This window comes from Cryptomeria japonica, chromosome 8, assembly GCF_030272615.1.
Source record: "Cryptomeria japonica chromosome 8, Sugi_1.0, whole genome shotgun sequence".
Lineage (NCBI taxonomy): Eukaryota > Viridiplantae > Streptophyta > Pinopsida > Cupressales > Cupressaceae > Cryptomeria > Cryptomeria japonica.
The window spans coordinates 367,088,750-367,160,838 of NC_081412.1; the positions used below are offsets into that span (position 1 = coordinate 367,088,750).

General features: G+C 36.6%; 1 protein-coding gene across 1 annotated transcript; it reads left to right on the forward strand.

The window, feature by feature from the left end:
* The first annotated feature begins 32,865 nt into the window (after positions 1-32,865).
* Positions 32,866-34,227, forward strand: LOC131066295 (isoflavone 7-O-glucosyltransferase 1). The gene has a single exon (XM_058001021.2). The coding sequence runs from the start codon at positions 32,866-32,868 to the stop codon at positions 34,225-34,227; it is 1,362 nt and encodes a 453-aa protein (XP_057857004.1).
* Positions 34,228-72,089: the final 37,862 nt, after the last annotated feature.

Genomic DNA, 72,089 nt, shown 5'->3' on the forward strand with positions numbered 1-72,089 from the left:
TAACCTTGCTAAGACCTTGGAAGGTGTGGAACAAGCCTAGCCCTTATTAGCCATAGTAAGGGGTTTTGAGTCTCATGAGTAGGTGAGACCTTAGGAGTAGCATTGCAACTCATTGGTGGGTGGATTGGGAAAGGTTAGAGGATTCCTCAAGCAAAGGGAGTCCTAGAGATCCTAGGGTGTGAAGAGAACACCAAGTGATCCAAGGGAAGGATCCAAGAGCATAGACTAGGCTAGTCTATCCCAAACCCCATCCCATCGCCATTGGAATTTAATTCTTCTGTAGGAGGTGGTTGTCGACCTGATAGTCAAGGTCCTTATTTTGCCTAGTCAATGCCCCAAGTCGAATCCTTTCTACATTCAACCACCGTATTTTTACCATTACTCCAGATTGTACTTTTGCGGGCCTGTTTTGGATGCTGCCCATGCCCATTTAATACATTTTGGAGACTTTGTTGCCTATGTCATGCCGCCATGATGCATCTGTCATAGAGATGTCTTATCCTGTAACCATTTTTGCCTCTTTTAAAGGTGATGAATATTTGCAGAGGATTATTACATGCCATTAGATCATCTTGTTGATATGATCTTCTCCTCCTCTATTTTTTTGTAACCTAACCCTAGGTGGGTTGGGGTTTCCTATTTTAGTTTAATTTTGAGTTATGCCTCAGCTATAAAGGCAATTTTTGTATCTGTCCAAAAGGATCTTCTCTTCTTTTTCTCTTGCAAAACTCATGTTTTTCTACAACTCTAAATGTTTCCTTGCCTTCACATGAACACGGGGGCATCACTTAGTGAACCTGGGTTATAGCATGTGTGTTCATGGTATACTAAATAATCCTCCTATTTAAAAAAAATATTGCCCTAAACTCATTTTTTGTCACCCCCTCTCAATACATAGCCCAAATTAAAAGCCCCCTAGTTTAACAAAAAGATTGCATTTTTTCATACTCAAAATTAAACCCCCCTATTTTCATCGATAGACAACATATTGAACCCTAATTTTTGGGATATCAAACTCCCCAATATGAATGAACGTGATATAATATTTCCTAGCCAGTGAAGCCCCTATGCACATGAATAGAATTTGCCTGTTTTGCCCTTATTCAGTTCCTACAATTTGTGTAATATTTTACCCTTTTGTATGAATGCATTTTAATTGTTTTCCTTAGAATAGGTGTGTGTGTTGATCCTTTTGTGGATGAAATCCATGAACTGAATCAGTTGCTCTTGTCATCCTATAGATTTCCAACCTCCACTCTTTTCTTAGGAAGTTGATTAGGATAGAATCTTGTCCATATTTGGGGTAGTCTTATTTATGTCTTGTGCAATTACAGGCAGGAAGATCACTTTCAGTCTAGGTGCAAACCTCTTTCCCTTCTTTCAAGCAACTCTTCTCTCTCCCTTTTCCTTGTCAGATCATAGATTAGTTTTACCAGTGTTGGGTTTGTCCAACACTCTATATTTGGATTGGAAAGGAAGTTGGCCTTCTCCACAGATTCAACCTCAACAATGCAAGGTCCCACACTTGGAGGTTGATTCAATGTTTTGCAAGGTTGATGATCAAGGTTTCTTGGGTCATCAAGGGTGCAAACTATTGTGACAATAGTTTTTGGCATGCCCGATAGGACAGATCTATAAAGCATTTAAGAAAAATCCAGTTCCACTTCAATCCACTAGTCATACCATAGTTTTTGGTATGCCTTGTGGGACACGTTTAAATCATTAAAGAAAAATCCAGTTCCACTTCAAGCCACCAGTCATACCACAGTTTTTGGCACATCTGGTGGGACTCATTGAACCAGCTTTGGTTCATGTTTTCTTACCTTTTGTTGATAGTTTGTGTGTCTATTAGAAAACTCATCCTTTAGAGGTAGCATCCTACATACCTGGCGACTCTATAAAAAATCTACTAGTTAAGCAGTTGAATACTCAAAACAACTGAAGATATAGTGTGTCCTTCAATATTCCAGCCTTTGGAGGCTTTATTCATTCAAACACTCGACGACTCTACAGGTCTTGGTATGTCATCAACCTTTGGTTAGGTAGGTCCTTTTTCCTTTAAGATTTTTTATGTAATAAGTCATCTTTTTTATGCTTCTTCCATGAGCTCCTATCATGGGTGTAACTTTTATTCACCCCCATTCTATGGAAATGCAAATTGGCCCTCCCCATTTTACCAACAATAACAAACTAGGACTGCTCCTAGTTTCAATCCAAATGGCTTTGTCCTAGCAACTTGTGGGTATTTACCTAATGATTGACACCCACCCACCCCTACTCAACCTTCTTATCAGCCCATTCGACCTTAAAAGAGTGAGGCAACCCTGCTTGTAGAATCCACTATGGTTGAAATGGCAAATATGATGCAGGATAAGATGCTAGGCTTTAGGAAGCAAATGGATGAAATCAAACAACAACTTTGGGAGAAACAACAAGAGGAGGCATATCAGGAACAACAACAAAATTTTGAGGGCCAACAACATTAGTGGGCTCCTCAATCTTATCATTTTCAATGGGAGGAGGCCTTCTATCAACAACAACAAGAGTTTGAAGACCAAAAATGACATGAGGCCTTCCTTGCAAAGTAGCTTGCTTCTACTAGGAGAGAGGAAATTAGATAGTTGGTGCCCTAGAGGTCAAAATCATGCAGTTAGAGACCTCTGCCTCCACTCCCCCTAAAATAAAAATCCCAAGCTTTAGGTAGGGGAGACCTCCTAAATCTGTTGAAGAGCCTATCCTTGAGCAAATTTATCCTTACAAGGAGCCCATTTTGCAAGAGGTATTTCTTGCTATTTGTATTCAAGAGGAACTAAGTTCAAGGAACCCATCAAGAGGAGCTTGTTTGTCAAGCTTAGCTTTAGCTACAGGAAGTGGAAGCCCAAAAACAACAACATGATGACTTCCTTGCATAGTATCTTGCTTCTACAGGGGAGGAAAAAATCAGGCAGTTGGTAGTTATATTGAATGGGCTCATGGAGAGTAAATCGGAAATATTGTAGGTGGATATTGAGAATGATCAATTGCAATAGCAGGTTATGGAGCAACAAGCTGAGATTGAGGAGACCATAGGGACCAGTGGTTTTGTAGCAAATGGCATGGTATATGTTTTTGACCAAGAGCTTAAGGTTGCCGCAGTTTGTTGCCAAGAAGAGTAAAGAACAAAAACAAAGAGACAATCTAAAGATTTTAAGTCTTCCTGTAAAGTGTCTCATGAGCCTAAGATGTGTGTTGATGAGCTAGATATCAACACATGTGATTATAATGTATGTTGGTTCTCCCCTATCCCTAAATGTAATGATGTTGAATATGAGGCCTTCATTCAGTGTGAAGACGTTCCTTTTTACATTAGGGAAGAGGTGTTTGATCTTGAATTTTTTACTTGGGAACAACATAGCAAGTTTGATGAGGTTGAGTAGCAACATGTTGACCATGCATATATCCTTTTGGTTGTTCAACTTGACAGTGTACTTGAGATTCAAATTTTTCACTTTGATATGTCTAAGGAGCCCCCTTATGTAGATCAAGACAAAGGTATGGTATAATTTTCATCTCCATATGATTTTGAGGCCTTTTCTTTCAGTGTCAACTCATACCAAGAGTGGGGTAGCTATGATAGCAGTGACTCTTCCTTGTGTGAAGAGGTTTCCTCCTCTTCTGCAAGAGATAAATCTAATACTAGCCTACCCCTGGTGTGCCCTTCTCTTGCTATTGAGTGTTCTTTTGAAGTGCCTCTATGTGTTTCAGAGGCTTATTTTATGTGGATCCCTTGCAATAGCAAGGTAAATGGTGAATTCTCTTTTCACCACATCAGCGACATTTATGCTCTGTTGTGTGCATACATGATACTTCAGTTGTTGCAATTGGTTGGTGACTGCAACCATTCCTCTTTGACAAAGGAAAAAGGCATCATCTACCTCTTACTGAAAAAATATAAATATTAGTTAGATTTTTTCCAGTTTTCCCAGAAGTGTGTGTGCATAGGTGATTCCTCCAGGATAGAAAATTTTGAAAATTTTGTAGGATGCAGAGAGAAGTTCCTTCTCTATTTTCTCCTTTTTGACTCATTGCCCAATGGACTTTCTAAGGCTACTAATCTTGTACCAAGTAGGCTTGTCATCCCCTCTGAGTTACCAAAATGTTGACCTTTTTTTGTCAACTTAAGATCCAATCTGAGAAAAGATTTTCTACATGATCTGCATATTATGCACACCTGCATAAACTTCCTGTTATGTGCATTCCTTATTGATAATCAGCAGAGGGATCTTTTCACCCTTTCATCCTTTTCAGGCTCCTTGTTTTATTTTTTAGTTGATCGGGTCAGCTAGTCAACTCACTTAATGGCTATCGACTGGAGAGTTACAATTCATCTATGGGTCGGTCTTTGCATTTGTTTCCACCGGCTGGCGATCTTATTATTTTCCTCCCACACCCCCACAGGGTTTTTTGGCAGTTCTAGTTTGGGGTTGTGGGTGAGCGGGGGACTTGGCTTGTTCCTCCCACCTCCCTGCACATTCCATTTGCTCCTTCAGTTTTACTTTGTGGTCCTGCAGGCACTTGCTATTGCTTTCTCCATGACATTGCATGATCTTTTGGCTACTCAGTTTGGTGTCATGAGGGAGTGGAAGACTTGTTTCCCTCCCCCCCGCTTCTTCGCGTGGTCTTTTAGGAAGCTCAATTTCTGTGGCGGGCAAGCAGGGGACTTGTTGGCTTTCCTCCTCACATACTCTTTCGACGATGCATTTTTAATGGCACGGGCATGCAAGAGAATCATATAGACTCATTTCTCTCCATGTATCCTTCTAGCAAGCAGTTTTTTGTGCAGCAGGCTAGCGGGTGACGATGTTGAGTAGGAAACGAAGACGTAATGGGTTCGACCTTTCTCCAATTTTGATGATCACTTAATCTCATCGGATGAGTATATTTAAATCCTCCATTGGGCTCTTTTGGATGCTTATGTGACAAGATTTTGCGCATCCATTTGTGCATGAGATCTCTTAATTGATGGCTAAAATTCAATTTTCTTGGTGGCTATTGGAATTCAATTCTTCTGCAGGAGGTGGTTGTTGACCTGATGGTCGAGGTCCTTATTTTGCTCAGTCGGTGCCCCAAGTCGGATCCTTTCTGCATTCAACCATCTGATTTTTACCATTACTCCATATTGGACTTTTGTAGGCTCATTTTGGATGCCACCCATACCCATTTAATACATTTTGGAGACTTTCTTACCTCTGTCATGCCGCCATGGTGCATCTGTCACATAGATGTCTTATCCTGCAACCCTTTTTGCCTCTTTTAGAGATGATGATTGTATGCAGAGGGTTATTGCACGCCATCAGATCAGCTTGTCGATCTGATCTTCTCCTCCTCAAGTTTTTTGTAACCTAACCCTAGGAGGGTTAGGGTTTCCAACTTTAGTTCAATTTTGAGTTATGCCTCAGCTATAAAGGCAATTTTTGTATCTTTCCAAAAGGATCTTCTCTTTATTTTCTCTCGCATAAATCTTGCTTTTCTACAACTGTAAAAGTTTCCTTACCTTCACATGAATACAATTTGCTTGTTTTGCCCTTATTCAGTTCCTTCAATTTGTGTAATGTTTTACCCTTTTGTAGGAATGGATTTTAATTGTTTTTCTTAGCATAGGTGTGTGTGTTGATCCTTTTGTGAATGACATCTATGAACTAAATCACTTCCTCTTGCCATCCTACAAATTTCCAACCTCCACTCTTTTCTTAGGAAGATAATTAGGATAGAATCTTGTGTATATTTGGGGTAGTCTTATTGATGTCTTGTGCAGTTATAGGTAGGGAGATCACTTTCAGTCTAGGTGCAAACCTCCTTCCCTTCTTTCAAGCAACCCTTCTCTCTCTCCCTTTTCCCTGTCAAATCATAGATTAGTTTTACCAATGTTGGGTCGGTCCAATACTCTACATTTGGATTGGAAAAGAAATTGGCCTTCTCTGGAGATTCAACCTCAACAGTGCAAGGTCCCACACTTGGAGGTTGATTCAATGTTTCACAAGGTTGATGATCAAGGTTTCTTGGGTCATCAAGGGTGCAAACTTTTGTGACAACATTTTTTTTAATAACACATCCTCAACTAAGCCAAATGTTGAAATTTTAAACCAGGATATATGGTTATTTATAATATCTTTAACAAAGGAATTCAATGCACATTCAAACTATATATTAAACTTTCAACAACAAAAAAAAAATCTCCGACATCCTCTCCATTCAACCTTGATGCTTTGTGGTTTATTGTTTTACCCATTAACTGTTTATCAATCAATGAGTTTTTGATTAAGGAAAATTAGGTTTTAAGGGACCCGAAACCCTCTTACAAAACGAAGGATAAGCATGAAAGAAACTAGAGAAGACAAGACCTAGAAAGAAAAGTTGCAGAAAAACCAGCAGCTAGGAAAAAAGGATAGCACAGAGCCAACAAGAAACTAGCAGCCAAAAACCAACATTACATATCAAATAAAAACTTTAATGGACTCCTTTTCATTCTTAACCAACAACATAAAGGGCTTAGTAGCTTCTCTTAGATATTTGTTCTCCTGCTTTAGCTGAATGTCTTTCATTTTGGTCTCCAAATCACTGGTCGTCTACCTGGTCCTTCGCCTGGAGATTTGTGGAGTAGAGCTGGAGGTCAGCAAATCATCAATGATTACCATATCCTTATTCTGATTTTTCCTCTCCAAGTGATCCACCAAGGCATTCATATTTTGAGATGAGATCCTCAAGAACTCAAGACTGTGATTCATAAAATTATTCAACGCCTTCTCAGTTTTAGCAACCCGATTGATGATAATTTCGTTATCAGCCTCGGTCTTATCTTTGACAATTCTAATCACATCTTCTAGATGTTTCAAGTCACCTTTTATAAGATCTTTCTCTGACCAGTCCTGCATTTCAATTTCATCCTCTTCTTCACTGGTTTCCACCTCCACACTCTTTTTCCCGAATTAGTATCCTTGATCAGATTGTAAATCTTATACTCCAGGTCTCTTTGTTTACTCTGTATGCTGGTAATATTTTCAATAACCCACTTCTGAAAATTGAAAGAATCTAGCATGCAATTTTGAGTAGCATTCAAAATGGTGTTCACCGTGTCCCTTCCCTGCTTAGAGCTCACAGAATTAGGGTTAGCTTCCTCCATGGAATTCTGGGCAACATTCTTGCTATCTGAAACCATAGGGTTAGAATTAGGGTTTTCAGTATAAGCATCTCTTTTCCCTTCCTCCTTTTTTCCAACATCCTCTTTCTTCTCACTTTCCAGATCAATATCTGCCTCCTTCCCCTGTTCCTCCTCCATACCATCAACCACATCCATGTCCACTTTGTTAATGTCAGCCCTTCCTTTTTTATAGATAGGAACATTAGACAAATCATCTTCAGACTCATAGTCATTATGACTCTCTGAAATATGAGCATTTGTCACTAGATTATCATCCTTGCTAACCCTAGCTTTTTTCTTCAAGTGTTCGTAAATGAGCAGAATAAGCCCCTGCTGGGCTATGGGGTAAGATTTGGGCTTTTTGGCATGGTCAGCCAAGCTCTCATTCAAGGATGATGCTAAATAAAAGGGCAGAGAAATCTTAACCCCATGGTGGAAATGATTAAGTATAGCAAAATGATAGTTGTAAACTTTAGTAAATCTACCATCAACAGTCAGGAATTCCATCAAAACCCTTAGCATCTTCTACCAAAAGCACTTTATCTGATGAGAGAGGTAGTAAGAAACATTGTCTTTCTTGGCAAGCCGAGCCTTCTCATCATCAGTTTTTGGGAAATTTTTAATTGTTTTAGTGGCAAACTTTCAGTCTCTGTAGAACTTTGTGCCCTCCTTCTACAATCCCGTGACCTCTGCAACCAAATCCTCATCAATCTTCCATGTCTCCCCAAACAACATAACTTTGTTGTTGTTCCAACCCTAGCAAAGCCTTGAGACACCGATTTTTCGCTTCCATGCAACTTTTCCATATAGTCTGTGAATCCATATCTATGGAGCCTCCTCCACACTTTCCGCTCACTTTTCCAGTTCTCACAATTAGACAGCTCATTTTGGTTTAGGTTACCTCCCATGTTGAAAAGCAGGTCGAAGTCTTCAATAGTATATCTCACAAATTGCAGATCAAGACTTAAACACAGGCTCTTGAGCAAAATACTGGATTCACAAAACAGAGTACCTTTCGTGGTTTTAAAAAAGTAAATAATAATGGTCGTCGAGATCCAGCACTTATTATTATAAGTCCCATCACACCAATGATCATAAAAATGATGCCTAAAAACAATCATTAACTGACATTTCGCATACCCCCAATCTTAGTCTTTGATTTCCGGACCCCAAGAGGTAGTCATGATTTTAACTTGAACCATTAATACGATCAAAATTTATATGCTCCCGAACATCCCTTTTACATTGGGCTTCTCCAATATATTTAGAATCCACCTCTAAATAGACCCCTTCATTAGCTAAAAGGGGTTATGAGAATACTATCATAGTCATTTAATAACTTTTTAACACTTTCAATAGTATTGGTTATATTCCAAGATGAAGAACTAGTACCTTTAAGAGCCTGAATGATATTGAGGGAGTCACCTTCCAACCATATTTTTTTAAATTTGAGACCCTGAGCAAGCTGGAGGCATTTCAACATAGCCTGAGCTTCAACAACATGATTATTTTGAACTCCTAAGGGAGAAGTAATAGCAGCAATGCAAACACCTTGAGAATTTCTGATGATACCTCCCCCTCCAGCCTTCCCAGGGTTGCCTTTAGCAACCCCATCAAAATTCACCTTGACCCAGTCATGATCGGGAAATCTCCAGACACCATTTTCTCCCCTAGTCTTATTGTCAGATTTACAAACTTTGTGAATCAGATTCCATTCAGTAAGGATGCCTTTCTCAATATCATTCATGTCAGCAAAAAACCATTGCTTGTTGTTTCTGTGAGGAATATTTATGTTTTCTTTTATATCCCTGCAAAAATTTTCAAAGACCACCTGAGATGTGCTCTTAGCTTCCCTAAAGATTCTGTTATTTCTCTCTTTCTAGATATACCAACAAGTCATGGGAAGGATCAAGGACCAGAGATTCTTGATAAGAGGAAATTTGGTGGGAAAGGTCCATTGCCAAATAGTTTCCTTGAGACTGTTGTGCAAAACCCAATCAACTGTCCATTCACCCAAAACTTACTCTAGATTTCCCAAGTGAAGGAGCAATGGATGAACAGATGATCTATTGATTCTTCCTCTTTCTGACAAAGCTCACACCTGTTAGGAAACATAAAACCTCTTTGGGCCAAGTTATCAATAGTTAGAATTCTATTATGAATAGCAAACCAAAAAAACATGTTAACTTTAGGAATAAGAATTCTATTCCACACTTTACCCCATATTGGGTTGCTGATCTGGGTAAATGTGTTTTTATAGGCCGAGGCAACAGTGAAGTTACCCTAAGGATTACTCTTCTAGAGGAACACATCATCAAAATCTTTATTAATAGAAAAGGACAACAGATCCTGCTGAAGCAACGAAAACCCAATATAAATAGCATCAAGCCTTACCCATCTATTCTCCTTCCTGTAGTTACAAACCATGGACCCAAACCTTCTTTTACATTCATTAATGAATTGACTGCAGTCTTGATTAAAGAGAGGTTCATTTTTAATCCAAGGATCCTCCCAGAACCTAATTTTGTCACCTTTGTCAAGGACCCATCCAGCTCCAGCTTTAGCAATTTTTGTGGATTTGATAATACTATTCCATATGAAAGACCCAACAGGGATGTCATCAAAGTAGATGAGAGACTAGAGAGGCTGATAATGAATATATTTATCAAACCAAACCTAGTTCCAATCTTTCTTAATGCCATAAGCCCTCCATATCTATTTACCAAGCAAAGCTTTATTAAAAGTTTTGAGAGCTTTAATACCTAGACCTCCCTTGCTCTTTGGCTTACACACTTTGTCCCAGGCAGCCAAGCCAATCCTTTTTTTTTCTTCTACCCCTGACCAAAGAAATATTTTCTGAATCCTCTCTAAAGCTTCAACAAATTTAGCCGGAATACCAAATAGACTAAGAGCATAGACAAGGAGATTCTAAAGAGTAGCTTGAAGGAGATGCAATTTTCCTGCTTGGGATAACATGGATCCTTTCCAGCCAACCAATTTTTTGTTGAGTTTATCAATTAACGAATTCCAGAATGAGTTTGGGGGAACTAATCCCAAAGGGAGACCCAAATAAGTGGAGGGGAGCATTTCCACCTTGCACCCAATAATATTAGCAATTCTTTGTTGTCTTATGATAGGAGTATTCATGAAATAGATAACAAACTTGTCCCAATTGATTTGCTGGCCTGTTGCCAATGAATATGAGCTAAGAGCACCTTTAAAGGCATCAACCTCCCCAACAGAGGAATATCCCATTAAAATTGTATCATCAACAAACTATTGGTGAGTACAAGACACATTAGCAGAGGAAGGTTGAAGACCTTTGATATTTTTATTCACTTTCATTTTTTGGATCAGTTTGCTCATGCTCTCCGCCAAGATGGTAAATAGGATAGGAGATATGGGATCTCCTTGTTTGAGCCCCCTAGAAGATTTAAAGAATCTAGATGGAGACCCATTGATGAGAATTGAAAATATTAGGGTGGAGATCAACTCTCTGGTAATTTTGATTATCTTCTCAACAAATCCAAAGGCCTCCATAATTTTGAAAAGAGCTTGACATTCCACTCTGTTATATGCTTTAGCTAGATCCAACTTTATTAGAAAACCTTCTTTATTGGCAACATTAAGAGAATGAATATTCTCATGCACAAGGATAATAGAATCCAAAATCTGCCTACCAGGGACAAATCCTTTTTGCTCCTCTGAGATGATAAAGGGGAGGACAACCAAAAGTCTAGAAGTCATAACTTTAGAAATGATCTTATAAAAGGAGTTACATAGATTTATTGGCCTGAATTTTCCCATGGAATCCGCCCTAGCCACCTTAGGAATTAAGGCAATAAAAGTAGAGTTGACTTCCTTAAGGATTCTTCTTGAACCAAAAAATTATTAACAACATTCACTGTGTCTTTTCCCACAATATGCCAAAATTCCTGAAAAAAGAACATGGGGAAGCCATCAGGTCCCGGAGCCTTATCCCCCTGAAAGGACAAGACTGCTTTTTTAATTTCCTCAGTAGAAGGGATAGCAGAAAGGGCCTTATTATGGTGAGGTTCAATAATCTTGGGGATGTTGTCAACCAGATCTTGTTGCTTAGCAAAATCAATCTCCTTACTACCTGTGAGGAGCTGAGAGAAGAAACTAACAGCTCCATCCCCAATGTCATCATCTTTAAGATGAATTTTGTCCTCAACAATTAATCTAGCTATTCTATTTATGTTTCATAGAAGTCAAGTGAAAAAAAATAGTATTTCTATCCCCAGCTTCCAACCAAATAGCCCTGGATCTCTGTCTCCAATAGATTTCCTCCCTAGATATAATGTTGTGAAGTTTGACTAAAATATTATCTTCCTTAGCCTTGGGATACTTTTCATATCCATCTTTCTGTATAGAGTTTTGGATCTGTTCTAATTCCTCCTTCAACTTTTTTTTTATTCAAAAATATCACCAAAAACCTTCTTATTCCAAATCTTAATGTTATCTTTGATGTTTCTAAGCTTTTTAGCAACTTTGTACATGGATGTTCCATCCACATCAATATTCCACCAATTGGCAATGGATTTTTCCAAATAGGGGTGAGAAATCCATATTTTCTCAAACCAGAAAGGGAAACACTGTTTACTCTTAATAGACTCAGCAACAAAAGAAATGGGATAATGATCTGAGCCTATTCTATTGACAACTGACAGGGAACATCTATGAGAAAGGATCTAGTCATGAGTAATAAGGGATCTATCAAGCCTTACTTGAATGAGGTCTTCTCCATCCCTTCGATTAGACCAGGTGTAAGAAGCTCCAGTGAGATCAGTATCAATAAGAGCATTGGCATTGATGAAGTTCATCAAATCAGTTCTACTATCCAGTTGGGCTTGAGTTCCTCCAAATTTTTCAGTTCCTTGCAGAGGAGTATTGAAATCTCCCATCAAAAGCCAGCTGTCCTGAGAGAAAGAGCATCTTTTCTGCTAGATTTTATCCCAAAATTTACTCCTAGCAACTTTGGAATTAGGGGCATAGATATTTGTAACCACCCATTCCTTTCCTTCAGTGATGCTTTTAACTTTCATAGATATCATATTACCATCTTCATCAATCATATCTCCTAAAATAGTTTTCTTGTTCCAAAAAATAGCCACCCCACCTAAGGCCCCATTCGAGCTACTACCACAAACTCCTCCATTTTTAAAGAACTTTAAATTCTCAACTTTCTCCTTACTCATTTTGGTTTCCTGCACAAGGATAATATCCGGCTTATGATCTCTAATGAGATTCTGTAATATATCATGTTTATTGAGACCATTTAGGCCTCGAATGTTCTAGGAGATTACCTTCATTTGGAAACCTGGGAGCAGGATTCTTGTATAGTTTGCTGCCTTCCATCAGCTATGTTTTTCCTAGTCCCTATGCCATTTAATGGTTTTACATTTGGAAAGACCAATATCTGCCTTAGATATGGTCCTAGTTTTCACCCCATTAGGGCATCCTGCCTTCTTATTTTTTATTTTTTCCATTCCCTGTTATTTCTTCCTCATGTTCATCTCTGAGATCAGCTTGCATGTTATTCCACAGTTCTCCTCTTTTCTGGGAAGAAGAGGGCGTGTCAACTCCAACATTTTGAAATAAAGAGTTTAGGTTAACCTTAGGTGATCCGAACTTGTTCTTCCTTCCAGAATTAACTTCAGGTCCTACAGAATCATTTGGGCAATCTTTATCACTTTTCATTACTGAGACTTGAAGGGCCTCATGTTGGGATTCAATTATATCATCAATCTCACCTTCTTCAAGAATCTCTTCAATGATTACATTCTCTTCCTCTTGAGTTTATAACACTTCAAAAATATTGACTGTTTTGATCTCAAATCCACTAATTTCATCCTTTTTATCTTCCTTCAAAAGGGAACCCTTAAGAGGGATAGCATTTCTATCATCTTCTGATAAATCTTTTAGGTTACTGGAAATTCCGCTTCCTCCTTCCACTCTACTATCTTCCTTAATATTATTCTTTTCTTTCCATACCTGTTTATGAGGATTATTAACCTTCATAGGTTTTTTGGGGTTACTAGGGTAGGCCTTAACCAATGTCCAACTTTCTTACAGGAGAAGCACACAAAGGGGAGGGACTCAAACTCTATTGTCTATTCCCATAACCCAAGTTTGGAATTTATAGCAATAGAACTAGGAAGATCCATCTTTTGCGAAATATTGACACAAATTCTCGCATAAACCAGTCTCTTTCGAGCTGCAGTCATTGGATCTATAGCAACAAGCTCCCCAAAGGAATTCGCTATACCTGAAAAAACATCCTCAACCCAGAATTCAAGCGGCAAGCCGGGTAACCTTACCCAGACCGGAGCAGATTCAAAGAAGGAATCATTGAGTTCCATGTTTGGAGACCATTTTCTCAGGGATAGGGAAGATTTACCAAACATCCATGGTCCACCGCTTAATGTTGCTTCCAGATCTTCCCCACAAGAAAAGGAAAAAAAAACAAAAAAACCCCTTGACAGGGCTGAAACATCAACCTGACCTTTCAGCTTTTATTTTCTCTTAACAAAGGATCTAACATCCTCAATATTGGGTCGTGGCCCAACAAACTTTCCCACTAGAGAGAAAGCCATTAAAGAAATGCTATGATCAATAACCAAATCTGGAACAACAATAGCCTATTTACCTGTTTTTCTATCAGAGATGTCTTCCACAGAGGGGAAGGATGATTTTCCAGTAGGTTTGTTTGTAAAAAGACCACTCTAGGGTTTGAGAGCCTTCACCTTTGTAGTCTTTTCCAAGTCAGCTTTCATGCCCTCGGGACTCGATTTTGGAGAATCTTTCATCTTTTTATGGTCAGGAGGAGGGTCCCGATGCCGTGGGTCCCCATCCGATCTCCCATCCTCATCATCCAATGCTTGTCCTTGAGCTGTAGAGGCAGCAGAACCAGAGGAACCAACATCATTGTTCCCTCCATTTCCAGAATTCAAATTTCCTTCTGCTTGCGCTGTTCGCTCCATTGTAAAAATAATCAATGAGCTGGTTTAATAAGCTAGCCCAAATTTATCTATACAATGGATCAAAAAAATCATTTTCTTACCATTATTAGATCTTCACATTTGCTGAGATCTCTTCATTTACAAATTCTTACGCCTTTCACAACCACAAGTAATGGATGTCAAGGAGTGCTACATGCTAGACCATACTTAAGAAACAACACAAACAATCTAAGAAGGTCCTAATAACATGATCAATATTTTAGTCATTCAATTGTTATTTTTGATGAATAATCATCAAAATTATTTAGTTTACTTAATCTTAGAATAATTATGTAAAATAATTTAATTTATTTTCAAAAATAAAATTAAATATATTGATATACATACTTTATTAATACACAAAATAAAAACTAGTATTATTTTGAGTAAAGAATATTTTATAATAATAGATAATAATTTTAGAATGTTTTTATTTTTCCTTTTAGATAAAATAGATCTTATATTAAAAAAATAAAATTTATCAAATCATTTAAATTTTATTTATAGTTAAATACTAAAAAATAAAATAAGTTCAACTTCTCATAAAATCTTAAATCTCAACTCTAAGACTTTTTATTCCACTAAAATTAAAATTTTAACAATATATATTAAAAAATCAAAATTTATCAAAATAATTAATTTTGATTGGTAATTAATAACTAAATTCTTATTCTAGAAACCAAGATTCAAATTCTCAAGCTAACATTTTAAGTAGAAATCTAAATCTCAACTCTTATACTTGTGTTCCATATGTTCAAATGGATATGAAAGAATTCCAAGAGCAAGATTGCCCCAAATTTGTTTTAATTGGATCTTAGAAAAAGTAAAAGCTTTATATATTTGTTGAGATCATTTTATTACTATTATTAGACTATACTTTAAAAAAATCATTTTATTACTATTATTAGATCTTCATATTTGTTGAGATCTCTCCATTTACAAATTCTTCCACCCAAGTGATGAATGTCAAGGAGTGCCTCATGTTAGACTATACTTAAGAAACAACACAAACAATCTAAGAAGGTCGTAACAATATAATTTATATGTTAGTCATTTTATTTTTATTTTTTAATGAAAAGTATTTAATCTTAAAATATTTATGTGAAATTATTTTATTTATTTTCAACAATAAAATAAAATAAAATAAATTGATATGTATAATTTATAAATATACAAGATAAAAATTAATTATGTCAAGAGATGTAACTACAATGACTACAAAGAATGAAATGTGAGTGTGTTAACAAAAACTATTTAAAAAATGAAAAAATAAAAATAAAAACTAAAATCATACAACTACTTTTTGTAAATGCAATAATGATAAAATAACTCTTAAGATCTTAATTCAATTATTAAATCTATATAATTATAATTATAATTATAAAAATAAAAATAAAACTAATTTTAAACTTAATTATTAAGTATTAATTAAAGATTATATATATTTTTAATTATATTTATGTAATATTAATTATAATTGATCTAAATAAAATAACCAATAATAATTATATAATTATATAATATAAACAATAAAGTGAAAATAGGTACTTTTTAATCATTAAAAAAATATTTAAATTTCTAATTAAATGTTTTACAACTATATTGTATAAATTAAAATGATTAGAAAGAAAATTTCAACTTTATAAAAATCAAGTTTAATTTGAAAACAAGACTAATAATCACTTTTGATTGGTGCAAAAAATCAATTAATCAGGTTTAAGTGAATGCAATAGTATTGCCTACATTAAGTACTAATAAAATAGCTCTTTCTTTTAATATAGATATTTCATAAATGTAAAATATAAATATAAATATCAATTCATTGGTGATCTAAATTTTTTAAGAAATATTAAAAATGATATGCATATGGAAAAAAATAATTCATGAAGTATAATTTTTTGTATTTATTAAATATAAATATCAATTCATTGGTGATCTAAATTTTTTAAGAAATATTAAAAATGATATGCATATGGAAAAAAATAATTCATGAAGTATAATTTTTTGTATTTATCAAATTATATAATAATTAAGTCTATGTATTTATTATTATTTTTTTCTTTTTTCCTAAATTGATAGTTGGGTAAGGGCCAACACCCATTATATTAACTTCAAAGGTTTTATTTGCATCTTATACTAGATTGATCAAACTCTAATGACATACATAGCAACTACTGCTTTTTCTGCAAAAACAGACCAAAATGGAGCAAACACCTTACTACAAAACAACTCCCATACTAGTGATAATCGACCTATACTATATAATCTACTAAAATACCCTTTTTTAGGGGTCTTCTTCTTGGTTCTCCTCCTCCCTTCTAGATCACTCCACTGCCATCACACGAGCCATGACTAGATAGTTTGTTCCATAATTCTGATGAGTAGGGCACCTTGCTATCTCCTCGACATCTCGGAAGTCATTCTCCACCCACTCCTCAATGTCCTTTGATAGAGCTATCACCACCTCTTCCCCATCATCTTCCTTGCCTTTGCCAATAAGCCTTTGTCCCGCATGTAGTCAATCAACCATTCCTCTTTTGAGCATTCCACAATTCAAGTCAAGCATTGCATGAACATGATGCTTCTTGCCACGTCTCCCTACCTAGCCTCTAGAAGCTCCATCTCGAGAGTTTTGATGAGCAGAAATTTCCTTCTTGCCACGTCTCCCTACCTAGCCTCTAGAAGCTCCATCTCGAGAGTTTTGATGAGCAGAAATTTCCTTCTTTCCACGTCTCCCTACCTAACCTCTAGAAGCTCCATCTCAAGAGTTTTGATGAGCAAAAATTTCCACATGGGTCCTTCATCCTTTTTCAAGTAATAATACTGCAGGGCAACACTAGAAGACCACCCTCTATATTATCTTGCATTGTGTCAATTTCTCCCAAGAATACATGTTTAAATAGAACCTGATACAATTTCTTCACCATTGCTTTTGAAACACCCAAGTGTAATGTCAAGGCCAAAAATATCAAGCTAATATCAATATTAACCCTATATCGGTGGTAAGGCATCAAAAACTCACACCCCAACACCACCTTTACTACATGCAGGATTAGATAGTGCCTTGACTTGAGCACTGCCACCAACCTTTTATCTGTAATGTCCCCTAGGAAGACCATCTAGCGTTTCATCGACTCCAACAAGACAAGTGTGTCCATCGCTAAGCAGATTTTAAAGGAAATTCAAATGCAACAATGATGCATCACTTTCCTCAAAGTGGCTACAAATAGCAATTTACCACTACTTGTCATAATGGAAGTTATGCTTCCCAAATGTTTCCATCCTATGAAACGAATAAAATCTGCCATATTAAAATACTTTATCCTTTTCACTAAGAAAAAATCATTAAATTTACTTCTCCATCCTCCCAAGTTGCCAATCTAGTACAACCCAAGCCTTTCACACATGCCTGCAAATGCCAAGTATTGGAATGATGGGTACTATGCCTCCGTCCACCTCATCAACCATCATATCTACTCCATACCATTCTTTAGTGCTTGTGTCGTCTAACTGGAAAGGAGATCCCCAACCTTTCACACATCCATGATCATTAATTATCGTTACGTGATGTGTGAGGGTGACGCAAGACTCGTCACTTGAGAACAATAATCATTATCATCTTCGCTCGTCCTTTCCTCCCTCCACTTGTCAATATTCCACCTCAGCAACCATCTTGGCAAGACCATCAACAATATTGTTTCCTTCTCTATAGATATGACTAATTTTGAAATCTTGTAAGCCTTCTATCATTCGCTCAATTGGATAGAGCCATCTTCCCAATTTCCAATTAGGCATATGGTTCATTCTGATTGCATTAACTGTAATCAATGAGTCCCCTTCCAGGTGAATCTTTCCAGCTCCAATTTCCTTTCCCAATTCTAATCCCATTATCTAGCTGCCCTATATTCTGCTTCATTGTTCATGGTTTTCCCAATATGCTTTGATTTTTCTGCCAAGATGTTTTCGTTAACATCTCCTACAACACGACCTATTCCACTAAGTCTAGGGTTGCCTTGAGTTTCCCCATCAAAATTAATCCTAATACAACCTTAAACTGGTGCTTCCCACTTGACAATATCATGAGGATTTGGCGTATGTCTTATGTTGCCTTTTCCTATGAGAGGGGAAACATTTAGCCCTTTGAAAACCTTCATTATGCCATCATCCCAATTTGAGAATATACACTATTTAAGGGTTTAATTTCTATCCACATTATTTGTTATCTCAATGATTGTTGATTCCATTTTCCTTATTAGACTTTCTCTTCGTATTGATTATCCTGAAATACTCTTTGATTTTGTTCTTTCCAAATTTCCTAGATAATAGAAGGGATAACTTGCTATAGACTATGGAAAAATTATCTCCTTAACTTTCCAGGCCACATCTCAAACCAATCCCTCAGATTTTATGGAATGGGACTTTAGAAATTGAGCTTACCCATGAAGTACTTACAACATGCTTCTTCATATGGGCAATTTAATATTATATGATTGGCACTTTCCCTAGAACTCCTACATAGATAGCATCTTCCAAGCCTAACAATTCCAAGCATTGCTAGATGGTCCTAAGTTAGTATTCTATTTTGGATCGCAAGCCAAGCAAAAGCTCCTACCTTAGGTAGACACTCTTTCCCCCATATGATCTTCTTTGGCCAATTTTGATCTTCCAAAATAGCTTCCTTGAATTTATAACTTGCCTTCACCTTATATTCCCCATCCAAAGAAGCACACCAATGAATCACATCATATTTCTCTGAGACAACTATACTTCTCTCTTCTAGGATCTTGGCTAGTTTGTTCTTTTAATCTTGCTCCACATTTAACTCATTTAGGTTCTTCCATTGCTACCTTGGGATTCCATTATGCAACACAACACTCCCATAATTACTGTAAAGCGGAAAAATCGAACCCTAGTTGTTCCCCCCAGTCCACTCCAAGGAGAGAGAAAGGAGGGTCACTAGGGTTGACGGTTTTCACTTAGGAGAGACTTTACATTCAAAAGAGGGGTTGAAACCCACAAGATCCAATCCCACACAATGCAAGACTGGATTCTAAATGAGTTTCAAGGGTTAAGACATCAAGGATACCCTCTTTTGTAAAGAATGTAGATAGAATGATTGAACTAGGAATGCATGTAAAGTAGGAAAGATTTGCTTATAAACAGAGATAGGGATACGAGATGAAGCTACGGACCTGAAATTAGCAGTAAAATGTCGAGACGATGCTGTTCTGCAAATTTGAGCGAAAGTTGACGGGACGATGGCGCTCGGAGTGCACACGGTCCTCCGAAAAATCCGCGAAACGAAGGGGGATCTGTTCGTCTCTGCACAAGGATTCCAGATCTTCAATTACAGCCGCGTACCTGCAACCTACACACAGAAAAGAGAGGACGATTGGGGGGTTAGGGGTTTGCCTTTAGGTCAAACCCCGGTTTTGGAATTAACCAAGAAATGAGAATGCTGTAAATGTAAATGTTTGTAATGTAAACAAGTACTGATACCTTGTTGTAAGAATGCTTGTATTCTTACATGCGAAGGTGTAATGAATGTTGTATTTTGTATGTTGTAAGTGATCTCCTCTTCAATGGTTGAATCCTTGTCTTTGAATGCAATACTTAGCCTTGAATGGAGACTTAGAATACTCAATTGCTTGAAGGAATGCTTGAATGCTTGAATGTTTGAATGTTCGAATGTTGCTTTCGCGCCTTGCTCTTGCTTATTTCCTTCCTTTTTTCTTCCTCCCTTTCTAGGAGAGGAAAAGTAGTTTATATACTTGTCAATTAGGGTTGAGAGACTGATTTTTCCGACCTTGGGCCGACATGGGAACATTATTTTCCGAATTGCAAACTTAAAGACCCGATGCCCAACAAGAGACCGGGCCCAAAATAGGGCCAGGGACCAGGGCGCTGGGCGCCATGGTCCCACCTCCCGGGACAACAGGGTGCAAGGAAGGATCAGGCCAAGGTGCAGAAATATGCAGTTTTTGATGTCGTAAACAGGTTTCGGGGTCTCCATTCAGGTTCAACGTTGCGCCGCCATCGTGAAGAACCAAATGCAGTCGAAATTGCAAGTGTCACAATTTTAGGACGCTACATTTAGCTCCCACTTTAGCGGGAGTATAAGCGTATGCCCATACTTCCGGTAAAGTACAAGGAAACAATGTTGAAAGACTTTCACCACGTCAAGGGGGCAAGATACACCAAGCCCCCAGTGGACTAAGGATCTTACGACTTCGATTGACAAAGTAAAAGGGAAGATCACGAGGGAGAACCATGACTGTCAGTAGTAAGGTTCCCTCACTATGAGTCATGCAAGAAAAATACCAAAAATTTTCAAGGCAAAGCTAAGTTCGCCAAGAAACTTTCAAGTATCTTGAAGAGATATGGATGGGGTGTATGCCCCCCTACGTTAAAGCGATTGCACACGCCTCATCGGGGGTGATTGCTTTAAGGTAGTGATACATATAAGAAATGAGAAGGGAAAGGAGCACGTTATCACAAGGATTTAGCCCCCAAGTGTGAGATAAACCCAAGGATAAAAGACACAAAACACAAAGCATGAGGTGACTTCGCTTTCCTCGGGGTCAGTATGCTATATGATAATTCATATATATCATATGTATGTATGCATAATTGTTCTTCATTCCCCAATCAAGGAAGGTCACCTAGAAGAAGGGAACACATGTGTCTTTTGAGTCAACATGAGAGAGACCAAGAGATCTCAATGCTTTGCATCGTCCTCAAGTAGACAACACTAAGGACAACAAATAGAAGAATGAGAATAACACATAGAAGAAGTAACAAAAGAGATCAAGAGAGGAGGAGAGAGTCTGCTATGCTAATGAAACTAGTCTAGCACGTCATCCACCCCCCGATCTTGCTGATCAATATTTCGGGAAGGTAGGAAACACGCTAGAGGAGGAACATCCAACATAGCAGATGGAGCTATCACAAGATCCAAACAAGGGCTATGTTCATGTTCCAAGCCACGTTGTTCTTGTCTAGGAGCTAGGATAAGTGCTTTAGAAAATGCGTTAGATAAATGGTTATCAACATCAACATATTCATATTCACTATCAGAAGAAAGAGGAGTAACATTTTCATCTATATCATCATCAAGATTTATAAAAATAGGATCTTTAACTCACACAGGATCAAGACCATCATGAGTCTTATGTTTAGGAGATTTTGGCTCAATTTTTGGCTGAGGAGAAAATGGAATAATACTAGCTGAAGGTGTTTTTGGGGATTGCAAAGTTTGAGAAGCAGCTGCCTGAGCTCTAAGACGACGCTTTCGTCGGCGTTCACGTGCAGAACGATTTCGTCTAGTCTTAGTAGGAAGTTGAGAAGATTGAGGAGGAGGAATGTTCTCATCCTTATCACTTGGGTGTTTAGGTTGTGGTCTCTTAGGTTGGGTGATAGGAGAAGAGGAAGGTCTCTTCTCTCTATAAGAGGAAGGAGGAGGAACTGCTCCATATAAAGGAAGAATATTTGGTTTAGGAAGGAGACCAAGTCCATCATGACGAGGAGGTATAGGTCTACCTTTAGAAAATTTATTAGTCATAGACGTAGTCACATCCATAGGGATGGGTTGGGAATCTTCTTGAGGAAAGACATTAGTTTTATCTTTCAAAGGAAGGACTTCCTTCTCAAGAACGATAGGAATATCAAGTTTGGGTGTTCTAGGTTCACTTAGAGATAGGATCATATCTTTTTTCCACTTTTGATAAGATTTGAAAAGATGATCACTCCGCGGTGGAAGGGATTGGAATTGTTTAGGCCAAAAATAATCAATAGGAACACTAGAAGTTCTTTCAGCTGGTTTAAAGAGGCTATGATTGATAGTAACAATTTCACCATTATGGGGAAATTTCAAACACTTGTGAATAGGAGAAGCAATAGCTTTCATGGAAGATAGCCAAGGATAGCCTAGCTTCACACGAAATTGTTTGGATGATGGAATAATAGCAAAGTCTACATCAAGGTATTTGTTATGGACCTCAATAGGTAATGTAATAGAACCAATTGCAGGAGAAGAAAATGCATCAAATAGTTTCACAATCACATTTGTTTCATCATAGATCACTTGATTCAATTGCAAAGTAAAAAGAAATTCTTTAGTAATGATATTAACCATACAAGAAGGATCAATAAACACTCCACAACAAGATGTATTCTTGACTTTTGCAACTATATATAAAGGACCATCAAGTGCCCTGATAGTTTCACTGGAATCAAATGTGATGGAAGGTTCTTTAGGGATTTTCTGCTGCTCTACAAAGTTAATCACATTCGGAGTCATAGACACAAGATCATCAGGTGAGACAGAGGAATCATTAGTATCAATCACATTAGAGGTATGAGAAGGTAATGGATCAGTAAAAATCTTAAGATTTTGGTTAGGAGGAGCTACAGATGTGTTGCCTTTATCATTCACACCAGAAACAAAGATAGTATTATTATCAATCAAATCTTGAATTTTACCCTTTAAAGCAAAACATTTTTCAGTATCATGCCTAGGTTGACGATGAAATTGACAAAAAGATTTGTTATCAAAATAGGGTGAATTAATCTTTGCAGGATCTATTTGCCTTATAGGAGGGAGAGTAAGCACATTTTGGTCCAATAACTTATTCATAATACTATGCAATGATTCATTCAAAGGAGTAAACTTTCTTTCTTTCTTGAAAAACTTAGAAATAGGAGGCACACCTGATGCTGCATTCACATTGTTGTTGATGATGTTTTCATTGAACTTAATGGACTCTTTGTTCGGTTTAAACTTCCCAAATGGTTGTTGACTACTATCACCCTTATCACTCGGAGTCATAGGTTTTGCTTGTTCCATTTGACTCACAGTCAGTTGATAATTGTGAAGAGTTGCGCACAACTGTTGGAAAGAAGTAAACTCAGAAAATAGAAGTTTTTCTCTAATATCTTTTTGTAAATTAGAAATAAAGATTCTTTGAATATCATTGTCAGGTACTGGAAAAGAAATCTGAGCATACAAATGCTTATATCTACCAATGAAATCAGTCACTTTTTCTTTAACACCTTGTTTACAATGCATTAAATCAATCAAAGTAACTTTAGGACTTATATTGTTTTGAAATTGTTGAATAAAAGCATTTGCAAGTTGTTCGAAAGAAGTAATAGAGTAAGAAGGCAACGAGCAATACCATTGTAGGGCTTTATCTCTTAATGTTCTAGTAAACAGTTTTGCAAGCAACCTTTGGTCATAAGCAAAATCGGTACATATTGTTTGAAAGGTCTTAACATGTGTTAGAGGATCACCCTTACCATTATAAAGCTCCAATTGCGGGATTTCAACATGCTTAGGGGGGATAGCTCGAACAATGTCAAGAGAAAGTGGGCTCGCAACATCAAATGTTGGCACACTAAACTTAGATTGATTCATAGAGGCAATTTGTTGCTGTAAAGAAGAGACAGTTTGTGCAAGATTGTTAATGGTCGCTTCAGTCGAAGAGTTCATATTAGACGTGTTAGATTGTGATGGAGGTATTGTGTTGTTGAAAGAAGGTATTGATTGAGAGTAAGGTGGTGGGACACTATGATAGTTAGTCATAGGAGATGATTGGAAAGGAGGAACACTACAAGGAGGAATGGAAGGGTTAAATGAATTGCCCCCTTGCGTCATGTTCATTTGTGGAGATATAATAGGAACACTCATTGAAGGAATGAATGAAGAAGTTGGATTGAATGAAGGAAGAGGGTTGATTGAAGAGGAAGGATTGCCCCCATGACTGGTGATCATAGGTGGAATGTCTTGTATTGAAGTAGTCATTATGTTTGATGTAAAAGTAGGTATACTAGCAATAGAGGTCGTCAAAGGAATAGAATGATTGACTTGAGTAGGAGGTTGTGTATAACCTAAAGTTTCGGCACAACTTTTCATCGGCATCACATTCGAATCCACAATGTGTGCAATACCACGCAAAATATCAATTCCATTCTTATCACTTTGAACCATATGTTTTAGACCCTCAATTAATGAAAGAGCTTGACTATCGGGATATTCTTGAGACATCCATCACTGAAAATCATCAAATTGGTTATCCAATTTCGAAAGTTGTTCTACAGGAACCTCATGGAGAGCTTCTTCATCATTAAGAGGATTAGAGGAATTACCCATGTCCTCGTTAAAAAGGCCATTCAAATTAGGTTCCATCTCCTCGGTAATTAAACCTTGGAAGGACTTAATTCTAAGGCTTCGTCTAACGGGAATAGTGTAAGTAGGGCTTATTGTTGTAAAACTCATGCACTAAAGAGAGAGAGAAGATTTTGAGTTTTAGAGGTAGCAAATTTCAATAAAATCAGCCAATCTCCTAGATTTAAGCTGTTAAATGCAATCAGGACAATCTCCCGAAATTTCGGAAAAAATGTCAGGGACCGTGGCGAATAGAGTGCACACGGTCCTCGCAACTTTTTTCGAAATTTTCAGGGATGAAAGTTATGATGATTTTAAAGCTAATCTGAAAAAATTGAGTGATTCTACGATCTGTAGATAGGCCAAAATACAGTTGCAATCTCAAAGTTGAACCCTACCAAGATTGTTGAAAAATGCAAAATTTGAATTTTGAAAAAGAGAGGGAAACTGAAATTTTGAATTTTATGATTTTAGAGGGAATACTAAAAGCAATGCAAGCTTTGAAATTTAAAAGTTGACTCAATCTCATGCAAAATTCAATTTTGAAAGTGGAAATCAAGGTTGATGCAATTAAACACTTAATTTCAAAAGTCACAAATTGCAAAAATTTGAACAAAGCATTGAAATTTCGAATGAATGCCAACACACTTTTCAGATTTAGGATAGTAAGAAATACAATTTTAACACAAATTGCAATTTCAACAATTTTTGAATGATTATAAGCCTTAATCCAAGCAATCACTAGACCAATTTTGACTTTAATTTTGAAAGTGTTAGAATTGATGAAATCAACCAAGATTTTGGATTTTAGCAGAAAAATACAGTAAGATCTAGCTCCCGAAATTTCAGAAAAAATGTCGGGGACAATGGCGCTCGGGGTGCACACGGTCCTCGCAACTTTTCTCCAAATTTTCAGGGATGAAAGATATTATGATTTTGTTGCAGAATCCAAAGTTACAGCCGATTTGGAGGTGTTTTGATTAGTGAAATCGTCAGTCAAAGGTTGAATCAAGAGGGTTTTAAAAATTAGGGTTTTGACACTTAACCACTTAATTTTTAGAATTAAAGCACAGATATGATATGACAATTTGCAATAGAAGGGTAGATCTGAAACAAGCATTAACAATTAAACATTTCACAAGCTCAATTACTAAAAAGAAAATTTAGGGTTTTTACGCAATTAACCTCTAAAATTTGCACAAGATCAAACATGGAAATGTACTTAAGGAAGCAAATTTTTTTTCAGCTCTAACCATGAATAATCAGAATTAGGATGTTCACGTCGGGTTCACCAAAATGTAAAGCGGAAAAATCAAACCCTAGTTGTTCCCCCCACTCCACTCCAAGGAGAGAGAAAGGAGGGTCACTAGGGTTGACAGTTTTCACTTAGGAGAGACTTTACATTCAAAAGAGGGGTTGAAACCCACAAGATCCAATCCCACACAATGCAAGACTGGATTCTAAATGAGTTTCAAGGGTTAAGACATCAAGGATACCCTCTTTTGTAAAGAATGTAGATAGAATGATTGAACTAGGAATGCATGTAAAGTAGGAAAGATTTGCTTATAAACAGAGATAGGGATACGGGATGAAGCTACGGACCTGAAATTAGCAGTAAAATGTCGAGATGATGCTGTTCTGCAAATTTGAGCGAAAGTTGATGGGACGATGGCACCCGGAGTGCACACGGTCCTCCGAAAAATCTGCGAAACGAAGGGGGATCTGTTCGTCTCTGCACAAGGATTCCAGATCTTAAATTACAGCCGTGTACCTACAACCTACACACAGAAAAGAGAGGACGATTGGGGGGTTAGGGATTAGGGGTTTGCCTTTAGGTCAAACCCCGATTTTGGAATTAACCAAGAAATGAGAATGCTGTAAATGTAAATGTTTGTAATGTAAACAAGTACTGATACCTTGTTGTAAGAATGTTTGTATTCTTACATGTGAAGGTGTAATGAATGTTGTATTTTGTATGTTGTAAGTGATCTCCTCTTCAATGGTTGAATCCTTGTCTTTGAATGCAATACTTAGCCTTGAATGGAGACTTAGAATACTCAATTGCTTGAAGGAATGCTTGAATGCTTGAATGTTTGAATGTTCGAATGTTGCTTTTGCGCCTTGCTCTTGCTTATTTCCTTCCTTTTTTCTTCCTCCCTTTCTAGGAGAGGAAAAGTAGTTTATATACTTGTCAATTAGGGTTGAGAGACTGATTTTTTCGACCTTGGGCCGACATGGGAACATTATTTTCCGAATTGCAAACTTAAAGACCCGATGCCCAACAAGAGACCGGGCCCAAAATAGGGCCAGGGACTAGGGCGCTGGGCACCATGGTCCCACCTCCCGGGACAGCAGGGTGCAAGGAAGGATCAGGCCAAGGTGCAGAAATATGCAGTTTTTGATGTCGTAAACAGGTTTCGGGGTCTCCATTCAGGTTCAACGTTGCGCCGCCATCGTGAAGACCCAAATGCAGTCGAAATTGCAAGTGTCGCAATTTTAGGACGCTATAATTACATACTCTCTTCCCCCAAATCCTACTTGTTTCCATTCTGATATCCTCCAACTCATTATTGTTTATCAAAGTCGGATGACCTTCCTATGAATCCTCCCAAAAGGACTCTTTACTACCATTCCTGACTTCCCAAGTAATTTTCTTGGTAATAATATCTTTTCTATCTAAAAGATAACTCCAAAATGTTGATCCTCTTGGTGGGTTGAGAGTATTAAGAATCCTATTTGGTTCGCCAAAGTCTAAATACTTATTTTTGAGAATCTACACCCATTTTTATTGCTTTTCAAATACATATTCCAAACCAGCTTTACCCCATTCCTAGATTCATAATTATAAGCTATTTCAATCACACCCCACCAACTCCATGCGGTCTACAAATCTTCTCCCATGAAATCAGAGGAATTTTTTGTGTGTCCTCCATCCCATTCCAAAAGAAGCATCTAATGATAGATGGTTTAAAATGTCCTCAACCGCCTTAGGCAACTTCATGCATGACATTGAATACACAGGGACTACTGCTTGGACTACTTTCAACATCAAAATCCTGCTTGCTGAGTTGAGCCATTTACCTTTCACATCTCCATTTTCTTCTTGTAATTGTTAATTCTAGCATTTTCCAATAACATTTTTTGTTAATTCCAAAAAACAAGGACATTGCAAGAAATCTCCCTTGAAAATTGTCTATCAGGTCAATTCCAGAATTCGAGCAATCTCCCTTTGAAGATTTGGTTCAACATTTAAGAAGAAAACCTGTGATTTTCTTCAATTGATACTCTACCCCAAAGCTCTACCATAATCATCCAGGACCTTTTTGATATTCCTAGCCTCAACCCTACAAGCCTTTCCAAAAAAAATAGTATCATCCACAAACTGTTGGTGGGTGATAGATTCTATACCTGGTGCCACTTTGATACCATTTCATTGCCCTTCCCTCCTAACTAGTGTAATATATCTTCCTAGAGACTTTTTCATTATGATGAAAAGAAGAGGGGACAGGGCGTCCCCTTGTCTAATACCTCTGGTAGAATCAAAGAACCCATGTGCCACACCATTCACTAAATTAGAGAACCTTGGCATGCTTATACAATTTCCTATCCATTCAATACATTTCTTTACAAATCCAAACCTCCTCAAGACTAATATTAGAAACTTCCTATCCGCTAGATCATAAGCCTTAAGAATATCCAACTTGATAACCATGCCGGGGGTCCTTATTTTCCTTGTTGTATGAATTGTTTCATGGGCCACTATGATACCTTTTCTATAGATCTACCTAGTGAGAAACCACTTTCTCTTCCAAGATAACCTTGTGTATGTCATTCTTCAATCTATTGCGATCACTTTGTTTATCACTTTGTAGATAGTGTTACGTAATGAGATGGGTCTATAGTCATTCATACTTACAACCTCCTTCTTTTTAGGGATTAATGCCAAGAAAGTATGTTTCAATACTCCTAGAATTGTGGATTTCCTTCTTGATTCTTCAACCACCCTATGCAAATCATCCTCAATGACATCCCAAAAAAAATTGATAGAATTTGACTGGGAATCCATATGGCCCGAGAATTTTGTCAGGGTCCATTTGAAAAGTGGCATTATGCACCTCTTCCTTTGTTACATTTTAAAATAGTTTTGCATTATCACCTTCTCCAATTATTGATGGAATTTTATCTAATACCTCATCTCTAACCTGATCTTGGACTTGGATATCTCGGTCCAAAATCGACTAAAAATAACTTATTACTTCCTAATTGATCTCTTCAAGTGTTTGAGTTGCTGACCGATCCTCCCTCTTGATTTCTACCATTCTATTCCTGCATCTTTTTTCTATTGTGGTCTTGTGGAAATTGTTTTTATTCCTTTCTCCTTCTTTGAGCCATTTTTCTCTTGACTTATGCCGCCAATGACACTCTTCCCAAGTCGATACTTCACTTGGCTCCTGATTCAACTTTTCAAGTTCATATTTTACCAGCCCCATTCCCTTCTCGATTATGATTCTATTTAAAGCCTCTAATTCTCTAGTGAACCTATCCTTTTTTGCAAATATATTCTTAAACCGATCCTTATTCCATTCCTTTCAAGAGTCTACTTTTGACATGAGCAAGCTTCTTACTAAAAGCATATAGTTTAGAATGGTTTCCCACCCTCATCTCCAACCACCATTTTTGAACTAACTCCTTCAATGATGGATCCCTTAACCAAATATTTTCAAATCTAAAAGGGCTACCTCCTTTTGGATCTTTTGGCTTGAGTTTGAGTAGTACAGGGTAATGATCTGACTCGGTATATGACAAAATATCAGCCTCATAAGTAAATGGTTCATTATTCCATTTGCCAAACAGAAAAAAAGCGGTCTAGTCTATCGACAATACTAGCATAGTCCTTCCTTCGATTAGTCCATGTGAATTTCCCATTTATTATTGGAATGCCTCTCAAAATATTGTTATACACAAAGATTTGGAAATCAAGTTACACCCTTGTTATGGTTTGTAATTCTCATTTTTCTGAGTCGTCTAGTGTGGTATTGAAGTCTCCCCCTATCGATCCAAATTCACCATTCATTTATGCCAGTCATTGAGTAATTTCTTTCCATAATCCTCTCTTGGCAATTGTGGAGATAGCTCCATAAACACTGATGATCAACAAAACTTATATTCTTATATAAATATCTTCATCTAGCAGCAATCCAATTGGGATGTTCTATAATCAAAGGATAAATAGTACTCAAAGGATTTCATATCATACCTAAACTACAAGAAGCACCAACTAACTCCACAAACAATCCCTACCATTGACGCCAAGCTTTCATTCTAAATTGGTACTCCTCTTTTCTCCATTTTGTTTCCTACAAGAAGATTACATCTTCTTTTCTTTGCTCTAATAGACGTCAGATCAGGTGCCACATTCTAGGTTATGAGCTTCATTGGTTCTCGGAAAGGGTGACCCCCTTCCCCTCTCTATTTTTCATTTGACCCTTGGTTTTAGCAGTCATTTCCAATTTTTCTTTATTGGACTTTGCACCTCTCTTTTGTTTCGTTTTCATATTAGGTTTTTTCAGCTTGAAAATAGTTTGTTCGATATCCCTCTTTCTACCATGATGCCCATTGGAGTACCTTCATATCCATCTTCCATTTTAGAATCCTCCTCCAACTCATCCCCATATTCTGGAAAACTCCCTTGTTGACCTTGGGTTATTGATTGTGTTCATGATAGTATCTCCTTTCTTCAAATTTTCATTCGTATTGGCCTTCAATTCATTGCCTTCCTCTACCTCTCTTTCCGACTCTATGCTATGGAAAGTCATGTGATGTTTAGGGATTTCTCCTTCTTCCTCTTCTAGATTCTCTTCCCAACATCCACCTTGAGAGGAATTCCCATTTTTCCTCATTGGATCCAAATTTTATCACGAAGAATCCATTAGCGATCATGATAATTCTTGTAGTGTTTCCCCAATTGTGCGATAGTGTTTCCCCAATTGTCTTCTCCCCACTCAAAGATTTTTTTGGGTCGAAGCCCATTCCTTACACCATTTAAAAAAAAATCCCGACTTCTTTTAATCTTTCAATTAATTTTTGCCCTTGCAAATTTTGAATACTAAATGATTTTGTTTCAATCTAGGGACAGGGTTTGGGGGGCTACCTTATACTTCCTTAGTATGATAATTTGCTTGCGTATCATACCTTCTACTCCTCCAGGATTTACTTGTTCTGAATCTTCTCGCTCCAACTCCCATTCCCTGATTCTGCGATCACCAATTCTCCGATGTAGGTTTTTCTTTTGCCAAAACTGCCCATACCAATTGCTCTTGGGGTCACGCCCATTCATGTTGTTTGCGCTCTATTGCTTATTCGGTCATCTCATCTTATGCATCATTTCCCCTTGATTCCTCCTTCCCTTCCACATTGTGTGAAAATTCCTCATAGTGTTTGATGGTGGAAAGTTCTCCTCTATATTCCTCTGGTCCATTCGCCTATTCTCCTAAGCGCATTTGTCCACCCATCATCCCCGCTCAAACACCCATTGCGGTACATGTTTACCCTTCTGATCTTTGCCATTTTGCCTTTCCAATTTCAGGCATTCTGAATCCTCCAACTCTCCCCAATTCATCCATGCCAGTTCCTCTGCTACTCTTTGGAATTCACAGTTCACCTCTGCTTCCCATATTCGCACTACTCGGATCCTGCTCGCCATTTTTAACAATTTAATCTACTAATGTATTTTTATTATAAAAAAAATAGTTGAAAAATAATAATCTAAATAAATAAAAATATAATAAAAAGAATTCTCTCTGGAATCTTTTCCATGTTTTTAAGTAGATTTTTCAAAAGATGTGTATACTTGTATTATTTTGAATAGAAAATAATTTATAAAAATAAATTAATTTTAATAAATTTTTTTTTTACATTTTTGATAAAATAGATCATATATTAAAAAATCAAAACTTATCAAAACAGTTAATAATCAGACTTAGATTCAAATTCTCAAACTGAAATTTAAGAATTCCAAGATCAAGATTGCCCCAACTTTTAATTGGATCTTGGAAAAGAAAAAGCTTCATATATTTGAAAAAAAAGTTTCATTTTAAGAATATAATAAAAAGAAATGTCTCTATAATCTTTCCCATATTTTTACATAGATTTTTCCAAAGATGCGTATACTTGTATTATTTTGAATAAAAAATAATTTATAAAAATAAATTAATTTTAATAAATTTTTATTTTACGTTTTTGATAAAATAGATCATATATTAAAAAAATCAAAACTTATCATAACAGTTAATAATCAGACCTAGACTCAAATTCTCAAACAAAATTTACAATATACCCCTAAATCTCAACTCTTAGACTTTTTGTTCCATTAAAATCAAACAGATACCAAAGAATTCGAAGATCAAGATCTTGGAAAAGAAAAAGCCTCATATATTTGAAAAAAAATCGTTTTAAGAAAATTTTTATTTTACATTTTTGATAAAATAAATCATATATTAAAAAATCAATACTTATCAAAACAGTTAATAATCAGACCTAGATTCAAATTCTCAAAAGGAAATTTAAGAATTCCAAGATCAAGATTTCCCCAACTTTTAATTGGATCTTGGAAAAGAAAAAGCTTCATATATTTGAAAAAAAAGGTTTTTAATAAATTTTTATTTTACATTTTTGATAAAAGAGATCATATATTAAAAAATCAAAACTTATCAAAACAGTTAATAATCAGACCTAGACTCAAATTCTCAAACAAAATTTACAATATACCCCTAAATCTCAACTCTTAGACTTTTTGTTCCATTAAAATCAAACAGATACCAAAGAATTCGAAGATCAAGATCTTGGAAAAGAAAAAGCCTCATATATTTGAAAAAACATTCGTTTTAAGAATATAATAAAAAAAATTGTCTCTATAATCCTTCCACTTGTATTATTTTGAATAGAAAATAATTTATAAAAATAAATTAATTTTAATAAATTTTTATTTTACATTTTTGATAAAATAGATCATATATTAAAAAATCAAAACTTATCAAAACAGTTAATAATCAGACTTAGATTCAAATTCTCAAACTGACATTTAAAATATACGCTTAAATCTCAACTCTTAGACTTTTGGTTCCATTAAAATCAAACGAGACAAAAGATTTCCAAGCTCAAGATTGCCCCAACTTTTAATTGGATCTTGGAAAAGAAAAAGTCTCATATTTGAAAATATCGTTTCGTTTTAGGAAAACCAAGAGCCTCCCACTTTCCCCACGGACAGAATTAGTAACTGAGATATCATGACTGGCCAGCCCGGAGTGCATTTAAGGACTAGAGTGGAGAGGGGCAAACTGCACAACACAACGCCATTGACGAAATTTCATCTTTGTTGTATTGTGTTTAAAAGTTTATTGGGCGCATTACAGTTTATGGAAGACAAAAGTACTCTGTGCTATTAAGACAGGGACGTCATTAAGGACAGTTTTTGCTGTATCTAAGGCAAACTTTTGCCTGTAATGGAGGGTCGGCGTTATAAGCCTCACGTAGCATTGTACGCAGGCAGCGGATGGAGGCATCTCATTCCTTGTCTTGAGCTGGCGAAGCGCCTCTGCACCCAACACGGCTTCTCCATCATCTTCATCACTCCAGACAAGTACGCACCACAGAAACAAGATTACATAAAACAGGTGCACTCTGTGTGTGTGGACATGCTTGTTCTGGAGGAGACCACGGAAAACAAAGTCGAGGGGTTTCTTAAGCTTTTTCTGTACCTCAATGTTCCTCTCTGCGCTTACATAGTAGATAACCTTTGGGCAACGACTCGGGAAATGGTTGCCCATCATTTGAACGTTGGGTCGGCGCTAAAAATACCCACTTATGTGTTTTTCGGCTACTCTGCCTCGTATCTCTGCCTCTCGTTTCTCAAAGACATGAATCGCCATCAGCAGGGAGACATACCAGGGCTTAGATTTGTTACAGCGAGTGACATACCGGGAGGTCTTCTTGAGGACAAGTTTCCTTTAGAGCACATTCTCCCGGTCTCCGAGCTCATTGGGGTGCGCGGTATTATTGTAAATTCTTGCCGGGATCTGGAAAGTTCACAGATAGGTGCTCTAGAAAGTTCTCAGCCGCCATTGATGAGTATATACAGTATTGGGCCGCTTCTGCCGGAATCTGAACCACCTGGGTCGGATTCTGCGAAGCAAAAGTGTGAGAAATGGCTTGAAAAGAAGCCCAAGGATTCTGTCCTGTTCGTTTTCTTGGGCCCTGCGTTACTGTCAGTGGAGCAGATCCAAGAACTCGCCTTTGGGCTTGAAGGCAGTGGGCAGAAATTCATTTGGGTTTTGAAAGCAGGAGCCAAGTCCGATTACAGTCTGTTGGAGATGGTGAGAGGGGAAGCCCAAGTTCATTCTGTGTCGGAATTGCTTCCATTTGGGTTCGAGGAGCGTGTGAGAGATCAGGGACTGGTTCTTGATAGCGCCCCTCCCTTGGGCTTTCTTCTTGCTCACCAGTCCATTGGTGGCTTTCTTACCCACTGTGGCTGGAATTCTACCCTGCAGAGCATTGGGAACTCGAAGCCCATGATTGCTTGGCCACAGTTTGAGAACGAACAGAGACTTAATGCTCTTGTCCTGGTCAAAGAAATGAAGATTGCTGTTGAAGTGCAGAAAGGAATGGATAGATTGGTGAGCAGAAGCGAAGTGGAGAGATGTGTTGGGGTGTTAATGGGAGGTGGAGGTGAAGGAAAAGATATGAGGATGAGAGTGAGTGAACTGGCTGCCAAGGTCAGAAATGCAACCACTGAGGAAGGAAGTTCACGACAAGCACTCGATTCTTTGGCTGCCTTGTTCATGTCGGACATGACACTTAGAGGATAATAATAAGTGGTCTTCATTATCAGCTACAGTCTTAGATTCTTGCATGAACTGCCGTATTGTCTTTTAGAGGTTGCAGATTTCTTGTTTTAGTGAATGTTGCAGAGGTTGCAGATTTCTTGGTTCAGTGTGCTTGTTATGTTCATGCAGTTATTCAGATCCTTTTTTTCCCCATTGTTCACAATTTGAGGCTATTTGTAAGATTAGGCTTGCATGAATGCAGCCTTGCTCTGATGATGATTATTTCACTGAAAATAATCGTTTTCTAGGTTTGGGAAATATTCACATAATAGCAACATTTTTACCTGATGTGTTGTGATCTTTTTCTTAATGGCTGTTGTTTTTAGGTTAGATTGTGAGTTTTGTATCAATTTTGGGGATCCTTTTACATCGTTGTTGTTTCTGGATTAGATTGTGTGAATTTTTATCAATTTTTTGAATATCTCCATCACTGTTGTTTTTGGATTAGATTGTGTGAGTTTTTAACTGACGTTGGGATCTCTCTGTTGCTCTCTATTATTCTGATGATGGATCACACTTTGACACAAAAGCTCTCACGATCTAATTCAAAAACATCAACCAACATTATTGATTGTAAAATTTGATATCTGTTAATTTTAAATTTCTTTTCAGAATATATATTCCATCTAAAACATAAATTTTTCTTTAGTCTTTAATTTATTATCATTATGAAAGTATTTGAAATTATTTTTGATAATTTTATCTGAGTTTAGATCTTTCCTGAAAATGAATTCATGATTTTGTATGAGTTTGAATTTTTAAATTTGATTGTATAAATTTTTCGATGAAAATGAAGATGCACTTTGAACCCTTGATTGATATGTTAAGATTGATCGTCTTCTGGAAAGAGTTTAAATTGAGAAGAATCCAAACTAGATTTTTAAATTGACCTTTAAAGAAAAGTTTGATGAAACGAGTGGGAAAGGCGTTGTTTTCTGTCTTTGAGAAGTGTTTCTATCCTCCCCGACGTAATTGCAGAAAAGATTGTCCCATTTTCTCTTAAAACTTTCTTTTATATTTTGATTTTTTTTTATCATTACTGTTCGTTTGCTAATGGAATATAACTTTTTTTTAATTGACTTTTCATCTTTTTAGTCATTAACTTCTTTTTGATTTTTTTAAATAGAATTTTTTTCTTAAATTATAAAATTATAAAATGAAATATAATTAAATAAGTTTTGTGTGTTAAAAAATATTTTAATAATTTGTTTTAATTTTAATCTCATTTATTAGAGGCCTCCCAACAAAGTTTTAGTCAAAATTGGTAATAATTTAAAAGTTGTTTGTAAACATTTTCAATTTTTTATAAGATTCTTTTTTAATTTTAATAAATTTAAATTATGCAGCATATTAAAATTATTATATAACAAGAAATTTATTTCTTTTGTATATAAATTTTAAATTTGGGTATGAATTTGGTTAATTTGATTTTTTTGTTGTCTAAGCTACAAAGAAAATTCAATGATTTTGAATTGTAATTGTAAAATATTCAACCTATTTGAAGAGTATTGGATCTAGACCCGTTCATGGGTTAACCCTTTTTGTAAGGATCATGGACAAAAGGAGGATTTTTGGTCAAAACCGGAGCAGGGATGGGTTAAGATCAACTTTGATGGGTCCTCTAGGAGCAACCCGGGTATTTCTGGGGTGGGATGTGTGGCTCGCGATGATGAAGGGAAGGTTCTCTTCAAAGGTGCAAAAAGGCTGCAAGATGGAACTAATAATGACGCAGAGGTCCAAGCGGCTTTGTTAGCAACTGATTTGGTAGTTAACATGAAGGTTTCGAAAGTTCATTTGGAGGGAGATTCTCAAGTTTTGGTTAACGCAATCATGAAATGAGTAACCCTGAGTTGGAGATTAAATAATTTTATCACCTTAATCTGCTCAAAATTAAAAACTTTTCAAGATTTTTGTATTTCTCATGTAAGGAGAAGTGGAAATGTCATTGATGACGGGTTGTCCAATGTGGCATGCGATTTAGCTGAGGGAGAGGTGAGGTGGTGGGATGGTAATGTGAAAACATTCAATGGAGTTAAGATGGCCTGCTAAGTATAGTACCAATGACAAACTTGAAATGTGCGAAATGCATTTTTTTTTCCTCTGTTCATGTGCCTAGGTTGACTCAAGTATTACAGGCAATTAATGTCGAATTCCTCTGCAACGACGGCGGGAATTGGGAGAAATACATTAATAGTTAGAATGAGAATGTATGCTCATTCATTGTGGCAGATGAGCGAATTTGGTGTTGGTGAAAACGGTTTTTTTTTATAGAGATTAACGGTTTTGTGTGGTGCTCGAAATGAAAGCCAGCTTCACACTCAAAACTTCTAAACTCATGCCTGCCTTTTGGGGTTTGGTTCCTAAAAAATGGCTACAAAATATATTTCTTGCGAGGGATCCCTTTTTCTTGAGGGCAGTTCAACTGGTTCTAGGTGAGGAGGTGGCAGTCATTGGTCACAGATACAGAACAAGGGTAGATATCTACTCCTTAATTATGGCGTGGGGGCTTAAATTTGGTTATTCCTATGCGGAAGTTAGATGTGTGATGACGACAATAGTGCCAAAAGATTATTTGCTAAACATGGAATCTTTGTTGGAATGGGTGGTCCCGAGATGGGGCTTTAATGTCTCGGAAGGCATCCTGGAGAAGCATGCAGAACTTAGAGGCGGACATATGCGGATTCCCTTTCTCCGATGCCAAGAAGAAGTAAAAGCTAGATTTCGTGAGGATGCGAGGAGGGGGTGGGAGGGCCTAAAAATGTATGTTCAAATCATGGAATTGGAGGAGATTATCATGCAAGTGTGAGAGGAAGCTGGGATGGTGGATGAGGTGCGAAGGAAGCAACCGATAACCAGGCATCTTTTTGTGGAAATGGCCAAGCAATATGAGTCACTGGCAATTAGACCGATTGATGGTGAGGACCGAGTGGGTGGTGTTTTGAGCACCTCAATTGCAGGAGCAGTGAAGAAAGAGAGATGAAGATATTGCGAGCCAGGGTACCTCTTGGTGCCAATTTCCTATTTTTTTGTTAAATTTTATTTGAATATCTTTAACTTTCTGTTAGAAAATGTTTAAATAGTATATGCCAAAATTTTGTATGGCATGATGTATATGGGCATTTCTGTACTCGTAGTAGTGGGGTGTGGGGTTTGAGTAGGTTACTGGTTTTGAATTTATTTTTGTCGATGGGTGGTTTTTCGGGGAAAGTGGTTTGATAGTTAAAATTTGGATGAAGATATACTGTTTTAGCTTTATTTAATAAAATTATAAATATTGCCGATAAAAAAAAAGAAGAGTATTGGATCTAGTCCTACTAGAGTTCTGGGTTGAGAGCTTGCCGTAGCTCGTATATACTTGATTTTTTTGGTAGATGTTTGTAGACGTCTAAAAATGGTCAATGCTTGCAGAATCATACTTTAACATTTGGCGCATTGCCTTATTTTAGGGTTTTTGCGTCGCATTAACATTTCTCCTATGATTCGCACTTGGTCTTTATCATTTGCGAGCATCGAGTCCTTCTTCTGCATTCTTCATTTATCTCGCTTTCGAATTTGGTCTTGTCGATAACAATATCAGTCATGATTTCGGTCAATCTTATCCTGTCGCATTTATGTGCGTATTCATTTGTCATCATTTTGGACATCTTCAATCCTAATTAGGGTTTTGTCCTCTTATCAATCTTGTCATCATGCGATCGATTTGTCATCAATCATTGTCGTTTTCAATCTTATTAGCTTGCGATCGATTTGTCATCGATCCTTGTCTTTTGGTCAATTTGTCATCAATCTTGTCGTTTTGCAATCTATCTTGTCATTTTTGCGATCAATTTGTCATCAATCATCATCTTTCTCAATTGTGTTAATTTGGATCAATTAGTCATTGTTCCTCGTCAATTGGCGCATTTATCAATCAAATCGTTTGTCAGCATTAGTCTTTTATCAAGTCAGAATCATGATCAAATCGAATCGATATTGATTATCCTTTGTCAAGACCTAATTGTCATCCTTGCATTTCTAATTCATCTTTTAGGGTTTCATGATTTTATTCATTTAACCCTGTTTGTCATTTCTCCCTCTAGGTTAAATAATTTATTTATTTATCCTAGGTCTTCGTGTCACAATTAAATGTTTAATTTAATTGGCTAACTAATTATTCTTCTTTTTGTGAATTAATTAATAAATGACAAATTATTAATTGATTTACCTAATTTCCTAATTCCTAATTTCCTCATTTTCTAATTTCCTAATTCCTATTTTCCAATTTTCTAATTTTCCTAATTTCTAATTCAATTTCCTCCTTTTTTTCTCCTAATTTCATGGGAATGACATTTCAATTTGTCATAATTTGTCATAATTGACAATCAATCAATTTTGACATAGAAATTTGTCATAATTGTGTCATGAATTATCAATCAATCAATTTTGACATAGAAATTTGTCATAATTGTGTCATGAATTATCAATCAATCAATTTTTGCATAGAAAGTGCAAATTTGTCATAATTGACATTCTTGATTTGCAATTTCCATTTGAATCTCTTCATGCTAATTTGATCATCTCTCCAATTTGTCCATAAATTGGATGAATTTCTTCAATCCTAATCTAATCACATTATCGAAATAATCACTTTTTCGAATCACTTTGTCGAATCAATCACGCTTCGAGTATTCTTGCGCTACTACCTTATCTACTTGCTTTCATCTCATGTGTATGCACTTGTAGGTGAGATCCACAAACAAAGCTATTTGAAGAAGAAAGAAGGACAATGGAGCCACATGAAGGAGACATTCAAGTCTGCATTTGGTTTGCTTAAGTTTCAATCTTGAATATCTTGTTTTCATATCTCTATTGGATGTAATTAGGATTGATCATTGCATTTAAGCTTTCGTGATTGAGCTAGGCTAATGTTTATACTTGCTTTGATGATTTCCTGATTTCCTAGCTACAATATTATATGTTATTCTATTGGGAGTTTTAGATTTCCTATATATTCATTATGGGGGCATTTTTTTTAATATTTGACCTTTGATCCTCCCATTAATAGGGTCGGGATGTATGATCTCCCTATCAACCCTAGAGATAGCATTCAGTTGCTCCTGAGGAGGGTTGGATAAATATCAACTTTGATGGTGTCTCGATGGGCAATCCAGGACCAAGTGGTGTCACATGTGTCGCCAGAGATCATGAAGGGTGTTTATTGGGGGAGAAGATAGAATCATTAGGGGTGGATACTAATAAATTGGTTGAATTCTAGGTGACCCTGTTGGGACTTGAACTGAGCCTAAAATTAAAGGCATAAAAAAGTGCATTTGGAGGGTGACTCCCTAAACACCATCAACACTATCTGACAAAATCAAACCCCAAATTGGAAACTCAATAGATGGTTGGCTCCTATCTTAACTCTGATTGATAAACTTCTAAACTTCATGATCATGCATGTGTATAGGGAGGGAAACATGCTGGCAGACGAGATAGCCAAGAAGGTAGCATGTGGGAATCATGGGGTGGCATTGGAAGAGAGAAATTAAAATATATTTTGAAGTGTAGGTGATTTGATAGATGTGAAAAAGGATATTACGAATTGGTAATTCCTTGAAGAAGGGGGAGGATGAAAGAATTTAGGGAAAGTACGGGGGCTCATGCGACAAGTGGTGAGGCTAAAGACGTGGCATCCAAGCTAAATTCAAATGATGATGTCATCATGTATGGCAATATGGTTACTGAAGGAAATGTGCAAATTATCCCAATAATAGATTAAGTGGCAGATTGGGTAAGATCTACCTGAACAACACAAATTATTAATGTGAAAGGCATTACACCTTCATGATGTTGACATAAGGAAGATGTTTATAAAAGGGTAGAGACAACAACAAATGAGTCACCTTGTGGTGTTTGTCTCTACGAGCTGAAAGAAGAGAAAATGGACACATCGATTTTGCTTGAGTTGACCAAGCAACAAATGTCCTTCTTAGGGGAGGTGTCTGATAAAAGGTTGGTGGTTATACTCACTATGGGTCATGGTCCCTTGGTCATTATTGTTGTAAAGACCATTCTAGGGAAGGAATTTCTCTTAGCAGGTGAACATAGATGTGATTGCTATGTTTCTTGCCATGATATTAATGACAAGGGAGCTGAAAGATGGAGCTAAAGTTTTGCATCAAAAAAATTTAAAGCACCATTGATGTGGTGTTGGATAATGTGGATGGAAACTTGCTCATTTTGATGCCACAAAATTACTACATGCCAAAAGTAAGGGCGAGGAGGTGAATAAACTACCCCTTATTAGCACTTTGGAGCTAGATATTTTGGTTGGGCATGGGGAGGAAATTGTTAGGAGCATTGTATTCCTATAGAGGCTAAATGGGATTAGGATGGTCACAAAGGAAGGATGGGTGAAGGAGTACATGTAGATGGAGGAATTTCTATAGGAGAATGAGGCAGAGTTGGACATGGACCTAGATTCTAGGACGCCTATATAGGAAGAGGAATGGGTTGAGAATTGATAGTTCTGATACTTAAAGATAAGTACAAATGCCAAGCTAATAAGATGAGGGGGGGGGGGGGTGAATCATACAAACTTAATCTTCCATAATGACATCAGATTCAACCTCGGTAACATATACTTCAGTAATATAACCAAAACTGCTAAACATGCAAACTCAAAAGCATATAAACATCATAACACTCATAACACCAGATTTAACGTGGAAACCCAAATAGGGAAAAACCACTGTGGGATTTTGGACCCACTAAGAAATATACTCTTCTAGAGTATGCTCGGTTAAAAGCAAATCTTGTTAAAGATTACAAACACATTGCTAGATGTGACTCGGTTAAGGGATTTCCCTCAGATCTGTTAGGATCTTCGCCTTGTTAAAAGTGACCTTGTTAAAGGATTTTAAACACTCAATCAGAATGTCACCTTGCTAGAGGGTTTTACAAATAAGACTGTTAAGTCCACTCAGTTAAGAGATTTTCTGTCACTTTCACAAATAACAGTAATAAAAATCTATCTGCAACTTCACATCTAAAATGCTAAAGCATATTCTTATTTGCTCAATACAATATAGACATAGAACTAATCTTGTCCATCTGCTGGGCTCTATAATCTGTTATTCAAAACAGATCTTCAAGCTTCTGTGCTCGGTAATCACTATGTAGCATCCCTGTGCATACACTTGCCCGCATACATTGTTCATCAATAGTCCCCTATTTATAAACAATTTGCCAACCGCTTAATCTCCTTGATCACATTTCCCATGATCAATCATAGCCATCAGATCTTCAAACTTTGTTTAGGTTCAATGTATCCTTCGATCTGAAAATGTTTTACCCTACCTCGGAACTTGCATATATTTCTTGGAACTTGTGCTAGGGTATTGCAGTTCAATCTAAGATATAGATCTTCCTGCCAATTTTCCTTTGCCATAGATTCTTTAACAAACTTCATTTATGGCATACCAATCATTTAATCATAGCCAGCTCATCAACTTCCTTCATTAAATAACGCTTGTAATCATTTAATGCATTTTGTTACAACTCGGTTACAACTCAGTTACAACTCGGTGAATACTAAACTTCACTGGGTAGACATTTTGCCTTCATTAACCGATAGCGATAACCTTAGGGTTTACCGACTAGGTTCTTTGCTCAGTAACATAGTATAGTATTAACCTTTCAATCAATAACATATGTAGGATATCAAAATAATCTAATCATCATGATCTCATCATTGTCTAACTCAGTAATAGTTGCCCATTGAATAACTTATTTCTCCCCTTATCCATCATATTCCTTCTGTGTCTTTTACCGACATCTTTATACTCATCAAATCATACTTCTCAAGATATGGCAACATCATACTGAATTAGAAAATCAATTTCTTGACATCAATGACAAAATAATAATATTAAGACAGTAAACATCCTTAATCAATTATATCCATAATCATCAACAACCTTCTCAATATCCTTATTGAAATGCCAACAATCTCTCCTTGTCTATTATACTGCCAAATTCCAACAGAGAATGACATGCACGACCCCTTGAAGATGGCAAGAATTGCGGCTCATGGTACTTGCATTCCAAAATTCCCTATGGTGGCCAGAGCCTTAGCAACCAAAAGGCTAAAAGATGATGACTAGCTTAGCAAACTGTGTGGATATAGTTTTTGGCATATTCCTTTGTTTTTGGTAATGAATTAAAAATGTGTGCTGTAAAAAGATAGGACTTGTCTATGTCACCATTTTGTTAAATAGTGATCAATGTACCTCCATTTTTGTGGCATGGAGGATAATGCCTAGGGTGGGTATAGTGATATGTGTGATGATATGGGGTATCGGTGTAGGGGAGTAGAACTATAAGTGAAGGAAGCAGATGAATTGCATTGTACTCTTTTTCTTAGTAATATAAGGGTGTTTCCTCATAGCAGTAATTTATCTACCAAAAAAAATTGACCTTCAAGCAACTTGCTTATTCTTTAAATGACCTCCAATCATAGCAGCTCCACTATTAGTTCAACAATTGATGTTGGGATGTTATCTTGGGCATGTTATGGATGGTAAATACCATAAAGAAACAATCCAAATTTATTCAAAAGGTATATTACAAGGAAATTTCTCTAATACTCCACCAAAAGCGGGTTTAACCATTCTAAAGTTTGACAGTGCATGCAAATAGTTAAAAAAATTTAATTGGATTGGTCATTCTATGGTTTGTGTTCCTTCTAAAAGAATGCCTTAAGAGTTGGTCAATTCTACTTAGATTCCAAATGGGTTTTCCTTGACACCATCCAACACCTCACTAAGGCACTTTATCTTTTCAACTTTGTAAACTATAATCATGCATATGCTAATGTCAAGCATGTGTCTTAGTATTTTTAAATCTCTTTACTAGGTTTTACTTCTTGGACATGAGACTTTGTTGTCTTTGAGAAAATATCCTAAAATATCTCAAACCTTAGAAAGGACATGGAAATGTGCATTTTAGGAAATTCAAATAGTTACACTAAAGTTTTAAATGTTGAGAGTTTGGTTTGAATTACATGAACCTAGTTCTTGCTAGTAGATATCATACTACTATTTTAGCAAGAATTTCATATTACCTCCACATTATTATGGGATTTTTATTTTTCTTTCAAATTACCTTTTTTTTGAAAGATCATAGAGTGTGATCCAAAATATCGATGCAAAAATTATAACATAATTGTATTCAAAAGAACTCTTTATTAATTTGTTTTCCATTTAAATCGCATACACACATAACATCTCAATTGATGCTAGGACTAATAGATTCATTGTTATTATGGATAATAACTCCCATAAAGAAACTAAAAAGTTTGTTCCAAAGGTATTTCATAAGTTAATTCCTATAATATTCTATCAAATATAGTTTAGCATTCTCGAGTTTTGTTGTGCACATGCAAAATGGGTAGAAATTTTTATTTTGATTTGTTATTTTGTTGGTCATATTGCTTTTGAAAACATGCTCTATCAATTGGTCAACTCTACTTGAGTTCCCATGGACTCTAGCAAACACAATTCAAAACTTTATGATGCAACAACATCTTAGGTACTAGCAACTAGCATGGATTAGAGGTGAGGAGATGAAGATATAGAGGATGCACACTTGTAGTGATTCTAGGTCTTCACTTTCAACCACTAGCAAGAATCTTTTGATTATAGATTCAATTGCAACAAACATGGCTACTTATTGTTAGTTGCAAGACTTGTAACAAAATGAAGGAGTAAGAATTGGTTCATTTATAGCAATAATAATTCATGATGAAGGAGATTACTTACAAAAAGTAGAGGTACACTTATAGTGTGATGTGTACCTACAATAAAAGTAAGGTGCTTTGGTGTAAGCACACTTGTAGAAATATAAAGCCTACAAGGATAGAAGATAGCATGAGGATGATGTTGCAAGTGATGATGATGTTATAAGGAGTATTGATGAATTTTATTATTATAATTAGGGTCTTGAAAAGTCTCTAAACCTTTTTAGAGCATATGATAAAGCATGAAGTGAAACCAAACATCAACTAACATCAAGAGATCTAGAAAATAATAATAAAGGACAAGACTTACAAAAACCAAACAACCCACCTTAAGAAAATTATCCAAAAAAATTTGCTTAATCTCACAATGAGGATCCTTCTCCCTGCATCTAACTTTTTTGAAACAAGGAGAAGTCATAGAATCACTAATAGGTCCATCAACCAAACCCAAATCATTAACTAAGGTGTCCACCTTCAAGTAATCCATTTGAGATTTTTCTTTAATATCTACTTTCTAGACCTCCAGAAGGGGAATGAGTGAATCCATCTTCCAAACAAAGTTTTATTTTTATTCTTCAAACAGGTGCTAGAGGCATGATCCACAATACCACAAGAATGACAGATCATCAGAGAATCTTCATAGTTTATCTTTTGCATCCAAGTACCAAATTTTGAAGAGAAAGTAGTTTGAGTGTCGAGATTCTTTGTTTTGTACACAAACACACAAAAATTATAAAATAAAAACCTCCTCATACATTTAATGGTCTTGTTAATAACACAAAATTATTTAAAAGAGTTATCTATAATCATGAAATTCTTTTCATTCCAAAATTCCAAGGGCAACCCAAGTAGATGAACCCAAATAGGTAACTTAGATATTTTAGTCAGATGGTTGGAACCAAGGAACCAAATTTAGAGACTAAGACCATTGAAGCCCAAAAACTAGGGGCCTTCATGAGGAATCCTAAAGCTATACTCTTGGTAGGAAAATGAAAAAAGGAAAAAACCATTCAACATAGCTAATACCTCAAATGAGCTGCAAAGTTTCCAAACCCAATGGATCCATCTCCTAATTATATCAATATTGGTCCTATTACCACATAATCTCCCAAAATGTGTGCTCCTAAGCCAATTGAATGGATCAACAAGAATATAGTCACAAACATCAAAGTGAATCTATGCATCCTTAATATATACAAGAGGAATGAACATAACATAACTCTCAAAAGAGTATGCTTCCTTCAAACACTCATCGTTAAGATCAAGAACATCAACCAATGGTGAGTTGAACAGGGGCAACAAACCTAACATCAGGGGTAGGTTAATAACAACAACCAATTGAGAAGCAATAGCATCATGGACAACTAGACTCACACAAGGGTTAACTCAAGAACAACTACCAAAGAGTTAGTAGTAATAGGAATAACAAAACTTGTATATGTCTTCACACACTCTAAAGGATAAATAACCTCCTTAGTAGGCTTCCCAACGTAGTCCTCTATCATGTTAGGAGGAAAAAAATCTTTACCATCCTCAAAATGAAAAACCCTTTCATCCTTAGCTAGATAAGAGGGTTTTGGTAGATCTAGGATTTTGTGTTCCAACAAGAAAGACAAAGGACTAGAAGAAGGGAAAATAGACCCTCTTCTCATACCCTAAAATTGATCACTACCCACGGCCTCAACCATAGCCACCTCAACCATCTTATTCATCTTTGAATGGGCATCCAAGAGAATTTTCAAAAGAATCTCATCCATTTCATCCAAGTAATTCCCATAAAAAAGAGATAGATCAAATGAAGATGGAGAAGAATAAAGATAACATTACTCTTCTGAAAACTCCCATCCTCATCACTAACCACATCACCAAGAACCAGAGGTTCATGAGTTGTAGAGATGCCAATAGCAAGGTACTACATACCTAGTAGGGGTAGAGGGAAGTAGGGTTGCTCTTATTAAGAATAGAGGAAGAATCCTTGTGTTCCATAGTGGCCATAACAAAAGAAACCAAAGTAGAATCTCCTTTACCTGAGTCACCATCACCATCTTCCTGGTCATTATCCTCAAAATCATCATTTTCATCATTGGATTGCAAGATTTCAAAATTGTCTCTTTTTATTCTAGTGTGTGCTCTCACCTTTTCTTTCATCTCCAATTGAATTTGTACAATTATAAAAACCTGAGTGATTATGTTCTACAAGTTAAATTAAGCTAATGAAAATTTTACTTTATATTGATGTGGGTTAGGTTGTAAAATACTAATATACAAGAGACTAAAATGTGAAATTGATAAATTGAATTTAAATATATATAACCAACAAAAAAAAGAATCTACCACTAGAAGATTAATTCACTATCCAATGCACAACCATGATGCATGAATGTCTATGCAATGTGTTGTTCTCCTTCTCACATGTTATCATCCTAGTCTTACACTACCATCTAAAATAATTAGTAGATTTTAAACCAAGGATAACTTTTAGAGACCCCCCTAAAAAAAGACCTAAAACCTTGACAAATATTGGCTTGAGAAAATAATTTTGTGGTAAATATATGCCAACTTTAGAAGAAGGAAAAAATGATGGTGAGCTTTTTTCAAATTTGTTCATATCATTGTTTTTGTTGGCAAAATTTTTATGATTATTTAAAAAATTATGTGGCAATTTTTTTTTAATTTATTGGAATTGTTAGTAAATTTTCCCATGATTTTAAAAAAAATTCTATGGCAAATGTTTTTTAAATTTGATCAAATTGTTAGTCTTTGATAATGAATTTTCCTAATGATGTTTTGTAAATGTGGCTAGTGAAAAGTATATGCTAACTAATCAACTTTTTTTTGGTTAGCATCCAATAAGTGTATCATACTCATATGGTCCCAAGGATTTTAGGAATATGATAAAATGGTAGTGGAAATACCTATCCCATACATTGGGTAGACCATGAATGAAAATCCTTCCATTAATAGTGCTATGAAAGTTAAAGGACTAACTTCACCAATCATTGCTTGACATCTCTTATGAGCTACTAAAGCTAATGAGTTAGACTCAAGTAGGCTCTATGTCTAAACATAAATATATTAAAATTGGCAATAAATATTGTTGGCAATTTTTGTGCCAGCCCTTGCAAAGATCAGTTTTGAGATTTCAGTGCAACTAACACGTCATGTTATCGTACTCAGCAAAGTTAGTTGCTTTTTTATTTTTTTGGAAAATGCATAACATGAAGGTTATGTGAAGGTGCATAACATGAGGGTTAGTGATCAGAGCCAATAGTTACACTAGCATCAGTGTGACTAATACGCGTGTTAGTCATGCCTCATGTTATTCGGCTGCAACAAAATCCTTTTTTTCTAATTTTGTGTTGACCTCTCTCGTCGGTCAAAGTCACTTAGGGTGGTTAGCTAGAGGGTCCCTTATCATCAGTGGGCTAGTCTTTGTGTTTGTTCCAACCGGCTGGCGGGGGGTGGTGGTGGTCAACTACTCGGGACTTGGCAAGATGAGCTTCCCTCTACCACTGATTGTCAAGATCCTTTTGCATGTGCCCCGGTGGATAGGTTGATGTTGACATGGTAGGTGCTTGGGGCTTGGTGGGGTGAGGTTCTTGGCCTAGTCAAGTGTCGAGCTCCTTGAGCTCTCTATGTCGTGTAACGAGGATGCGGTGGGGCTCAGGTGACATGGAGATCTTCATTTTTTTTTTACTCGAGGCTCAGTAAGGGGAACTTTTGTGCTTGGGTGAGTGCTAAGATCTTCTAGTTGGACATGTAGTCTGATGTGGCTCTCGCGGTGGATCTTCTCAAGACTCGGTTGAGTGTTTTTTCTTGTCTGCCTGAGTGTCGAGTGCATGTGGGTATGCTAACTTGGTTTCTTCGTCGGTGCTTGCTTGTGCTTTTGGGGTATGCTTTCTCATCCGATGGTTATCGTGGCTCTATGGCCTCATTTCTTCTGACAGCTTTCCCCCCACGGAGGCACGTTAGTAGTTTGATCATCTTGAGGCCTACGTGGTGGATGGTGGACCCGACCCATTGTGTGGCACAATCTTGGTCGTAGATTTTCACTTGGGGCCGATCTGACGGTGATGTTTTAAATATTCATTGGGCCTAATGGATGATTATGTGGAAAATTCACGCACATCCATCTTCACATGCCTTCTAGGATCAATGGCTGAAATTCAAAATTGCAGGAGACGTTAGCATTCAAATCCTTTATACGTGGTGGTTGTCGACCCGATGGTCGAGATGATGTTTTGGCTTAGTCGGAACCCCAAATCCAATCAGAATTCAATGCAGCTACCGATTTTGGACACCACCCATGCTTATTCAATGCAAAATGAAGACTTTATTGGCCTACAGATGCCACAGGGACGCACAGGATGTGGAGTTTTCCCCTTTTTGCGAGGATTTTTTTGCTTTCCAGAGGCAGAGGACATTTGTAGAGATTTTACACGCCATCAGATCATTCGATCTGATTTTCTTGCTCTGATATTTTTGTAACCTAACCCTACCTAGGATTAGGGTTTCTTAACCGGTAGTTTAGTCTTGAGTTATGCTCAAGTTTTAAAAGAAAATTTTGTAATCTTTTCAGATCATCTTCTTTCTTTTCTTCTGTAGAAAACTATGTTTCTTTGCACTTGTAAAATTTGGTCTTGCCTTTTTATTAATTGAATTATCTTACTTGCCTCCTTTCTATTTTCACTAATTATGTAATCATTTTCCTTCTTGTGTGAATGCATCCTCTTTGGTTGTCTTAGGTCATATGTGACTATGTTATTCTCCTCTTTGAATGTCATTTGTGAACTAAGTGTAGTTCTTCTTGCCATCCACAAGAATCCTAACCTTCACATATTCCTTAGGTGATTGATTAGGATAGAAATTTGTGTATACTTGGGGTAATTTGTTAATGCTTTGTGCATCTATAGGAAGGGAATATCGCTTTCAATCTAGGTGCAAACCTTATTTCCCCACTTTCAAGCATCCCCTCTTTCTCTCTTTTCCCTATCAAATTAGTAGTTTAGGATTTATTAGTGTTGGGTTGGTCCAACACTTTCACTCAGATTGGAAAGGAATTCGACCTTCTCTAGAGACTCAACCTTACTTTTGCAAGTCCTGAACTTGGGAGGTTGATTCCATGTTTCACAAGGTTGATGATCAAGGTTTCTTGGGTCATCAAGGGTGCAAACTTTTGTGACAACAAATATCATTACATACAACAATGGTTTGTTACAATGTTAGTATATCTATCCCAATATAACATTTTATGTTAATTATGAAGACAAGAATAGTAGTATCCCAAATATACATTAAAAAAGGTTGGCTATGGTGATAGTATATCTTCCCTATTATAGTATTTGCTTGATAACAATTGATGCTAAAACAATTGTATCCCTAGATTATAGTAAACTAAGACTTGCTAACGGTCATAATATAATATAATTAAAGACTAAAAAATATTTTAAGATCTACAATTAATTTGTTTGGATCTCAATCTAATAAGGGATTTTCCTTACTAGTAAGGCCAAATGTTTGGAGATTAGTCATACAATTCCCAACATATAATTCATCTATATTTAAACCAAGCTACATGTATAGAATGGATATGAAAAGTATGACTTTTTTATTAAGCTGACAATCTAATGGTAAGCCCCTTAGTACACATCAATGTCAAGTTTTTATCTCTTTCACAATTAATCTAATCAATCTAATGTGCTCTAGATCTAGATAAAAAAATCAAATAGTTCCTTAAAATTACTTAATAATTTTTTTAAACAATTACATAACCCATGTCTACCATTTTAGAATAGGTATAACATAATTTAATGAAGGTTGTTGATTTTAGCTTTATATATGCCTTCATGAATTGAACAATTTTCATTCATATTAATATCTTAGTTAGGTTTTTCAATACCCTATTCTCAAATTGGGGAACTTGAAGGAGAAAATGTCTTCACCCTTTTTACTCAACAACACATAGAAATCCTTTTTACTTAAGAGAATATAGAAACCCTTAGGAAAATTTTAATTTTTTTATAATATTACAACAATATCATATCCATATAATGTTTGATATATAGATACATATATCTGGTCATGGAAGAGGAAATATCCTACAACTTTTATGTGATCTTAAGGAAATGATGAGTAGAAGAAGGAGGTGTGGAGGTAGGGTTTTCTAAGGAGAGGGAGTTGTAGAGGAAGATGTAGAAAATGGAGAAGAGTCTAACGGTATCTGGTAATGAAAGCATAAAAGAGATGTAAAATAGAAAAATAATTATATTCCATGAAAGGATGAAAATATACAATGATGATTCTAGATAATTAGAGTTACAAATGGATATAAGGATACACCACTAATAGAAGTAAATATAAAAACATTATGGATTGAAAGAGATTTAGTCACATGTGTGCACATACACACCAAACTATAAAATTCTAGCACATGTGATATAAAAGTAACCTACTAGAAAATACAATAAAATAAGTAAACTAAATACACAAAAAAATAGTGCACCAACGCCCCCATGAATGTAACTTAGATGAGTAAGAAATAAGAATCAATGGATCCTATAAAATGTGTACTCATGTAATCCCCTCAAAATGAAGAGAAGGAGAAAAATTATAGAACAAAACTCTTCCAAGAGATGATGAAGATATAAGGTTGAGATTACACCTTCAAAAGATCTAAGAAGGATAACACCTCATGCAAGGAAAAACACTCCATAGAATACAAAGAAGAAGAGGGACCATACAAACTCCCTCAATGTGTATTCTCCTATATTAATTGTAGATTCTTGATTATGAAGACTAAATATGATCCATGAACATTAAGTAATATTCCTCCACTCTGGAAGAAATAAAATTAAATGTGGAGGTAGAAGATCTTCCTATTCCTAAAAGGAACATGAAGGAAGAACGAGTGTAATATAGATCTCTAGAAGCTACTAGAATATTATCATGCTAATGCCAAAAAAAATCATGATCAAATCATGATTCATAGGCCTAACTAAAGAGAGTGATGATAGAAAAACCATGTAGAAACTACTATAAAATGGGCACAAAATATAGATGATGCCTCTATAAAATATTAAAGTTGTATCCAAGCCAATGCTAAATTGTGGTAAATATTGATATGATGGATTATGTACCATACAAAATTTAGGTTCAATAACCAGGGATGTTTAGTACCCACCATATGTAAGAAAATGAATTTATAAAAATATAGTATTTTTATAGAATGTGTTGATATGGACGATGAATGAGTTAGATACATGGACTCATGAATATATACAAAATATTATTACTATGAAATACTATAGAAAGAATGGAGGGTTTGAAGGTTCTCTCATGACATCTAAAGAAGATTATGTAAATCCATAGGAGTTTTCATTGAAAAGGAGATAAATATCCTTAATAGAGTCCTGCAAAGCTACAAGAATGGAACTACAAAAAAACACTTAATAGATCTACTAAGTACTCATCCTAATGAACTACCTCTTGAAAGAATGAATATTTTATTTATATTGAATCTTAAAAAGTTATGCATATTAAAAGTAACACTTGACTCAGTAAATGGAGGTGATGATGGAGATGAGATCTCCATGCATTTCATGTAACTAAATTTCTCATCCCATGATGATGTAACCTCACAAGATTTGTAATTATGATTGTCAAATGTATCCATCAATGATACAGTAGAATACTCTAGCAAACTAGACTTTTTTTTCCTACAAAAGCTATTTAGTTTATTAATTTTCTTTAGGTAGAAATTATTTTCACCATGCTTTCTCTTCTTATATTAATCACATTTGAATCTATGCATTTTTTAAAGGCTTGAAAAAATAATCTTGTTAAGGTGAGATAACCCTACATGACAATATTCATCCATACTAGACATGGGAATATATTGAAGATGTCATGATATCTTTAGAGATAGTAGGAGGATTGTTGGACATTGTTGCTGCTAGGATATGTTGTTGTCATTGATGTCAACATATTCCTATATTTTGGTATTGCAGAGAATTATTTTGGTGATCCAGTGATTACAGTTGATCTGGTTGGTTTACTGGAATAATTCATTTATTATTGGTTTCAATGATCTGGAACTCTTCTTGATCATATCATTTGATCTGGTTTTAGGTTTGGTCTTTCTGTTCAGTGGCTAGCAGAGTTTGGTTTTTATTCGGTGAGCTCTGGTATGATCATATCATGTGTTGCGGATTTGGGAGAATGTTTTGGATGTTCGTGTGTATCTTTATTTCAAGTGGTTCGTGATTTGGTGCTTCAGAAGCTATCTTTCTTATCTGAGTTGTTGTTGTTGAGTGTTCTTGATCGTTAGCATGTTGATCAATGAAGATTTGCATAAGTGGTGTTTGTGCAGCTATTGCGGATGGTTATAACATGCTTGTTGGTGTTTCCTAATCATGTCTTATTTGTTTTGGTGGTCCAAATTGTTTATTGTGTGAATTATTGATGATCTTTATGGTTCGGTGATATTCTCCTTGTTATGCGGTATTTTGGTGGTGTAACGTGTTGCGGTTGATCTTGGCGAGATTTTCGGTGGTGGTGTATATTTGAAGAGCTGATTTAGATCCATACTATGTCATTTGTGGCATTGAACTAGTCTGGTAGTTGATTTATGTATCGTGTGATGTAATTTTGTAATTAGGTGCTATGGGTTTGGCCGACCTTGTAGTCAAGGTTGATGATTTGTATAAATGGGTGTAATATTCATGTAATTTGCGGTCATAGGTGTTGAGTCTATATTATTAGAGAGTGGTGTATGTGTGAACAAGTGAATTCATCTTTTGATGTGGTGTATTGAGTAGAGATTGGTGAAGGGCAGGCATTTGAGCTTAACCGGAACTGTCATCAAGCATTAGCAAATGCTATTTTGTAGTTCATTCTTTCTAATCTTTTTGTAAGGTAGTGAACCTTCCCTGGGGGTTGGAGCCTTTTGGGTCATTGTAATTTGAGCAATGAGCTCTAGGCAGTGTGCCTGAATGCATGTGCATTCCCCATTGTAATATTTACATATACTACTACATAGTATCATCTCATCGTGGGTAGGTTCCCACCGTGGTTTTTCCCTTAACCGGTTTTTTCATGTCAAAAATATTGGTGTTATGTTTGTTGTTGTTATTGTTGTTATCTTTCTTTTTCTTGCAGTTGATTAGATCTGAGATTGCGCTTAATTTCTCTAATCCAGTGAAAACTGATTCACCACCCCCCCCCTCTCATTTTTCCTTCTTGTTGTTGCCAACAAGGATAAATATTATGGGATACCAAAATGGAAAGGAGATCACAAGATCACCTCCAAAAAATATAAAATAATGAATCCTCGGGCACAAAAATATTTTTCGTGCTATATATTTAGTGTATGTACAATTGCCACTCACCAAAAAGTACAAGGTTGTCTAGATCTTGATGTGTCATAGATGCCATAATAGGGATAAGATAATGAAACTATAAATCTACTTCAAAATACAACATAAAATCTAATAAATTTCTTAAAATTTGTGTTAGAAAAAATTATCGAAAATTAAAATGATGAGTCGATTATAGAGAATCATATCTTGCTCAATATTTCTTGCAATGCTTATTGTGATCACTAGTTGGAAAACTCTTGAAATTATCTTTTAACAAACCCAAAGATGCATTTTTCAACAACATTGTGAGGATTATGAGCACCTACAAATAGAATATATTTTTGGGAGAAAAAATCCACAAAGTAAATTCTTTCAAAGTCTTAGGCCAATGCTCCAATTTTAAATTGACAAAAAAATTATGTGTTTCAAGGAATTTTGGATATGATGGTAGGGTCATATTTAACCCAAAATGCTCCAAGTTATCATATGCTAGACATTGCAAGTACCTCCTAAATTAAAACCTTACAAATCTGGCCTCTAATGTTTGGTTTGGATGTAACAAATGGAAATATCCATTACTTGAATGTTTTGGACTCAATGGTATATTTAAATTTATTTTGTCTTGCAACGCCAATCCACAAAGGAGAGCTCCCCAAAATCTCATATTTCTCTCAACTTTTTCTAATTCTCTATCAACAACCTAGATCTCTAAAAAATATAATAAGAAGAAAATCTGCTCTAATATTGTGTAATATTTAGCTGTGAAGATGGTCACCCAAGATCAAGGAGCTTTAATTAAAGAAAAAAAAGAGTTTCAGAATGGGAGTAATTATATTATATCAAATAATGTAGAAATACAATGATAATTCTAGATTTTATCAAATGAGAGATACAAGTGGGTATGTATAGGATACAACAAGAGAGTTGAATGTAAAACCAATGTTGAAGGAGATATAGTCACGTGTGTGCACCACATTTTCATCAAACTTGAAAAGTACAAGTCATATGATGCAAAAACAAACTATCTAATTAGATAGTTACATTTTTAATTAAACTTAGCATATCTTAGGAATATAAAATGTAATAATACATATGAATAAACTAAATGGAAAAATAATAGATGAAATATTGCATTAGAGGTATCAGATACATTAGAGATTTTTTTTGAAATGGAGCTGGGTGGGAGTCTGCTGAGCGGGAAAGATGTTGGGGCTCAGATAGGAATCTCTGTGCATGGGCTACATTCTTCAGACAAATCTGCGGGTGATATTAAGGATGGGGATTGCAACACGGATGTAGACCCCCATCCTGGGGACCCTCCTTTTGACCCTAGGGAAGGTTAGTTTTCACGAGTCCTTGGGTCATGTGGAAAAGGTTCTTTGAGAGGGGAATCTGAGCTGGAACAAAATGTGGTTTTCCAAGGCCCCTTGAAATCTTGGGCTAGCTTATTTGGTATGAAACCTACTAGTAAGTCTTCCTTTCCTAAGGTGAAAGATATTTCAAATAAGATAAAGGGCAAGTTTTCCATCTCCATTCTGGATGCTGTGATTGAGCATAATATATCTTTAATGGCTTTCACTTTGGTGGGTAAATTTGTTGGTCCAAGGCCTAATATTGAGAATGTAAGGGTTTTTGCTAAAAAAGAAATGGCATCTGAAAGGTCAAGTTGATATTTCAGCATTTCCAAAAGGATTTTTTGCTTTTAAATTCTCTTGTTTAGAAGATTTAGAGGGGGTGCTTTGTGGAGGCCCATGGATGTTTGGTAAAACCTCCTTGACTTTAAGAAAATGGTCCCTGAAGCCGGAGTTGAATGATTCATCCTTTTTTTATTCAGCTCTAGTTTGGGTAAGACTGCCTAGTTTTCCTTTGGAGTTTTGGGTTGAAGATGTGTTTAAAGGGATAGCTAGCTCTTTTGGGGAACTTATTGCTACGGATCCTATGACAACTGCAAGGAAAAGGTTAGTCTATGCTAGAATCTGTGTGAATTTTTGCCATAACTCAAATCTCCCTTCGTCTATTGATATCCTCTCAAAACTCGGGACATGGGAACAGACTATCGAATACAAATCTCTTCCTTTTGTGTGTTTTCATTGCAAAAAAGATGGACATTGGGCTAGAGGATGTTTGAGCAATCCAAAGATCACTTCTAAGAACATAGGGATTCCGAAGCAAGTTTGGAAAGAGAAACAAGGTAAGGATGATAGGAGGTCTAATGGCACGAGGTTGTAGGCTCTAGAGATCCCAGTTGTTGGGATTAAGGTAAATAAGGAAGGAGAACCTAGTGAAGATGATTGAGTGGATTCTAATAATGTTGACCTGCAACCTAGTGGTGAAAGTCAGAAATTGTAGCTGGAAGAAGGAGAGATAGATGAACCGGTGGCAAATGGGAAGGTAGCTTCAAAGGAAGACAAGGTGGACAATGAAATTATGGATTAGTCTGAGGTGCTTGAAATTGATTGCGAAAAAGATGAGGAGCCTACTAGTCCTATGGGATTAAATTCAAATTCTCAGGATTCAATTAGCCAGGAAGCTTTGAAGATTTTAAGAGATAACATAAGTACCCTGAATCACAAGCTGAAGAGTCAAAATATGAAAGACGTCAAGAATGATGATGTTGGGGATGGGCACTTCCTCACAATGGGAAAAAAGAAGAATAAGAAAATAGGTAATGTCATGGGTATCCAAACCAGGACAAGAGCTAAGGCTGATGCTGGCAATTCCAAATCTTCCCCGGGTAGAAAATCGGCTAGGTGGCACAGCGAAAATGAAAGTAAACAGAACATAGCTTATGGAAGTCAACGTACCATCTTGGAGACCTATTCCCCCTGTCTAAATGAAGGTGATATTTTGGAACATAAGGGGTCTAAATGGTCCCCATAAATAGGACATATTAAGGAATCTGGTTAGACACCATAAACCAGATGTTGTCTTAATTCAAGAAACTAAGATGAGTAAAGAAAAAGTGGAAAAAATTAATGCTTTTTCTTTTGGAGGGGTTCTTGGTAGTAGTTCTGAAGGGGCTTCAGGAGGTGTTGCTATTTTCTGGAATAAGAAGGTTATGGAGGGCGAAGTAATCCAAGATGAAGGTAACCTGATAAGCATCAGAATTAAGCATATTAGGGATGATTTTATTTGGGTCCTTTCTAACATCTATGCTCCAAAATCTAAAGTTGCCATATCTAAATTTTGGAAAGTTGAGGAAAACAGAAAAGGCTTTCAACATGATCCTTGGATGACCATGGGTGACTTTAGTACTCCCCTATATGATTCTGAAAAGTATGGAGGATCTCAAATTCTTCTGGATAGTAAAACTGATCTTCTGAATTTCATTACTAACATGGATCTCATTGATGTGGAGATGCGTGAGGCGACCTTCACTTGATCAAATAGGTGGGATGGTGATGAGTTGATTTAGGCTAGACTAGATAGAGTGTCAATCTCCAATGATTGGTTCACTAAGTACAACAACACTTTATCTATCATCAATAGAATAGGATTAGACCATTTCTCTATTTCTTTTGTGGTTGAACCTCTTGTTAAAAGACGTTGCTTCCCTTTCAGATTTGAGAAAATGTGGTTATCTCACCCAACCCTGGAAAGAATATCAGACAATGGTGGAATATTCAGGTGGAAGGATCTACTATGTTTAGAGTTGTTAAGAAACTCAGGCATGTTAAGGATAGAGTTAGGGTCTGGAACAAGGAAGTTTTTGGAGATATATTTGTTATGAAAAATGATTTAAAAATAGAGTTAAAATAAATCCAAGATACTATCCAAAAAGATGGCTATAACTCTGTCTCTAGGGATAAAGAGAATGAGATCCTTGTTAAATATCATAAAATCATAGCCAATGAAGAAGAATTTTGGAGACAAAGATCAAGGGCTCTTTGGTTGTCAGCTGGAGATAAGAGTACTAAATATTTCCATCTGTCCATTGTTAGACACAAAGCTACCAACGAGATTTCCCAGTTAGAGGTGAATGACACTATCATTAAAGGAAATGATAATATTGCTAAGGAGGTTGCCCGCTTTTTTTTTTGAGATCCTATCTATTGATTCTAACCTCTGTAGTGAAGATCAAGATTCCTTACTGGGAAATATTCTGAAGGTTATTGGATTGGAGCAGAATAAGGTATTATGTGTCATTCCCTCTTATGATGATATTAAAAGGGCTATTTTTTTCTTTTCAAGGAGATAAATCTCCTGGGCCTAATGGGTACCCCATGTTATTTTTTCATCACTTCTGCCATATTGTTGAGAAGGACATTGTTCAAGCTGTGAAAGAATTTTTTGGAACTAAATCATTGCTTAAGGAGGTGAATTCTACTTTTTTGGTTCTTATTCCTAAGCAACCTGGTGTGGACTCTATGGATAAGTTCAGACCTATAAGTCTGTGTAATTCTCTTTATAAAATTATATCAAAGGTGGTGACCTCCAGATTGATCACTTTTCTCCCTTCTCTTATTTCATCGCATCATAATAGATTTGTGTCAGGAAGGCAAATTTTGGATTCTATAATTCTGGTTCATGAGAACATTCACTCTCTTATTGCTTCTAAAAAAGATGGTTTCCTTCTTAAGCTTGACCTTGCAAAGGCTTATGATAGAGTGGATTGGTTCCTTTTGAAAAGAATTCTCAAGGCTCTCAATTATGATGGTAAATTTTCAGATATCATTTAGCAACTTATCTCTACTCCTATGTCTGTTATTACTAATGGATCTCCATCTTCTTTTTTCAAGCCGACTGGGGGTCTCAGGCAGGGGGATCCTATCTCCCCAATTTTGTTCACCATTCTAGCTGAAAGCATGAGTCGGTTATTGCAGAAGCTGATGATATCAGGAGATATTAACGGTCTTAGGCCTTCATCTTCCAATATGGTTTGTTCCCATCATCAATTTGTGGATGATACTATCCTCCTTGGTGTTGCATCTGTTCTTTAAGCTACATCCTTTAAAAGTGTTCTTAAAACTTATTCTAGGGCCTTTGGCCAGTTGATTAATTTGAACAAGACTTCTATTTTTTTCATTAACACTCCCCTTTGTAGGTAGAGAAAGATTGCAGATATTATCAGATTCTCTGTTCATTCCTTCCCCTCAATCTATTTGGGGCTGCCTTTAGGGGTCTCTCCTCTTGATTCCTTTTGGAGTTCTATTATGGACAGGTTTTTCAAGAAATTGGCTGGGTGGAAAGGGGCTTTACTGAGTCAAGCGGGGAAGTTGCAGCTTCTAAAGGCTTCTCTTCAAAATCTTCCTGTCTATGCTCTTAGTCTTTTTAAGATCCCCTCTTAGTTTGTTGATGCTATAGACAAAATTTAGAAAATATTTATATGGATTGGGGTAGAAGAGAAAAAAAGACTTCCCTTGGTTGCTTGGGAAAGGGTCTGGAGTCCTCAGTATTATGGGGGCCTTGGTTTAAGGACCATAAAAGACTTTAATAATGCTTTGTTAGATAAACAAATTTGGAGGTCTTTTGGTGACAGAAAGGATTGGAGCTTGGTTTGGATTAGTAAGTATCTTCAGGATGTTCCGAGTATTACTTCCATCCTTCAATCCAATCATATCCCTAAGGATTCGGCTATTTGGAATAGCATCCTTAAGGCCAAACAAGTTGTTGTTGTCGATGATGGGTGGGTTCTTGGCAAAGGTAATAAGATCAGGTTTTGGGAATATGTTTGGTTGTTTGATAGACCCCTATGCTATGATGATAATTTGGTGCCTATTATGGAGATTTCTAAAGAAAAATTTGGCTTTTTGGTTAGTCATTATTGGAAGCAATCTTCTTGGGTTAGGTTGGAGGATATTGATGTTGTCTTCTCTTCTCTCTAGTAGGCTTTGATGTCCTTTTGTGTGGATCAGGATCATGGTGATGTTTTTACCTAGAAGAAAACTTCAAATGGATATTTCTCAATTGCCTCTGCCATCAAGGTTATGAGTCCTCCAACTCTACATCCTCCTATGTGGGTCAAATCCTGGTCTAAGATTCTTATTCCTAAAATCAACATATTTTTTTGGCTTCTTCTTCAAAATAAAATCCTTACTCTTGATAACCTCATGAGGAGAGGTTTTCAACTTTTGAATAGATGTTTTTTGTGCCTTAATTGTAGTGAATCTATCTCACATCTTGCTCTCCATTGTCCTTTACCTCTAATATCTGGAGCAGAATCCTTAATCTCTAGAGTATTGAGTGGGTCTTTCCTGAGAAGGTGGAAGGTTTTTTTATTCAATGGAAGTGCTCCTCTTCTAACCCCATTTTGAAAAATCTTTGGTCTTTGTTATTTCTTTTTGTGCCTTGGGAGGTGTGGAAAGAAAGAAACAATCAAATATTCAGAAATGTGACTTATTCTTCTGAGATTATTTTTGAGAAAATTTGAAGAGATGCTAGAGAAAACTTGAACCTGTTTATTGGTGATGTTGGACCTACTTCCTCATCCTATGTCAAGGAGGAGGATAAGATTTTTGCTAGGAAATTGGATCTTCAAGTTGACATCAGTGACTACAAAGTTAAAAAGAGTAGGGATGGTATTGTCAGGTGCTACCCTCTGGATGGATGGATGAAAATTAACTTTGATGGTGCAGCTAAGGGGAACCCTAGCAGGGCAGGATGTCGGGGTGTTATAAGAGATTCTAATGGGATTTGTGTGGTTGTTATTGCTTCTCCATTAGGGATTCAGTCCAATCACATAGTGGAGGCCATGGGAGTTTTAAAAATCCTCAAAATTGCTAGACAATTAAAAATTAATAAAGTTTGGATTGAAAGGGATTCAATAAATATTATTAGATGTCTCAAAAGACTGGATAAGCCTTCTTGGAATATTAAGAATATCATGATGAATAATGATGAACATCAGATACCCCAACCGGTACTGAGAGGGGAGGATGAATCAGTACAGATAAAAACTCTCTTAACAACTTATCTTGCTAAAGCAAAACTAACTGGTTATCACCATTACCGAACTTAACCATGGCAATACCAGTTAAACACAGTAAGACACCAGACACCATAAACTAATAGGTTTGAATACTTCAAATACGATCAATTATGCAACATCAACTTCACCCAAAAAACATATGCATGTGGTATACTAAAAATACCATAACCTATTAACCCTGCATGCATAATCCTTCAACCAAATACTTCATAAACATCACATGAAAAATGCATAACACATAACACACATATTTTTCACGTGGAAACCCAAATGGGAAAAACCACGGTGGGGATGAATACCCACAAGCTTGTTTTGAACTCTTTTGAAGCTCACCCTGTTAGGAGCCTAGTCTAGTTAAAGACTTTACAATAAGGTTCTGCTAGGAATCAATCTTGTTAGAGATCGCCCGGTTAAGGGATGGCTATATACCCTGTTAAAGGTTACCTCGCTAGAGGATTTAAAGAACTCAATGATCTTGAGTCACCTGGTTACAGGTTTTACAATAAGCCTGTTAAAGATACCCGGTAAAGGGATTTTCCATATGTTGAAATGATTAGAAGACAACAGGAGAAACTATGATCTGATAACATCACTACATGCCAAGGTAGATCCATTTCATATCCTCTACTCTACAATCACACTCTGCAGTTTACCTCTTACTAGTCTGGCAAATATCAAGTATCTCTTCACTCGGATACATACACACAACATTTGCCAACAACTTTACAATAAAAAACATCATCGACCTTATAGACAATAGATAGGTTGGTAACATAAACCCTAAACCCTAAACATCTTAGGTTTACAACACAGGCGGTCCAATCCTGACCGTCCAAACATATTGCATAGAGCATTACAATTTCAAATAGATCATAAGACAATCTGCATTGTTTATTCATCACCACTCATGGGAATCAGTAACCCATCATGCTTTCTTCTTATACCACTAAGAAGAATGATCATTCCCGAGGTAGGCTTCAAACATGGTCAATCTTCTTATGCCTCAATCCTTCACGTGCACAAAGATGATGTGGCACCTCGATCACATCTCTTAGCTAACTCATCACAGAGTATCATCGGTTCATCACACAAGCTGGATAACCAAACCGATAACCATAGAGCTGAGACTACCAACCGGTAATCACACTTAGTGAAACCCCAACACCGGTTTACTGAATCTCTTCATGCCTCTTCATACCGGTTCACTTACACTTATTGACATCAATGACAACATACATTATCATCATATCAACATACTGGTTCATCATATGCCAATGATATCCAACAATCTCCCATTTGGCATTGATGGCAATATCCAGTGTAGCATTGCAACTAAAAACTTCATAGACCAGTGTATCTGCATTATCATATATCTTCTCCCCATACATCTATCATATATCTTCTCCCCCTTTGACAGCAATGCCAAAGTGGAGGCATAAGCTTCCAAAATCTACTATGTTGCTCCCCCTAAGGAGTAACATCCTTCAACACATCAATCCTGAAAGAATTGTCACTTTCATACTGGACTGATGCAAAGCACACCACCTTAGTTGACTTCATGAAGGGGTAGAACCCCTAATTCACCTCTCAAATAGTTAAATTTAGTCTTCGGTAAGGGCTTAGTGAATATATCTGCTAGTTGCTCCTTACTAGAAACATGTTGTAATACAACCTCCTTTTTCTAAAATTTATCTCTCAAGAAATGATATTTAAGCTCAATGTGCTTAGTTCTATCATGCAATACCGGATTCTTGGAAATATTTATTGTACTTATGTTATCACAAAATATGTTCACCGGTTCAGATACAGGTACCTTGAAACCTTCCAATACATGCTTCATCCAAATTGCTTGGGTGCAGTTCATAAATGCTGCCACATATTCTGCCTCAACTGTAGATTGAGAAGTACAACTTTGCTTCTTGCTTGTCCACAATACTAGTCTTCCACCGAGAAAGAATGCTCCACTAGTTGTGCTCTTCCAGTCGTCCACATTACCTGCCCAATCGACATTGGTATATACTTTGAGATTATAGTCACCATTAAATGGATACCACAATCCATAATCAACTATTCCTTTCAGATATCTAAGAATCCTCTTCGCAGCTACCGAGTGGGATTCTCTTGGACATTTCTGAAAATGAGCTACTATACCCACTGCATGAGCAATATCTGGTCTACTGTGCACCACATAGTGTAGTTTACCGATCATTGACTGATACTCCTTTTTATCACCAGTGCTGAATCATCTTCTTTAGTCAGTTTACAGCCAGTTACCATTAGTGTACCAACCAGTTTGCTTTCCTCCATGCCAAAAGTCTTCAATACCTCTTTCACATATTTGGATTGGGTAATAAAGATACCCTCTTTCATTTGCTGAATATGTAAACCAATGAAGAATTTTATTTCTCCTATCAAATACATCTCAAACTCTTTCTTCATTTCATCTGTAAACACATGACTCATTCTATCATCTCCTCCAAAGATTATGTCATGCACAAACACTTCGCAAATTAGAATCTGATCACCTTCTGATTTCAAGTAGATGTTTCTATCCTCACTTGTTCTCTAAAATCCAATCTTCATAAGATGAGAGTGTAGTCTTTCATACCATGCCCTAGGTGCTTGTTTTAGTCCATATAGGGCTTTGTGTAATCTACACACCATGCCACTATCTTCTGATAAGGCAAACCCTTCTGGTTTCTCTATGTACACTTCTTCTAGGATTCCATTCTGAAAAGCAGACTTCACATCCATCTGATAGACATTAAATCCCTTAAATGCTGCAAATGCAAGTAACATTCAAACACCTTCTAATATAGGCACAGGAGAAAAAGTTTCTCCATAGTCTTCTCCTTCCTCCTGAGCATATCCCTTACATACAAGCCTAGCATATCCCTTCTATCTGATCTAGCTCCTCTTCCATTTCTTTAATCCATTCTTCATCTGTAAGAGCTTCTTTTGAAGTCTTGGGTTCAAATTCATAAATCATGCAAGAGTTTTCTTTCAATTTTCTTCTAGTGAGTATCCCTGCATCTTTATCTCCTATGATTTGCTTTGGATCATGGTGCAGCTTTACATATCTAGGAATGATTCTAGCCTATTCTGCTAGCTTTTCTTCTTCTTCTTCACTAACCTCTTCTTCTTCTCTTAATGCGGCTTCTACCGGTATAGGAACACTAAGATCTTTGCAAGTTTCTTTCTTAACTGGTTCCTAGAAGGCTATACCCGGTTCATCTTCTACTCCTTCGCTACATGTTACCTCAGGTTCCTCAGGGGATTCATCAACCCTAACATTGATACTTTCAACAATCTTCTATGTTCTATTGTTGTAGCACTTGAGAGCTTTTCTCTTAGTGGAATATCCCATAAATATTCCTTCATCACATTTTGCATCAAATTTGCTCAAATGCTCACCTCTCTTGATATAGCACTTACTACCAAACACTTTAAAATAACTCGCAGTGGGAGTTTTCTCAGTCCAATACTCATAAGGGGTTTTATCTTTGCCTTTCTTGATGAGTACCCAGTTCATAGTATAGACTGCAGTGCTCACAACTTCTCTCCAAAAAGGGTGAGCAACCTTTCCTTGGATCAACATTGCTCTTGCCGCTTCAACTACAGTCCTATTATTTCTTTCTGCTATGCCATTTTGTTGTGGTGTCCTTGAGGCAGACAACTATCTCTTGATACCGTTATCTTCACAATATTTATTGAATTCATCAGAAGTGAATTCTCCTCCTTGATTAGTTCTTAGGCATTTTATCTTTTTACCACTTTCTTTCTCTACTAATGCTCGGAAAGCTTTGAACTTTCCAAATGCTTCAGGCTTGTCTTTCAAGAATGTGACCCACATCATTCTTGAGCAGTCATCAGTAAGAATCATAAAATACCTATCTCCCTAAATACTTCTATTTTTCATAGGACCACACAAATCATTATGCACAAGATCAAGTAAATTTTCTACTGAAAAAGACTTACCTTTAAAAGTTGAGGAAGACATCTTCCCAAGTTGACATTCCTTGCACAAAGAATTCTCAGGTTTGTCCACCAATGGTAATCCTCTTACCGCCTTGATCTTTCCGGCTTTAACAATATTGTCAAAGTTCATATGACAAAGTCTCCTATGCCATATCCAACTATCATCAAACTTAGCCATTAGACACCGACTTATCTTGGCATTCAACTGAAATAGGTTACCTCTGGTCTGCTTACCAGTGGTAATAACTTCACCATTCTTCTCAATTATATTGCAAATTCCACCTTTGAATTCTAGAACTAATCCTTTATCATTTAGTTGAGCAACACTCAACAGGTTATGCTTAAGACTTTCTACCCAGTAAACATCATCTGCATTGCTTTTACCATTCAATGAGATGGATCCTTTTTCTTTCACCAAGAATGGTGCATCATTGCCAAATCTGACAACACCACCATCATATTCTTCCAAAGACAGAAACTTTCTTCGGTCACCGGTCATGTGGTGAGAACAACCACTATCAATTATCCACTCATTAGAGTTGTCAATGCAGGAGACAAAAGCTTTCTTGTCTGACACTTCTTCCTTTACTACTATAAACACTATGTCTTCATTTTCTTCATCCTCTGATTCTTCATCAGTGACACCTTCATCCACAACAGCTAGACAATTTCTTCTATTTCCACTTTTATATTTTTTGAACCTCTCTGGTTTATTCTTATTGTCATTGTTAGGACAAGTAACATCTATATGTCCTATCTTATTGCAGGAAAAACATTTCAAAGGAAGTTTACCTCTATATTTTTCGGTTCCCTTCGGAAGTCTTTTAGCAAGAAGAGCTTCAAACTCCATTAGAATCTCTTCATCATCCATATCTTTGCATTTCTTGGATTCATAACTGGTACTAGTTTCTTTTCCTTTTCTGGATGGTACAATAGATGCTTTAAAAGTTGACTCAGTCTTCTGAACACTACCATCATAGCTATTCATCTCTTATGTAGTTAATTTTGCAATAATAGAATCTAAGGATACCTTGGTCTTATCAATAGACCTTAGTTCCTGGATGGCAGCAACTCTGATTGCATAGACTAGTAACAATGATCTAAGAACTTTACTGACAACAGTAGCATCATCAATAGTTCCACCAGTTCTTTTGATATCACCAACCATAGTCTTAATCCTAATACCATATTGTTGAATGGTCTCTCCTTCAACCATCCTCATATCTTCAAATTTTCCTCTAAGGCTTTCTTCCTTAGCTTTCTTTACATGCTCATCACCACCATAAATGGTTTACAGTGCATCCCATACTTCCTTAGGAGTGTCCTTGTCTTGAACATCAATGAACTCAATATCTGACAGGCTGCTAATAAGGGCTTCCATGACTTGCCCATTTTTCTGGATTTCTCTCTTTTGATCATCAGTCAGAGTGCTAGTGGGAATCACATAGGCATTCTCAACATATCTCCAGCATTGAGCACCCATACTCTTGATGTAAATATTCATTCTATTCTTCCATATCTTAAAGTTATCTCTATTAAACTTAGGACCTTCCCTCTTCATCATTACAGTAGGATCTTTTACCTCAAGTGGTTAAGCTTATATCACCAAGGACCTAGAGGTGCTCTGATGCCAATTGATGAATAATGATGAACATCAGATACCCCAACCAGTACTGAGAGGGAGGGGTGAATCAATACAGATAAAAACTCTCTTAAAAAATTATCTTGCTAAAGCAAAACTAACTGGTTATCACCATTACCGAACTTAACCTTGGAAATATCGGTTAAACACAGTAAGACACCAGACACCATAAACAAATAGGTCTGAATACTTCAATTACAATCAATTATGCAACATCAACTTCACCCAAAAACATATGCATGCAGTATACGAAAAATACCATAACCTATTAACCCTGCATGCATAATCCTTCAACCAAATACTTCATAGACAACACATGAAAAATGCATAACACATAACACATAGATTTTTCACATGGAAACCCAAATGGGAAAAACCATGGTGGGGATGAATACCCACAAGCTTGTTTTGAACTCTTTCGAAGCTCGCCCTGTTAGGAGCCTAGTCTGGTTAAAGACTTTACAATAAGGTTCTGCTAGGAACCAATCTTGTTAGAGATCACCCATTTAAGGGATGGCTATATACCCTATTAAAGGTTACCTCGCTAGAGGATTTAAAGAACTCAATGATCTTGAGTCACCTGGTTACAGGTTTTACAATAAGCCTGTTAAAGCTACCTGGTAAAGGGATTTTCCATCTGTTGAAATGATTAGAAAACAACAGGACAAACTACGATCTGATAACATCACTACATGCCAAGGTAGATCCGTTTCATATCCTCTACTCTGCAATCACACTCTATAGTTTACCTCTTACTAGTCTGGCAAGTATCAAGTATCTCTTCACTCGGATACATACACACATTTGCCAACAACTTTACAATAACAAACATCATCGACCTTATATACAACAGATAGGTCAGTAACATAAACCCTAAACATCTTAGGTTTACAACACAGGTGGTCCAATTCTGACCGTCCAAACATATTGCATAGAGAATTACAATTTCAAACGGATCACAAGACAATCTGCATCATTCATTCATCACCGCTCATGGGAATCAGTAACATATCACACTTTCTTCTTATACCACTAAGAAGAATGATCATTCCTGAGGTAGACTTCAAACACGATCAATCTTCTTATGCCTCAATCCTTCACGCTCACAAAGCTAATGTGGCACCTCGATCACATCTCTTAGATAACTCAGCAAAAAAGTATCATCGGTTCATCACACAAGCTGGATCGCCAAACCGATAACCATAGAGATGAGACTACCAATCGGTAATCACACTTAGTGAAACCTGACACCGGTTCACTAAATCTCTTCATGCCTCTTCATACCGGTTCACCAACTTCTTTAATCTGCATACCGGTTTACTTACACTTATTGACATCAATGACAACATACATTATCATCATATCAACATACCGGTTCATCATATGCCAATGATATCCAATATATCATTCTTAATCCTCTTAAGATTATTGATGACTTTTAGGAATGTATTATAACTCATGTTTTTAGAGAAACCAACAAGTGTGCAGACTTCTTTGCTAACTTTGGAGTTAGTTCTATTGCCTCTTTCTCATGGCAAAACGAAGGATCATTACCTTTTGAGGTGAAGGGGCACTTATTATTTGGTTGAATTAATGGTACCAATTCTACCCTATCTAATATTGATTACACTTAACAAGAGCAGGAATGAAAATTATTATTCTGATAAGGGGAAACTTCTAGGCAGGATGATCTTGCTCTTTTCGCACGCTTTCTTGTTTGTTTTATCTGCTGAGTCTCTTAACATTCATTTCCCCTTTTTACATTGTCAAGGTTTTCAATTTGTGATTGTGATTGATATCTTTGGGCTGGTCATCACCATGGGTGGCAATATCAACAGGATTGAACCCCTGAGTTTCCAGGCTTGGAAGAAGGAAAAGAAAATTTGGAGGAGGCTGCAGAAGGGAGGAGTGGCTAGTTTCATGGAGAAGTTGTACAAAAAGAAGGATCATGCCTCCAAATCCTTTGTCAAGGGATGGTCTAAGAAGAAAGTCACCCTGTTTGGCCAAACTTTCAAATTGGATGAGGAGTTAATTTTGGAGGTGACGGGTATTTCCATGGAAGGCGTGAAGTTCTTTAGGGATCGGAAGTTGTCTGACAGTGCCATGAAGAACTTCCCTAAATTTGATGTGGAGAGGAATAATCTGGTAAAGTTAAACAAATCTTACTTTACCCCTCTTCAAATTAAACTTTTTTGGAGGAAAATGCTTAGGGAAATTATGGAGTATGTCACTGTCGATGGTAGGTTTACCAAAATCTACAGCTATCATTTTGTCCTTTTAAACCATTTTCACCATGGAATTAAGATTTCTATCCCTCACTATCTCGCATGTTCTCTGAATGATAATGTGGCGGATTTCATTAAAAATCCTAAAGCTATCCCTCTTGCCCATCAAGGCCTCATCCTCCTGATTTATGAGTACTGTAAGGTCAGAGCTGAGCAAATTCAAAATAATTCAGGGGATGATAAGGATTATGAACCAAGTGATGACCATGGGGAGTCTGAATTTGAGGAGGAGGAGAATGCCAGTTCACTTCCTAGATCGAGGGATAATTCCATGGATCATATGTCTGATCATGAGGAGGACGGTAAGTTATCTCTGAATGAGTATGAAGAACAGGATTCTAAGCTGATGGATTTAGACTCATAAGACTTACAGGACAAGCCAGATACCTTGATTGACATATTGGGCACTACAAGGAGCTCCTCGGTTGATCTTTACCATTTCAACAGGTGGACGTTCCATGAAATTAATACTTTGAACTTAAAAATTAGCCACAAATGTCAAAATTGAAGAGGGGGAACTTAAGCAACACAAAGATAGGCAGATTGTGAAAAATAAGAGGGCGGCTCAGGATAGAGATGAGTATTACTACTTAAAATGTGGGGGAGAAAAATATAATGTTAGAGATTTTAAAGAAGAATGGTGAGGCAGTAGAACTGCTAAAGAGCAGAAATGATCAGAAGAACAACAAGATCAGCCAAAAGATTATGCAAATTGAGGAAGGGATGAAGAAAATTATGGAGAATAGTGCTGCTATGATGAAAGTTTTTATGGTCAACATGAATGCTTTGGTTTACAGGCTAGAGAGAATTCATAATGAGAAGAATGTTGTGGATCTGGAAAATGATGTTGGGGCCTCAAGCTCGAAGACGACTCCCCGCACCACTAGGAGAACAAGGCAGAGCACTAAACTGATGGAAGTGTCTCTTCCACAAGACCTATTGGACCTTAAGGAAGCTGCCAAGGCTATGTTGTTGCTTGATAAGGAGGCCTCCCTAGCTTTAGACATTTTTAAGTAGGTGTTATGTGTCGTTGTTTTTTCCAGCATCTTGCTAGCCTTTTGCTAGTCTTTCGGTGGCTGCTGGTTTTTTTGCTCTTGGTTTGCAACCAGTTTTGTTTCTAAGTCCTAGGTTCTCTTATGATTCTAAAATGTTTTATCTTTAAATATTTTATGTAAGGGGTTTCAGGTCCCCTCAAAATATATTTTTGCTTAATCAAAAACTAAATGGAAAAATAGAATTATGCACTAGTATGTTCTATGCTTTGGAGGGTAACAATCTCTAAGATTGTGTATAAGAATGAAAGTAAATTTTTACTATTCACCCTCCTATATATAGCCTAATTTAACCAAGACACCACACCACTAGGAACCATACCAGGGGGTATACATGACCTAACTAGAAACCCGAATAAATTTTGCAGCAAATTTTACTATTTGGGGGGATGAATGGTTGATGAACATATTAAAGCATTCAAAGATGAGATCATTCGTAACCATATTGAACACCAAGATGTAGTATGTAGACTCTTCCCATATTCACTTGGGGAGAATGAATACAATTGGTACCTAACCTTACCTATAAATTCTATCACAGGCTAGGACATCTTGGAGAAGGCTTTCATCAATCAATTCTGAGTGTACATAGACCCCGAAACACTATACCATCAGTTTGCTTCTCTTAAGAAGTCGCCAAATGAGCCATTAACAACTTTTAATAATAGCTTCCAAAGGGAATTCAGGAGGCTACAATCTCCTTACCAGATAGCACCTAATGTAGCCATCGACTCATATCTAAGAGCTATTGACCCTTGGACTGCTATGTTTATTAAGAAGAGTGTTCCCCAAGATCAAAGGGACACTTTGACAAAAGTCTTCATGCTAGCAATTAGTATGAACCATGAGTTGAATCAAACCCCAGGAGGAATCAGATATAATCTACCTATAGGGGTGAATCAAGGGAACTACAATCAACTACTAGGCGTACCCTCGCCTCTACCTGTAGGTGCCCCAACGATGAACCCGGTGCCAATCTATGCACCCCAACCTCAGGCGAATCGACAGTTTGCTACCCAAGCTTTGACATGGCAAAATAATACCAATACCGCCCCCACTCAAACATAATATGTTGGTCAAACACAAGGGGGAAGTCAACAATTTGGTAATACTAACACAACAAACCAACCTCCGACCACGATGCCTGAGAATCAAGGATCTCATATATTTGCTGAAGTAGAAGCCTTAAAGAAAATGATCTCACAGGTTATTTCAGACTTGAGCCAGCTAAAAATGAATCCTCCATGAGGGTATAATCAATCCCAACCATATAATAATCAGTGGAACTACAATAACCATAACCAAAATCAAAGATATAACAACAAACCCTATAATAGGCAGTGGAACACAGGTCTGAAGAATGGTGGGGTGAACCATGATCACCCTAATGCACGAGATAACCCAAACCACACACAAAGTGTTAACCTTGCGCATATGAGTTTTCTAACAAATTGGTGTAGGTTGCATGATACAGTTGCACACTCTGAGGTTAATTGTGCTCAATTTGAGAAAATCATAAGAATTGCTCAAGTTGATTCTCAACCAAAAGATTGTTCCAATGATGAACCCGATAAGGTTAATACTGCTATGCTAGTCGATACCTTCTTGTGCAAAGAATTTTAGGTTGAAGCTGAAGGTGAACCATGTGTCTACGATGCTCAGGCCTTTCAGACTAGAAACAACTACAATCTTAGGAGTCAAGGCAAATCTCCATTAACGGAGCCACCTCCCTCGATGGGTGGGTTTGTACCTCCTAATGCGAAAGCAAGCAATAATCCTCACCCTCCTCAAGCTATTCAAGGAGCACACCTTAGACAAGCTCAAGGGCAAGATTATGTTCTGAAAGGATCATTTGACATTACCAAGGAGATGTAGAGGACTGCCGCCACTATGTCCCTAATGGAAGTACTGAGATGTTGCCCTGAACGGAAGAGGGCTTTCCTTAGAAAGTTGGAACTGTTAGAGTCATAGAGAAATGAGGTTAAGATGACAGACCTTAATGAATTCGATGCTAACATCAGCAGTGATGCAATAGAAAATCCACCATTTTTACTGAGTTTGAGGATATGTGGAAAGAATTTACACAACTATTTGGTAGATTCAGGGGCTTTAGGAAACATAATGCCCTACTCTATATGTCAGAAGCTCAGACTTAAACTGGTATGTGCAAATATTAAGGTGGTACAACTAGAAAAAACTGAGGTTAACGTAATCGGAGAATTGAAAGATGTATGCATCCAATTAGGTGCTAACCCCCAAATATCTCGTTATATTGACATTCAAGTAGTGGATATTCTAGAAGTATATGGGATGCTCCTTAGTAGGGATTGGTCAAAGACTTTGGGAGGATATTTCTTGACTTGTTTTACATACCTGTGGCTTCCATGGAAGTGGGTAAGCAATCGGATCCGAATCGATAGTGAACCTAAGTTGAAGAAGTTGGTAATAGATTATGGTGCTCCCAATGAGGTGGTGTTTGCTGAAGTGAGTCCAGGAGTTTACAGGGTCAATGAAATTCTCACTTTCTCTGCACTGGCTCCTCTCCATTTATTTTGAGCAGACATGACCGCATATAAAGGGCAAGTCAAAGGTTTCGCTACAGCTGTACAACAAGGAATATGTTTGTTAGGAGATACTATGAAGATACAAGATTTGTTGCTTCTGAAATGGTGTCAGATACATCATGAGGAGCACTCAGAGATGTCATGTATCCCATGTCAAAATGAGATTATAAAATTGATGAGCCTAATTCCATACGAAGAACATGATCATAACATCAATATGGAAGAAGTTCAAAGTCTAAGTTGTGAAGGATTAGAGCCCCA

Coding starts and splice junctions, on each gene's coding strand:
- LOC131066295 (XM_058001021.2), top strand. CDS start 32,866: ATGGAGGGTCGGCGTTATAAGCCTCACGTAGCATTGTACGCAGGCAGC.